Consider the following 61,206-nt stretch of genomic DNA (forward strand, 5'->3'; position numbering starts at 1 on the left):
AATTGTGCATCAGTATTAATGTCAATTTGATATGTCAGGTTTAAACTGATTAAAAAGTATCCACACACAAAGTTGCATCAGTTTAACTCTATTGATTTAAAGAACATTGCTAGTTAAGCCAGTGAAATTCTGCAGGTCTGGCTCAGCAGGAATTATTGGATATTGTAAGGGAAAATCAAGAGGTCTCGAGGCATTCTCTGTGAGTATCCCACAGTGTTTGGGATGCAGTTACTGAGGGCAACAAACACCATTTTTATTTATTTATTTATTTTACAATTCAAGCTAGATTCTGGAGCACATGTTGCAGGCGAAGGTAGGATTCTGAAGCAAATTCTGTACAATCATGGAACAGTCAGAACTCTGCTTATACTGAAGATTTGTAAGATTCCTACTGGGAGTTTTGTTCATATTCAAATCCAGATCAAATATTCATTTCAGGAAAGCAAAAATTCTCTGCAACTAGGGGGCTCCTTAGGTCTTGTCTACATGGGAAAGTTATATCTGTATAAGATAAGGTATGAATTTAAATCACTATAATTTTACCAGAATAACTCCCTTTGTGGACACACTTATTCTGGTATGGTGGCTTTTCTTCTGCTTAGCTTATGTTGCTTTGGAAGAGGTTTAAGTTAAATTGAAAAAAGCCACACTTATACCAGAATAACAGTGTCCACCCAGGGAGGTATACTGGTATAACTAAATTGGTTTAATTATACCAATATAATTAAACTGGTAAAACATTCTGTGTAGATTAACCCTTAGCTTCCCTCTTCCCCAAAAATTTTGAAGTTTAGGCACCTATAACTTCTAGAGAGAAGTGGAACTGAGGAGCAGGGTGTTTAATGGAGTTTTCTAAGGGAGTTCTGGCATGTTGAGTTTGAGGCTATGCACCTGTCTGAATGGCTGTCCTGGTCAGACTGGGTCAGTGGCAAGATACTTGACTCCTAGAGGGTGCCTTCATGGAGGAAAGAAATCCCAAGAACAAGGGTTGCTGGGAAGGTGCCTTCATTCACTTCCTCACCTTGGCCAGCTTAAATATTTGATTACTAGGCTAGTAAATGAATAACCATATCCTGTATGTGCAATATGGGGAAATGAATGTCACTTTCTGTGTAACTGGATAACCCTAATATTGAGTTAACAGTTTTGTTCTTGGGTTTGTATTTATTTGTATAACATCAGTCATGTGTGATTCAGGGCTTCAAACAAAACCTCGGCCTCAAACTGGAAGCATGTCCCAAGACTGCAGACAAAACACCAGATACAGATACCAGAATATCTCTGCACTGCAGGTGAATCCTTAGTGTCCCAATGAGGAAAGTACCAGTACCCAGCTGGCATAAGCTATACCTTGCTACAGCATGCCATGTTGTTTCCCGCCTTTCCTATTACTTCTACCACAGTCTTCACTGGGACGTAGCAAGTGGCCCGTATTACAATGGTGTCAAAAGGGGGCGGGGGGTTAGTCAAAGGCTGGCAGCACCACTTAGTGGTGATACTTTGGACTGAGGCACCCAGTGTGAGAGTCAGTGGCCGCCTCACCTAGTGGCAGGGTTTAGTGGCCGTGTCGCCCAATGGCGAGAGTTGGTGGCCATGGGCAGGGGTCCCAGACCCTCCCTGTTCTACCAGGCTCCAACCCAGGGCCAAAAGAAACAATAATTCAAATTGCACGGCCTAGGAGATAGGCAAGCCATGCCTGCTCCCCGGGCCACTTCCTACCCTGGCTTTGGATCATCTGCTGGCCCCACCAGTCTGTCTTGGGATGCCCCTTGGAACGCTCTCAGACTATTCCCCAGAGGGTCCCCCTCTTCCTTCCATGGTTCATTGTCCTTGGCCCCCACGACTGAAGGGCTTGTGGTGCCTTGACCGTAGAGCCTGGTCCCAGCCTCTGGCTTCTCTGCAGGAGGCTGCAACCTCCTCCTGCTCTGCCTGCACAGACTGAACTGAGCCGCTCCCTTCTGAGCTCTGCCTCCGCTGGGAACGTGCCAAGCAAGGGTGGCTGGAGTGGTGCTTCCTGTGTCCAGAGCAACTCCTTAACCATCGCCTCACCAGTGCAGGGTTTATATACACCCTCACAAATGGGCCTGGGATGCAGGTTATCCTATCATAGAATCATAGAATATCAGGGTTGGAAGGGACCTCAGGAAGTCATCTAGTCCAACCCCCTGCTCAAAGCAGGACCAATTCCCAACTAAATCATCCCTGCCAGGGCTTTGTCAAGCCTGACCTTAAAAACCTCTAAAGAGGAGATTCCACCACCTCCCTAGGTAACACATTCCAGTGCTTCACCACCCTCCTCATGAAAAAGTTTTTCCTAATATCTAACCTAAACCTCTCCCACTGCAACTTGAGACCATTACTCCTTGTTCTGTCATCTGCTACCACTGGTATGAGAACAGTCTAGATCCATCCTCTTTGGAACCCCCCTTCAGGTAGTTGAAAGCAGCTATCAAATCCCCTCTCATTCTTCTCTTCTGCAGACTAAACAATCCCAGTTCCCTCAGCCTCTCCTCATAAGTCATGTCTTCCAGTCCCCTAATCATTTTTATTGCTCTCTGTTGGATGCTTTCCAATTTTTTCACATCCTTCTTGTAGTGTGGGGCCCAAAACTGGACACAGTACTCCAGATGAGGCCTCACCAATTTTGAATAGAGGGGAACAATCATGTCCCTCAATCTGCTGGCAATGCCCCTACTTATACTGCCCAAAATGCCATTGGCCTTCTTGGCAACAAGGGCACATTGTTGACTCATATCCAGCTTCTCATCCACTGTAACCCCTAGGTCCTTTTCTGCAGAACTGCTGCCTAGCCATTTGATCCCTACTCTGTAGCAGTGCATGGGATTCTTCCGTCCTAAGTGCAGGACTGTGCACTTGTCCTTGTTGAACCTCATCAGATTTCTTTTGGCCCAGTCCTCTAATTTGTCTAGGTCCCTCTGTATCCTATCCCTACCCTCCAGCATATCTACCTCTGCTCCCAGTTTACTGTCATCTGCAAACTTGCTGAGTGTGCAATCCATGCCATCCTCCAGATCATTAATGAAGATATTGAACAAAACCGGCCCCACGACTGATCCTTGGGGCACTCCGCTTGATACCGGCTGCCAACTAGACATGGAGCCATTGATAACTACCCGTTGAGCCCGATGATCTAGCCAGCTTTCTAGCTACCTTATAGTCCATTCATTCAGCCCATACTTCTTTCACTTGCTGGTAAGAACACTGTGGGAGACTGTGTCAAAAGCTTTGCTAAAGTCAAGGAATAACACGTCCACTGCTTTCCCCTCATCCACAGAGCCAGTTATCTCGTCATAGAAGGCAATTAGATTAGTCAGGCATGACTTGCCCTTGGTGAATCCATGCTGGCTGTTCCTGATCACTTTCCTCTCCTCTAAGTGCTTCAGAACTGATTCCTTGAGGACCTGCTCCATGATTTTTCCAGGGACTGAGGAGAGGCTGACTAGCCTGTAGTTACCTGGATCCTCCTTCTTTCCTTTTTAAAAGATGGGCACTACATTAGCCTTTTTCCTATCATCCAGGACCTCCCCCAGTCGCCATGAGTTTTCAAAGACAATGGCCAATGGCTCTGTAATCACATCTGCCAACTCCTTTAGCACCCTTGGATGTAGTGCATCCGGCCCCATGGACTTGTGCTCGTCTAGCTTTTCAAAATAGTCCTGAACCACTTCTTTCTCCACAGAGGGCTGGTCAGCTCCTCCCCATGCTGTGCTGCCCAGTGCAGTAGTCTGGGAGCTGACCTTGTTGGTGAAGACAGAGGCAAAAAAAGCATTGAGTACATTAGCCTTTTCCACATCCTCGGTCACTAAGTTGCCTCCCTCATTCAGTAAGAGGCCCACACTTTCCTTGACTTTCTTCTTGTTGCTAACATACCTGAAGAAACCCTTCTTGTTACTCTTAACATCTCTTGCTAGCTGCAACTCCAAGTGTGATTTGGCCTTCCTGATTTCATTCCTGCATGCCTGAGCAATATTTGTCCAATCTTCCACTTCTTGTAAGCTTTTTTTTTGTGTTTAAGATCAGCAAGGATTTCACTGTTAAGCCAAGTTGGTCGCCTGCCATATTTACTATTTTTTCTACACATTGGGATGGTTTCTCCCTGTAACCTCAATCAGGTTTCTTTATAATACAGCCAATTCTCCTGGACTCCTTCCCCCTCCTGACAGGTTTCAGAGTAGCAGCCGTGTTAGTCTGTATCCGCAAAAATAAAAAGGAGTACTTGTGGCACCTTAGAGGCCACAAGTACTCCTTTTCGTCCCCCCCCCATGTTATTCTCCCAGGGGATCCTGCCCATCAGTTCCCTGAGGTTGTCAAAATCTGCTTTTTTGAAGTCCAGGGTCCATATTCTGCTGTTCTCCTTTCTTCCTTGTATCAGGATCCTGAACTCGACCATCTCATGGTCACTGCCTCCCAGGTTCCCATCCTGTGATAAAGCTGTCCAAGTCCCTGGTGTTCTGTTTCAAAGAAGACACTGGAAGGGGTGGGGGGAAGGGGGATAAGTGCAGGAGAGGCGGGGTCCTAATTCTGAGCTCACACTCATGTAAACCAGGAAAAACTCCACTGAAATCAAGGGAGTCACATCAGTATAAGAAAAATCAGAATCAAGGCCCAAATTTCAGAAGATCTGAGCACTCACAACTCCAATGGAAGCCCAAGGGAATTGTGGCAGCTCAAGTGACCTCTTGAAAATCAGGTCCATGGTGCTTCTGTTTCAGAAATGACCTGGTGTCATTGAGGCCTCATGGGAATTTGAAAGGGTTGAACCCTCATTGCTCCAACTCCAGGAATTCATCTCGCATGGAAGTGCAGAAAGAGCCAATGGCAAAAGAGCCTGAGATGAATGTTAATGAGTGTAACCTTTGCCTCTCATTTGCTTGCATCCAAGGACTGCTTTGTGCTGAGACTGGTTCTGTGGGTGAAGTATGGCATTTGGGATGGAATCTGGGTGCACCACTTTTGTAAACAAGACTTTCATTGACACAAGATGTTTTTGATCATTTAGTTCTCTGGACAAAAAAATTCAACGTAGCTCCAGGAAGTACACAGGAAAGTGAGAGCTCACATTCCTTTTAATGCTGACAGGTAACAGGCCTCATTGAGGTAACCTGGCCCTCCCTCAAGCAGACATGCTGGAAAGGTGCCAGGACCACAGCAGAGAGGAATTAAAAAAGGGGTTGGTCTTAGAAACTGCCCATAAACTTGCAGGTGGAAGTAAATGTGAGTCAGGTCAGGACCCTACTGTGGCTGACCACAATCATAATGAGAAAATCTCTTGCAGAGTTTCTTCCCTTTTAGTGGTTGCATTTAAAATTCGTCCCAGCACAGAGAAATGCTGGGACAAGCAGATGGGGCATTTCCTTCCACGGTTCAGTAACTGCAACTCGTTGGGAAATTATTTTTTCTTCCTACAAAAATTTGGTAAAAAATGGAAAAGTTTCATTTTCATCTAAATTAACATCTTTTTTCAATAGTTTTGGGGTTTGCATCAAAACTTTTTGGTTGCTGAGCACTGAAAAGTATTTATTTTCTGGGCTTTGGACAAAAACCTACAAAATTTAGTCTGAAACGAACATTTCCTGGGTTTATTGCCCTTTGACCAAAAAGCCATGTTAAAAAAAAGTTTAACCCCCTCCCCCAAATGCTGACCAGGTCTTTTAATAACAGGAATAAAAAGAAACTACACAAAGTTCCAAATACATAACAAATACACTCTTTGATGGGATTCAGTGCAATTCTTGGGGTTCAGGCTTATAGGGTTGTTTAGCTGATGGATTTTCTGCCCCTTTCTGTGCTAGCTGTGGCCTTTTCCAGCTGCTCCAGAATGCCCTGCTTTGGTGCCAGGATTATGTAGAAAGCCAAAGACAGCAAGAAATCTCAGAGCCAGGGAGTTCTCCACACTCAGCCCAAACCTGTCCTTAATCCCATCCTCTTACTCCTAGTTATACCTTTGGGGGTCTGTCATGTATTTGCATAGTGCACAATGGAGCCCTAACATGGTCATGGTGCTACCATAATGTGATTAATTAATGAATAGCCCCTCTCAATCTTTTGTGTTAAAACCTTTCAAATATCTGCAGACTGTCCTGACACCCCTTAGTCATGGCTTAGGCAACTCAGACTTTTTTAGGCCTTTCAATCTTCCTGCCAGCCCCCTGATCACTTTTGTTGGTACTTTCTGTATCTTTCTGCCAATGTGCTTTGCAGAGCTGAATAAGGCATTCCAGGTGCAGTCGTGTCAGAGAGAGAGGCTGCTGCCTCCCTGTGCTGGATTTGAGGCCCAAAATTGCATTGACCTTATCATCTGCTGCATCCCACTGTAAACTCAGGTCGAAGTTGCTGTCCATTCTCCTTGTCGGGCTCCATGTCCATTCCTGCTTCCACGGTCTCTCCCTACCAGTGAGTAGTTGCACTATAAGGTGGGTAGAAAGCTGGCTAGATTGTCGGGCTCAACGGGTAGTGATCAATGGCTCCATGTCTAGTTGGCAGCCGGTGTCAAGTGGAGTGCCCCAGGGGTCGGTCCTGGGGCCCGTTTTGTTCAATATCTTCATAAATGATCTGGAGGATGGTGTGGATTGCACTCTCAGCAAATTTGCGGATGATACTAAACTGGGAGGAGTGGTAGATACGCTGGAGGGGAGGGATAGGATACAGAAGGACCTAGACAAATTGGAGGATTGGGCCAAAAGAAATCTAATGAGGTTCAATAAGGATAAATGCAGGGTCCTGTACTTAGGATGGAAGAATCCAATGCACCGCTACAGACTAGGGACCGAATGGCTCGGCAGCAGTTCTGCGGAAAAGGACCTAGGGGTGACAGTGGACGAGAAGCTGGATATGAGTCAGCAGTGTGCCCTTGTTGCCAAGAAGGCCAATGGCATTTTGGGTTGTATAAGTAGGGGCATAGCGAGCAGATCGAGGGACGTGATCGTTCCCCTCTATTCGACACTGGTGAGGCCTCATCTGGAGTACTGTGTCCAGTTTTGGGCCCCACACTACAGGAAGGATGTGGATAAATTGGAAAGAGTACAACGAAGGGCAACGAAAATGATTAGGGGTCTAGAGCACATGACTTATGAGGAGAGGCTGAGGGAGCTGGGATTGTTTAGTCTGCAGAAGAGAAGAATGAGGGGGGATTTGATAGCTGCTTTCAACTACCTGAAAGGGGGTTTCAAAGAGGATGGCTCTAGACTGTTCTCAATGGTAGCAGATGACAGAACGAGGAGTAATGGTCTCAAGTTGCAATGGGGGAGGTTTAGATTGGATATTAGGAAAAACTTTTTCACTAAGAGGGTGGTGAAACACTGGAATGCGTTACCTAGGGAGGTGGTAGAATCTCCTTCCTTAGAGGTTTTTAAGGTCAGGCTTGACAAAGCCCTAGCTGGGATGATTTAACTGGGACTTGGTCCTGCTTTGAGCAGGGGGTTGGACTAGATGACCTTCTGGGGTCCCTTCCAACCCTGATATTCTATGATTCTATGATTCTATGATTCAGGTTATTTTGGAGAGGGTGGATTTCAAACAACTACATGAGAGGGTCACGGGCTCCAATCCCAGAGACTGAGGCTAAGAAAAAGTGGGGCACTGAGTGAGCTCAGGACAGAGAGACTTCTTCACATGCAGGGAACCAGAGAAAGCTGAACACGGTCAGGCATTTGGAGGGTAATCACTGTAGGGGCTGAATGCTGGGCAGAGGACAGCAGATCCAGCTAGCCAATGCACCCTACTTTAGGACCAACATTTGACAATTTACTCCATTCCTGTGGACCTGCAAACGGTGCCAGGCATACACAGAAGGGAGCGCTATGATCTTCACCAACAACTGACATTTCCACAGTGCTTGAATTTTTTGGACCCTCCCCCACTGTGTTCCCCAGAAATGGTAATTTCAAGACACTCCCTAGCCTTGCTGGCTGGAGTGGTTGTGGTTTGGGGCAGACAGTTTCGGTTTAGCCCTGTTTCATATAGGGCCTCTCTTCTGCATTACAGGTGTGTGCCTTTCCTTCCACCCGATTGAGTCTAGGTTAATTCCACTCCAGAAAGCTGCGGCTAATCCCCATCTTGGTCTATGCTCTCCCGTGCTGCCAGCAGGCCACTTGTACAGTGTGCTCTGCTGTCTGCCCCAGCTTACAGGGCTCCTGCTGGGGAGCTGACAGAGCTGAATTCCAGGCTATTACAGGCGATTAGAGACTTTGGAGCATGTGGTAATAGCGAGGCAGGAGGTGACTGGGCAGGTTACTGTCACTCTGCTTGCCAAGCGGAAACAGGCTGCTCACTACAGATTTCCCGCTGACTTCCTGCATCAGGGCGGCTGGGAAAGGACTGGCCCAAGAGAGGGGTTGTGAGTGAAAACATGGCTCCCGAGCTCTGCAAGCATTTGCTCCTTATTGGCTGTCAGTGGGTCCTGCACAGGGGATGTCTCCTGAACCCCCAGCCTGGCCACATTTGTATCCCAGACTTGGACAAACCCCACACAGCTCCCCTGCGGTTTTGCTGCATGGATTTCCGTTGCCGGTCGGCAGGGCTGCTGGTCATGGGGGTGCTGAGAGCCATTGAACCCTGTAATATAAAACTATAATATATAATAATATATAATATAAAACTGTAAACCCTGGATATAATGGAAACCACTTCCAGCCAGGGGGTTCTGCAGCACCCCAGCACCCCAAGATCCAGCTCGTAGGCCAGCTAGTCCACAAAGGCGGAGAGTGAGCACAGCACCTCCTGCTGCTGGAGTCCTCCAGGGAGATCACTTGCATGCAGAGGAATTGAACCCAAGTGAGCTCAGTGGCTGTTGTCGCTTTGTGGGGCTGGGAAACTGGCAGCTGGGTGTGGGAAGGGGGAGGGACATGTGCATGCTGGGCTTAGGAAAGAGTCAGGCCAGCACGCAACTTCCCATTGCTGGGAAACAGGGACATCAGTGTCACATCTGCTACATCCCATCCTGACGATCTGTCCATGCCCCCTGGAGAGCACCAGGCCCCTCAGCCTCACGGGAGGCAGACACCTTGGGGGATGGGGGGGCACATGGAGAGAGCAGGACCCACAGGCGGAGGGATCTGTGGGAATAAAGACACACCAGACAGTGAGCCTGGGCCACACTAACTGGGGGAGGCAGCCGATCAGGGAAAAGCACAGGACGGCTTTGGGGGTCAAGCCCTGCAAAACCCAGCTCAGCCCGAAGGAGAAGCCCGTTTCTGAGGGCCTGATTTGTCATCAGCCGATGGCTCCGTTGTGCCAACCAGGCTGACAGAGGACCCATTGGACAGGAGTTAACATTTCCCCAGGCTCTGCATGGGCGTAGACAGGTGGGAGGTTGCGGGCGGGGGGGTTAGCCCCCCCAAAATGTAGGAATTGCATTAATACATAAAAGAAACACAATGTTTGGAGCAGAAGATTGTTTGTCTCATTTTAATAGAAGTGGACTCATTTAATCATGGTGCAAAACTCCAGATTGAAGTGACACCACCAGCTGTTCTTTTATTATTTATCTCTTGTACCCCGATCAGGCTGTCTACACCCCTGCTCTGGGGATTTCCCCGGTGCAGGGGGCCTCCACAACAGCCTGGGGCACAGAGGACACCTCAGAACAAGGGTGTGTGTGGGCGGGGGACACATGGCCTGGGTGCTTCCCCAGGGTTTACACAACTGGGTTAAACTGGGAGGGAACCAACATGGAGACCCTGGGGATTAGAGGATTCCTGCCAAAACAGACACCCCACCATGGCCTTCCTCACAAAAACACCTAGGCACTTGGGAGCCATCTCTGCTGGGTGCTTCCTCAGCAGCTGGAACAGCGTCCTCCCAGCAGGCTACGGCTGGAAGGGGTCTTGTGCCAGGGCTGTATTTCAAAGCCATCTGGGAAACAGCCTGTGTAAGATCAACCATGTTTCCCAGGGCAGCGACTGCAGTGAGCTGGAGAAGTCATCAGGGTGATGGGTTTGTCCAGCACCGGGCTCCTGCTGGCCTTTCAGCCAGACATAGGTCATTTGACTTGCAGTTCAGCCAACATTTTCCGGACAACATTTTCTGTTTGTCCCTGGGAATGGCTGTGCCACAGGGAAGAAGCAGAAGCAATTGTGCCGCCAAGGGGCAGATGCAGCAAAAGAGACAGCAGGAAAAGAGGAGCTTCCAGAAGAAAACCAAATAGCCTGGTGGGCTTTGGGCTGACTTGATCCCTGAGCAAGGAGAGGAGAGTCCCTGTCCATGCAGTGCCTTCCCATGGCCCGCATGAGCCCCTGCTGCTCTTTGTGAGCTCTTCCTGCACGGCTCCTGGGGCTGGAAATGTTTAACTCTCCTGCGAACTCTCATTAGCAATCTGCTCACACCTGCATTCCTGAGCACACCAGAGGGCATCGCAGTCTCCTGCACGTTCTCCCGGGAGGCCACCACCCAAGGGATAAAACGTTCAATGGACTGAAAAGGGAATCACGCCTTGGCTGAGCTCTAGCCCCTCACCTTGAGATCTCCCTGCCCCGAGAGCCCAACCATCTCCCCACACAACTCCCCAGGAGTATGCCCTCACCTCCCTGGCTCAACATCTCAGCTTCATACCATCCTGAATGGCCAGGGTCTTCTGCAGCTCTCTTTGTTCCCCACCCACAGCCTCTCAGCTTCTCATCTGTAATTCCCCAGCCCCACCTTGAGGTCTGCTCTGTATCTTGGTTATGCTGTCCCCGCTCCCCTTCCCGCAGCACCTCTGCGGGGATCATAGAATCATAGAATATCAGGGTTGGAAGGGACCTCAGGAGGTCATCTAGTCCAAGCCCTGCTCAAAGCAGGACCAATCCCCAACTAAATCATCCCAGCCAGGGCTTTGTCATCATCCCAGGGATGGCTTTTGCTGGGGAAAGTGATCTGATTTCATGCCCAGGAAGTGATCTCTGATCTGAGGCCTTTGCAACAGAAAAGTAAGAGAGCGAGCGAGAGGCTGTCCCAGGTCACCCGATAGCCCAGTGGCGAGGGCACTTGGCTGGAATGCAGGAGGCCTGTTGTCAGATCCCCATGGTCTGATCTGGAGCAGGGACCTGAAATGCCTGGCAAGCACTCTAAGCCCCAAGCTTAGCTGGGGACAGGACTCTCTCAATCTCGCCCACTGAAGTGATATACTTGGGGAAAGAGAGGAAATGACTCTCTAGCGGGATGGCTAGTGCACTCAGTGGAGAGGTCAGAAACTCCAGTTCCTGCTCCCATGACTATTTCTAGCAGGAGAGACTGAGACACCCCAGAATGCCTCAGCGCCTGGTGGCCAGGTTGCGCACCTGAGCGGGGGAGACCCTGGTTCAAATCCCTTCTCTACCTCAGGCAGGGGGGGAATTTCACGTGGGTCTCCCACGTCCCAAGTGAGTGCACTGAGCTAAGGGAGATTGGCTCCGCCTGCCCCCAGCTAGTTTGTGTGGAGTTAGGCATGTGCCACTTTCCTGCAAGGAAGAGCTTAGATGCCTGAGTCCAAGAGAAAATTCCCGGCTGGCTGTGAATCCCAATGAGAGGTAGACAGTGAATCCCCTGAGAGGGGCAGGGCGTAGGACCCTCCTCTCTCCTCAGCATCCCCTGGTGGCTGGCTTAGGCGGCTCCCTGCCCAGCATGCTGGTGCTTGTGGATCCCATTCCCAGCTGTTCATCTCTCCCCATGTATTGTATAGGGAGCCCAGGCTCCTGACTCAGGATTTGCGAATTCCACCAGGTGACCGCAGGACACCTAGAAGCTAGGTGCTGCAATGCTGAATCTAGCCCCCAGGATTGGGAATCCTGCACCCTCTGACACCAGAACTGTTTGGCCCAGTCTTGTGACCAAAGTGTTTCTGTGACACTCCAGCTTCTCCTGCTAACAGTCCAATCCTAAGGCCAGCAAAGGAAGAGAAAACCTCAGAGCCTCACCGGCTTCATCAACTCTTTACTATTGGCCTGAAGCCCCCAGCCGCTGGAGTCAGGGAAAAGTGAAGCTTTGCTCCTGGCTCTACTCCGCCTCCTGATCCATCTTGCCCAAACTCCCAGCATCCCCTGTCCACCATGGCCTTCTGCTCAAACTTGCCCTGGGCCTGGCATGGCTGTAACACCCGGGGAGCGTGCCGGGGCTTTGAGCCCGAGCAAGGAGTGACTGTTCTCATTTCAATGAGGAACATACTGAATGGCCAGTAGGGCCATTAGATCATCTAGTCCGACCTGCTGCATGACCCAAGTCAGAGACCCTCCCCCAGTGACTCCCACAGGGAGGGAATCAGTCGCTATTATCTGAGGTCATTTAGCCTAGGAACTTGTGGTTGCATGAGAGCGGATCTCCCGGAGACAGCCAGTGTCAATGCAGACGTTATATGTGGTGAAGAATCCAGCACTCCCCCTGCTCCATGCCCTGTCCCGTCAGAGCTCAGGAACACACCTCAGGAGCGGTGCTCATGGACTGGAGGCCGGAGGCTAAATCCTTCCCTTGCCTTTCTCCATCCAAGAGCTCTTGCTTTCATTTTATCCTCTGTTAAAGAGCTGGATCCAGCCCCCATCTCCCAGCAGCACCTCTGGCCCTCGGAGCTCCTGACCAATCAGCTGGTCCAGTGCTCAGTGCCCCACCCAGAGGTGATCAGGCAGTTGGGTGGGTGTCAGAGAAACAGCACCAGCCCTCTCAACGAAAACACATGCACACTGGGGCTTGAGAAGCTGAACTAATCACAACGTCCTGCTCCCAGGCTCTGGGTGTCTGAGTTCAAGTTCTCCCCCAGCTCTCCCAGATGGGGCTATTTGTGACAAGCAGATTAGATTGTTTATTAAACTATTTCTTCCATCTTTCTGAATATTATTTATCTGCCCAGTTCGGCATTTTTATGCAGATCTGTCTGTACTCACATTCTCCGGATGGTTATGCTAATGGCAGGAGCTGCCGGACTCCAGCAAGGAACAATCCTTGCCCCTGTTCAGGAGCATGGCACAGAATGTTCCTCTTGTTCATGCGGGGTGGCAGTGCCCAGCTCAGAGATGTGGGCGCAGAGGTGGCAGAGCACAGGCCTGGGCTGCCCTTGCCCTTGCCCTGCTAACACACACATGCTGACCACTGGGGCAGACCTGCTGCCTCCTCACAACAACCGTCTCCAGCAACTGTCCATCCCACTCAGACTGCTGCATCCAGGGTTGGCCTGAGAGGTCTTTGGGTCACTTTCAGCTTCCTGCTAGAGCAGTGGGGCTCAGCTATGGGGACTTTTCAGCCAAAGGGGTCGATTTGGACTGGTTACATTTTCAAGGCTCTGAGCATGGAAAAGGGCTGACACTTCGAGTACATCTACACTGCACAAAAACCCTGCACCAGCCACTGTCAGACCTGGGCTCACGCTATGGCACTAAATGTTGCCACTTAGAGGTTCCTGCGTGGGCTGTGATACCATCCTCCTCTCTGGGTTTCAGAGCCCGGGCTCCAGCCGGAGCGGAAATGCCTACACCGCTATTTGTAGTGCCATAGCACGAGCCCAAGTTGGTAGCCCTGGGCTCTGAGACTCGCTCCTCCGGGGTTGGGTTTGTTTTGCAGTGTGGATGTACCGTTAAGCCTAGTTCCTCAAAGGTATTTAGGCCCCTAACTCCCATGGAGTTCAATGGCCTTTCTCTTTTCCCACGCATGCTTAGATTCTTGGTCCATTTCAAGCCGCCGCAAGTCAGGGGAGCTGCTTGCTAGGAAACCAACACTCTAAGCACTGATTGAACGGAACAGCCTGCCCCTCCATGCAGCAGGCCTGGGGTGTTTTACTGATGAACTGGACTAGTCCGAGCACTGGTTTCTGCTCAGCCACCCAGAAGTGTCTCTAATGCAAATCCATACACCACCTCAATCCAGCATTCTCTGCTGCAAACTCAGGCAGGAGAGATTTGGGCAGATGTTTGAGGTGACCTAATCAAAAGCCAAGAGCTTAGTGTAGGTCACTGGCTTTGAAATGATACCAACCACCTCCAAGTGGGACAGAGAAATGTTAGTTTCTCTTGCTGGAGATTCATTTGACAAACTTGGGAAAGGCATAACAACATAGAGGATACTCCCATTTATCCCAGACCCTATTATCTGAACCTCTGCATTATTCAGATCCTTTCCTTGTCCCTGTCCCCAGCACAACTGCCTGTCAGTTAGCCACCCCACCCAGCTGCTGGCATACACATCCCTGCCCCCTGGCCTCTTCCCTATGCCTCTGGGTGGAGTTGCTCTTCAGCTGGTCAGTGTCATAGCTCTGGCCCTGGCTGATGCAGCATGGAGGTGCTCAGATCACTCTTTAGTGCGGCCCCCAAGCTGCTCCCTGGCTGGCCCACAGGGGATTATGTGCATCCCGAGCCAAGCAGCTGCAGAAGTCTGGCTGCTAGGGAGTCTGCTGCACATGTGCAGTGACAGCAGCAAAGTCTATACACTATTCACCTGTTTCTGGCTGCAAGGGAGAGCTCTGGGGCGAGAGGCTGCCCTCTCAAGCATCCAAAGTCCTGGTTATGTGAACAAAATCCACGTCCCCCATGCTACTGGATAATCTGGAGTATAAACAATGTACTCCATATTTATACAGGGCCCACCCCCCCGACCCTGGTGGTTCTGCTTGGCATCCCAAGGAAGCTCCTTGTTGGCCTAACCCAGATTCGGTTAGTATATACCACAGAGGATGAAGACCTGGCAGTTATAAGAGCTGAACTGACTCATGTTTTTCCCAGAGTTCTGTTCACTCACGCTAAGCTACATTCCACAAGGCCACGCAATTAGTCCCACCCAGCATATGGAATAAACAAATGGGAACATGTCAAAATGAAGACATACTCATATGTCTCAGTACAACTAGGGAGGTACCTTCATAGACCAGTACCTGGAATGGTAGTATTCAAAACAAAGAAAGAAAGGTACAGAACAAGTTAAGGAACTAGGGCAAACTGGTGGATTGCATTTTAGTGACGCGTAAAGGGTATGTAGACTAGCAGTCGTGTTAGTCTGTATCCGCAAAAAGAAAAGGAGGACTTGGGGCACCTTAAAGACTAACAAATTTATTTCAGCATAAGCTTTCATGAGCTACAGCTCACTTCATCGGATGCATTCAGTGGAAAATACAGTGGGGAGATTTATATATACAGAGAACATGAAACAATGGGTGTTACCATACACACTAACTAGAGTGATTAGGAAAGGTGAGCTATTACCAGCAGGAGAGTGGAGAGAGGGAGGGAGAGAAAAAAACCTTTTGTAGTGATAATCAAGGTGGGCCATTTCCAGCAGTTGACAAGAACATCTGAGGGACAGTGGCTGGCAGGGGTGAATAAACATAGGGATATAGTTTTACTTTGTGTAATGACCCATCCACTCCCAGTCTTTATTCAAGCCAAAGTTAATTGTATCCAGTTTGCAAATTAATTCCAATTCAGCAGTCTCTCGTTGGAGTCTGTTTTTGAAGTTTTTTTGTTGAAGAATTGCAACTTTTAGGTATGTAATTGAGTGACCAGAGAAATTGAAGTGTGCTCCGACTGGTTTTTGAATGTTATAATTCTTGACGTCTGATTTGTGTCCATTTATTCTTTTACGTAGAGACTGTCCAGTTTGGCCAATGTACGTGGCAGAGGGGCATTGCTGGCACGATGGCATATATGACATTGGTAGATATGCAGGTGAACGAGTCTCTGATACTGTGGCTGATGTGATTAGGCCCTGTGATGGTGTCTCCTGAATAGATATGTGGGCACATTTGGCAACGGGCTTTGTTGTAAGGATAGATTCCTGGGTTAGTGGTTCTGTTGTGTGGTTGTTGGTGAGTATTTGCTCCAGGTTGGGGGAGCTGTCTGTAAGCAAGGACTGGCCTATCTCCCAAGGTCTGTGAGAGTGATGAGTTGTCCTTCAGGATATGTTGTAGATGTGTTGGAGAGGTTTTAGTTGGGGGCTGAAGATGATGGCTAGTGGCATTCTGCTATTTTCCTTGTTGGGCCTGTCCTGTAGTAGGTAACTTCTAGGTACTCTTCTGGCTCTGTCAATCTGTTTCTTCACTTCAGCAGGTGGGTATTGTAGTTGTAAGAATGCTTGATAGAGATCTTGTAGGTGTTTGTCTCTGTCTGAGGGGTTGGAGCAAATGCAGTTATATCGTAGAGCTTGGCTATAGACAATGGATCGTGTGGTGTGATCTGGATGAAAACTGGAGGCATGTAGGTAAGTATAGCGGTCAGTAGGTTTCCGATATAGGGTGGTGTTTATGTGACCATTGCTTATTAGCACCATAGTGTCCAGGAAGTGGATCTCTTGTGTGGACTGGTCCAGGCTGAGGTTGATGGTGGGATGGAAATTGTTGAAATCACGGTGGAATTCCTCAAGGGCTTCTTTTCCATGGGTCCAGATGATGATGTCATCAATGTAGTGCAAGTAGTATCTATTCAGGGGACACCATCATAGGGCCTAATCACATCAGCCACAATATCAGAGGCTCTTTCACTTGCAAATCTACCAATGTCATATATGCCATCATGTGCCAGCAATGCTCCTCTGCCATGTACATTGGCCAACCTGGACAGTCTCTACGTAAAAGAATAAATGGACACAAATCAGACATCAAGAATTGTAACATTCAAAAACCAGTTGGAGAACACTTCAATCTCTCCAGTCACATGATTACAGACCTGAGAGTGGCTATCCTTCAACAAAAAAACTTCAAAAACAGACTCCAACGAGAGACTGCTGAATTGGAATTAGTTTGCAAACTGGATACAATTAACTCAGGCTTGAATAAAGACTGGGAATGGATGGGTCATTACACAAAGTAAAACTATTTCCCCATGTTTATCTCCCCGCCCCCCGTTCCTCAGATGTTCTTGTCAACTGCTGGAAATGGCCCACCTTGATTATCACTACAAAAGGTTTTTTCCGCCCCCGCTCTCCTGCTCACCTTACCTGATCACTCTCGTTAGTGTGTATGGTAACACCCATTGTTTCTGTTCTCATATAAATCTCCCCACTGTATTTTCCACTGAATGCATCCGATAAAGTGAGCTGTAGCTCACGAAAGCTTATGCTGAAATAAATTTGTTAGTCTCTAATGTGCCACAAGTCCTCCTTTTCTTTTTGTAAAGGGTGTGGTAACTTGTGAAGTCGGCCTGTAAGTACTCCTAGCTGAGATGTGTCACCTGAGGAGCACACCTACTGTGGAAGGTAAATTTAACAACTCTGCCTGGAGACTGGTATCGTATTGAACCTTTCTTCTTCTATTACACTATTACTGACTTTTAGCAATGAACCTGACCAGCATTGGTTGTTTGGTCTCTTGAATATATTTCACACTGAACCAAAGTGTGGTCAAGCAATTGCCTGTGCAATTTATCAGCATCCTAAAACACCTCTGCATGCCCAGAGATGGCTGGATTCCTAGAAGGAGGGCACGGCTGGGCACCTGGTGATAGCAGTATGCTGGAGTTTGCTCTGCAGTATCCACCCAAATTCTGCATCCTTCCACACAGCTCAGGGGCAATCATTAAACTAGGGAACAGACCCGTGTAGCAGAGCACAGGCCTAAACTGAGTGACATACTGCCCAATGCTAAAGCCCTCTCCCCTCCCTTCTGTTGGTTACCCACATCCTCCCTCAGGCCCATCTTAGATTGGAGCTTCTTTGGAGGCAGGGACTGTGTGGGGCACATGGTCCCCCTTTGTTGGCTCCATACAAATACATCTGAAGCTGGGCAGCTCACAGACTGGGGAGCAGGGAATGGCTGACTGCATCAAGGCCCCTACGCTTACCTCTACATCAAAGCGGCTCTTTGGGGTCCCCCACTTCCCATCCCTGTACAGTGGCATACCCTCAGATTTCAGAGCATGCACAAATAGCCTCAGGCAGCTGGAGGCTTCACAGGGGCTGCCAGCGTGCTCTCTAGGAACGCCCCTGCTAGCTATCAGGGTAAGTGCCAGCAGGCAGCTGGGTTCCCTTGCAGGGCTATGAACCCAAGAGGAAGAGGACGGGGCTGGTGCTGCTGGGAGCTGACACCAGCTTTTAGTTTCAGTTGGAATCTGATCCAAACCTTCTTCATCAGCAGCAGGTTGTTACTGCAAGTGTCCGGCTGGACATTCAAGCAGCTTCCCCCACAGGTCATCACAGGGGGCTGGGCCAGTCCCTCCAGCAGGTGAAAGTGGAGGAACCCAGCCCTTCGCCCTGCCTGCAGAGACCGGCTGACAGATGAATTGCCTGTAGAGACCCAATCACTGAAAGCTGCTAGCATTTTTGCATGCCCCCAGCTCCTACATACAAACACGCCTCTTTCAGAGCTCAGCCCTTGGCCTAGTAACAGAGCTCTGGTGCTAATGGTCAGCTGTGCATTTCATTCCCATGGAGGTCAGAGAGAGGTGCAGAGACTCACCAGGGCTACTGCAGGCCACTTTACCTTTGAGAACATAACATGAGAACGAATGGTTGTCAGTGCCCCAAATCGAACCGCCCTGCTCCCCCCCTCACCCCTGGACGTGAGCTGCTGGTTCTCAGCAAAGCGGAGCCACATTAATGCTAATTGTGGGGACTCCACTGATTTTACAGATTGGTTCAAGCTAATAAAAACCTCTTGCTAAGCTATATGTGCAGCACACAGCCCCCTCCCTTCAACTCACTGCCTGTGGTGAAAGGCAGGCCTCCATGGCATAGCCTGCAGGCTGTTGAATCGGGAGGGGCCAGGTGGCAGAGTCAAGGACCCCTCCCTGAAAACATCCTGGTGCAGCCCCTCTCAGTGAAGCTAAGAGCCTGCTATGCTGTAGCATCTCCATTGATTCATTCACCTGCTGCACCGTCACTCCTCAAGTAGCTAGGACTCAAACCACTGCAGGCTGTCATCTGGGCAGCTGCTCCCTGGGAATTCTGTGCCGACCCCATCAGATGCTGCTGCTCTCACAGCCTAGTAGGCAATTGCTGCTGCTCTCCTACAAACCTTGTGCTGTTGGCCCCTCACTCCCTGGCTGGCAGGATCCCGTTCTGCCTGGTTAAATCCTTTACACATTCCCAGACAGCATCCAGCCAAGGGGACATTGCGACATGAATCAGTTCCACCCCCAAAAGTACAAATATAGTAGGAAACAAAAGGCTTGATGAGAGCAGGTCCAATAATGAACAAGGGGAATAAAATCAGTGCTAACTCTACACTGGCTGAACTGCTGGCTGACTTTGCAAACAGCAGGAGGTGATGCATGTCGCCCATTGTGCTCTCTAGCCCTGGGCAGTTTCTTTCCCTGCCCTCACCCTGCCCCTTTGTTCTTCTTTCACAGGCACCACAAGTCAATATCCCACAGCAGTTAGATGGCCGAACATCAAGGGCAGTGAGGTGTTGCATTTCACCTTTCAACCATCTAAGTGCGCATTCCTCCCACCTTTTGACCATCTGCCCCGCAATCACACTGTGACAACTGGGGTTAAGCCAAATTTCTGCATTATTACAGCCACTCTCGCTGTTCCACTCAGCAGCCTGTTAAGCCCAGTCCAGGATCCGTGTCCCAGGGTGCAAACAAGTGGATGTGAACTCTAAAATTCATCGGCATGTCTGTGTCTCTATCCCACAGTAGCTGCCACTCTGCGAGGACACAGCTGTCTGCCATGATAGCATTGTTCATCTGAGATTGGCACTAGACCGGCAGCACTGGACATGAATGCACAAATGGCCGCTGCAAAAGGATGTCATGGAGTCAATCATAGCAAGTCAGCAGGAACTGTAGGTGGAGGGGTTTTCTTCTGGAAGTGAGCTTGTCTTCTGACAGGAAGCACGTTGCTTATTTGCATCTGTTGGAACCATTGTTAGCCTTGCATGCAGCAGATTGTTTTCATGCAGTTTTAAGGGTAATGGCATTTGGTCGAAGTTTAGAGGGAGCTGTATGCGCCAACACACAGATGTTAACGTGTGGCCAAGGCAACCACTAACGATAGGGATGGCTGTATTCAGCTCTGCATTGAGATGCGTACGCTGACTTCTGCCCAAACTGTAGCAATTCTACTGAAGCAAATACCAGTGCCAGGACTGAGGTTCATAAAACATCTGCCTCTGCTCCTCAGAAGGTTCTTTCTAGCTTCTGGATCAAGGTAGAGCGGGAGGTGAACTTTTTACTTAAGTGTTCTAGATGGAACCTGTATGGTAGACTATGGTCCGGCCTGACTCCTAAATAAGTGACAACTGGCTGTAAAGGGAGTGGACAATTAACAACACCGACTGTAATGGGTTGATTGGCCAGGTGATTGTTTAGAAGGAAGATTGCAGCCACTATCTTAGACTCACTTAATGTACGACTCCACTGATGAAGGTAACTGGCCAGAGCATTCATATCCTGGCTGAGTGACCTTCAATATTGCTTAGAGTGTTACCCACATCAGCGCGACAGATGTGAACCCTGCCCTCTCATGGTGAGTTGCATAAAGCAAAATGTAAGTAGACAAGATGCAGGATGCACACTCGTGTTCTAAGCAAATCCTAAATTCAGTCCCTTTCACAGAGGGAAAGACTCCCTGTGCCATGAAGTGCTCAGCTCAGCTTGCTCTCCACTGGCCTAGTTAGGAACTGCTGCCCTCAAGTGGGCAAACTACAGCCAGAAGGCTCTTCAGCCAACAAAACTGGAAGGGACCATCTATTCCAGTGCAGGTTCTTTCCTACTTGCTGGATGCAGAGGCATCATTGCTTGCTGAGAGGCCTTTAGCATGGAAGGGCTTTGATTCCCAAAGGATGCTCCAGCTGGTCCAGTAATCCCCATTAGTTCTGAGCATGGAAAAGCAGGGAGCCAGCCAGAATGGCAGCTTACGCGACACTGATTCTGAATCCTTCTACATGTGCCATCTATCAGCTTCAAGAATTGCACTGACAACGGCACATGCAGAGAACCCAGAAGATCCCAAGGGAATGGATATGGAGTATGGCAGGACAGCCCAGCCCAGGCAAACTATATGGGGAGCTAATATTTAATAATGAGCTCTTCAGGCTAGCAGACAAAGGTCTGACACAATCCAGTGGCTGGACGCTGAAGCTGGACAAGTTCAGACTGGAAATCAGGTGTCCATTTTTAGCAGAGAGTAATTAACCATTGGAAGAAGTTGCCAAGGGACACGGAGGATTCTCCATCAGTGGCCATTTTCAAATCAAGATGGAGGTTTTTCTCCCAGATCTGCTGTATGAATGATTTTGGGGCAGGTCTCTGGCCTGTGCTACACAGGGGGTCAGACTAGGTGACCCCAGTGGGCCCTTCAGGACTTGGAATCCAGGACTTGACTTGCAGCATTCACACCACACGCAATGGAAAATAAGCAGAGGAGCACGGATGAGGGTTACAGGCATGAAACCTGGAAGGTGCAGAGATGAGAGAAGAACCAGAAAGGAAGCAGTAAGACAAGTGGGAGAATTGAGACAGGCAAGGGAAGGATAAAGTGTGGGACAGAGCAGGGGACAAGAGCACCGCTGCCATAAGATGATACCACAAGCATGGACAATACACAAGGCAGAGTGGGATCCAGATGGTCCATTGCCAGAGGGAGACATTCATTAAAGGGCCGTTGCAGGGCAAAGGATGACAAGGAATGCAGTGGATACCAGACACCCCCCAAATGAGGTCCTCAGTGGGGAGTACGGCACAGAATCCATAGCTCTGTAGCAAACAGACTTGCAACATGAACCCCAGGCACTGAGTCAACAGACCCGTCCCCGTCTTCACAGCATCCCATGGTGCAGAGAGCCAGCGGGTGCCCTGACTGCTGCCTATCCACTCAGTGGATAGACTCTACTTATCCACACAGACACCAGGCTGTGACCCAGGGAGGAGCTGATCAAAGGAGACACCAACAGACTAGAAAAGAAACCTTTATTCCCTGGTTATCACTGGAAGGCACTGCCATGATGTGTAGCGTGTTCGAACCAATGGGCCCTTTGGAGGTTCACTGGCTGCAGCTCCAACCCTGACCAGCATCCCCCTAACTCCAGGCACCGGAAGTCCTCCCAGCAGTCCAGAACTTTGATTCCCCCCAGAACGAGCATGTCTCACAGTGTCTTACCCTGGGTTAGTCATGTCCTCGCTGCAGGAGATGGGGAGGCAGGATGTGACTAGCGACACCAAGCTTTTCTCAGGCATGTGGCTCAAAGCAAATCCAGCAAAGCTTCCTCTCCAGCCCCAGCTACACCTTGGCTTCTGGGAAGGCCAAGGAAATCTCTGTTCCTGACAAGTTAGTTGTCTTCAGTCCCAGGTTCAGTGTCCTGAATCCACAAGCTGCAGTCAAGGGGGCTTGAGTCCTGAAACGCGATAGCTTGTCCCGCTTCCCCCAGCGGGGCCGAGCTGGTGCCTAATGGGGCCCTTCCTGGATGGCCATCACAACTCGTCCTTTCCCTCTACACTCTGCCCAGGAGCGTCCGTCATGCCTGGCAGCTCTGCTTCCGGCCCCTTCAGCTGAGACAAATCCACCTCCTCTGTGTTGAAGAGCATCTTCACCAGGTCATCGGCCTGCACACGCTCCTGGGGGGGGGGGGGAAGGACAGGTTAGAGCATGCTGCAAGAGCCAGCCCCCTGCTTTGCCCTTGTGGCACTGGGGACAGGATCCCCAGAGCATAATGGGATCACACCCCAAATGCAAGGGCATAGGACTCAGAGGGACCTCCTGGGTCAGTGAGTCCTGTCCCCGCTATCGTAGCCAACCATTCAGATAACCCTATTCAGAAGCTTGGGAACCTGCTCCAGAATCTCACTGCCTGGATGGCCAGAAACCTCCTAATGTCCAGCCTGAGTTTACTCCTGGCCAGCCCATTTATTCTTGTGCTGATGCTGTTCTTTAGCCTAAATAGCTCTTCACCCCACCTGGTGTAGTTAAAGACAGCAATCAGCTCTCTCTCAGCCTGCGTTTCAGGCTACCCAAGCCCTGCTCTTTCAATCTGCTCTCGTAAGATCAGCTCTCCATCCCCCTGAGCATCCCAGCAGTCCTTCTCTGCCTCACTCCAGCATGGATTCATCTTTCTAGCACACGGGTGACCAGAACAACACCTACTGCTCCAGATGGGGTCTCACCAGTGCTTGGTACAATGACATTAGAATGTCCCAACCTCTACTTAAAACACGCCCCTCCTTCCCACCCACCCCCCCCAGCCTAGGCTTGCCTTTGCCATTTTCACAGCCTGACACTTGTACAGCAGCTGCAGGGGAAAAGGCAAGTCCCCAGGGATCTCACCCAGCTCTTTCCTGTACCCCAGAGCCCATTCCAGCACTATGGAAGCCTCCTTGAGGAAGGCAGGACAGAGGAGGAGGAGGGGGCAGGCACACAGCTAGGGGACAGGCATGTGTGTGAGTGGAGAGGTGCCAAGGCAGTATGCCAATGTGGGACAGTACTTACTCGTTCGCTGTGTCGCGGGTCCAGAGTGAACCACAGGGCGATGGCACACCGCTGGCCCTTGGTCACGGCCTTCACCCCGTGAGGGTTCTCCGAGCCAGAGGAGAAGCCGACAGCACGCCCACACTGTGGCTGCACCTCTGCCTGCAGGAAACAGGTGCACGGATTAGGAGCCCCTAACCATCCAGGCAGCAGTGGGTAATTAGGGACGAGTGAGGTAAGAGCCAGCAGACAGGCCAGTCAACAGGGGAGACAGGACCCTAAGGGCCAGTTGGAGAGAGGATATTGGGGGGATTAGAGTCCCCAGTGCAGGGCAGAAGCAGACGCATCCCACTGCAGAGGGGTGGCAGCAGGGGACTATGCTCTCAGACCCTGCTGTGCAGAGGGAACTCCAGGCAATGCCAGGTAGTGGGAGCGTCTGCCCAGGAAGTGGCTGGGACCGCCCAGGTCATACCCACTCGGCTCCCCAGCTCTCCTGGAGGTTCCATCTGCACCCAGCCTGAGTGATGCAGCACGTGCTCTGCCACTGGTGTCTTCCCCTGTGGGGGGAGCTCCCCAGGTTCCTGGAGGCCATGGAGGCTAGCCAGGCAGTCAGGCTCCAGGGGATTAGCTCCTGCCCCACACAGCCCCAATTCTGCCACTTGTGACGATGACGTTGTCTAATTTATAACTATGCAGATCATTATTGCTACCACCATTATATAATTCCAACGAATCTTATACAAAATATAACTCATGGCCAGAAAGGGTTAAACAGCTTGCAGGCTAACTAGCCCAAAGCCGACCTTTAAAGACATGTTAGAAATGGCAAGTAAGGCCATTCTATGGCTAGATAGGCTAGAACTTTGCAACGCAAACCTGTATTGTCAGAAATTAGAAGCGATACTATGTGTGTGTATCTTAGATGCTAACCATGTAAACAGACAGTGCCTGTCTGTCACTATAGCTACTAATTCAGAGCTCAAAAGGGAATTATTAATTTAGATGAATCCTGGGTGACATAATATCATTGTTTATATGTCTCTGAAGTTTGTGATAGACCGCCTAATGGATAAATTGCCCTATGTTAATTTGTGTAACTAATTACCAGTGGTGTTTAGAAAACAGAAGGTTACGTCCAAAACCTATTGTTTATCCAGGACTGTGTGGTCAAGTGGATGCTAGAACATCAAGTGGATGTATAAAAAGAATCTTGGGTCTTGATCCTGTTTATCTCAGATCTGCTTAAGGTTTCATGCAGGGGAAGCCTATGCCACAAGGACTGAGATCCTACCTCTGACTGAACTGCCCTGAAATAGAACCGTTGGACTATAACCTATGGACTATTTCTGAAAGAACTCCTTGCAACTACAAAGCTCACCATCTCTGCTATGAATCTGAACCTCAAGAATTGAACTCATGTCTGTATTTATATTGATCTTTTAACCAGACTCTCTCTCTTTTGATTTTTAATAAATTTTAGTTTAGTTAATAAGAATTGGCTGTAGCATGTATTTGGGTAAAATCTGGAATATTCAGTAACCTGGGAGGTAATGTGTCCGATCCTTTGGGCTTGGTAGAACCTTTACTTTTATACAGATGCTCCCTGGGTTATGCAAGACTTGACTTATGCAAATCCACACTTATGGAAAAAGTTTCATAAGCTAGAAATAGGAAGGGGTTTTTTTGTTGTTTTTTTTTTTTTGGCGTAATGGTTGGGTAGACGTTTCTGACTTATGCAAAATTCAAGTTACGCAAGGCATTGCAGAATGGAACAATTGTGTAAGTCAGGGAGCGTCTGTATGATGAAATAAGATTTTCAGAAATCTTCATCATATTTGACGTGGGTACCTGGATGGAGGCCTGAGACTGGGTCACTTCAAGGGAACTGCGCTGTTTGGAGTTCTGAGTAACCAGTGAGGTATAACAGAAGCTGTTTAGTGCTGGTTGGGTATATCTAAACATTGAATTATCCACCAGTCTTGGGGTTTGTCTGCCCCATTCTTTGCAGTTCACCCTAACAGAGTGATCTTGGCTGGCTCCCCACTGGGACCCCAGTCACACCCCTCTGTAGAGATGGCCCCATCCCACATCAGAGTACAGCCATCTCCATTTCCCAGCCAGGGTAACAGCAGGAGTGCTGCCTCCCAGCCCTCTCAGCACCGTAACGGTCATGCTGCTCCAATAGGCAGTTATTCCTGATTAGCTCCATGCACAGATGCTCGTAGTCCAGTGGATTAAGCTTATTTGGAATAAAGCATTCTGAAATCAAAGCATCCACACAGGGAGTTAATTGGGAGTAGTTAATCCACTTTAAAGTCACAACCTACCTCATTCTGGATTAATTTTCACATGTAAACAAGCTCTCAGGGTGAACCCCGAGTGTCAGCCACAGGCAGAGTGGGGCAGGAACTGGGTAGAGCAGAAACAAGTCTCCAACCTCTCCAGAACTGCCCAAACCAGAATCACTGTGCCCTTGGAGCAGACAAGCTACTTACAGTCACAGTGGTGGCATCCAGTTCGGTGAAGTAAAAGGCTCCTCCTTCAAAGTCCCCATTGAGATACAGGATGACACTAGAGTCAGACAGAGCAGAGAAGGCATTCACTACCCAGCAGCCTCAGCACGCCTCCCTCTGCCCCCAGGACTAGCCAGAGAAGAGACACCTACTGATCCCGCTCCCCCTTTCCCAAGCAGGCAGCGAGCATGGCAGGGAGCCTTTCTGCAGCCTTGCTGCTATGGACTTTGAATGCCGGACAGCTCTGGATCTTCCTTTGCACACAGCAATGTCCAGGAGCCGTTGTAGCCACACTTCTGAGACTCCCTATTCAGCAAGGTCCCTGTAACTAAGCGTGTTGGCCCCTTTAAGTGCAGGTGCGGGCGGCCTGTCTGTTACTGGGGATCGGTGTGGAATTTTGGGAAACGTAGTTCCCCAATAGGGACTGAAAGGCCAGTGATCAGGTCACCATGTAGAACCAGGCAATTGTGGGATGGGGACTCAGCCTAGCTCCTGTGAGCCTAGGCAGACTGTGCCTTGAGCCAAGCACTGCTCGCATGGCTGTTACCTGTAGTCCCGGAATGTGTATGCCGGCGGCTCCTTGACGCACACCATGGCCTCTGCATTGAGGATGCAGTTATCCACGTGCACGGCGTGGCTGGAGTCCGTCCGGTCCGCTTGCTTATCTGAGATGGAACGAAGCGTGGGTGGTTACAGAGCCTGTCCTGAGACTGCAGGATGTCCACCTATGGTCACCAACCCCTGCACCCCAGGACACTCACAGCAAGGATGCCCTCACCCCATGAGCCTCTCCCCTCACAACGTTCTGACCTGCGATTTCGGGGAGGGCAGAATTCAGTGGCGGCTGGCAGAGCTGTGGTCCCTTGTTCCCTAGGCCTATAGGGAGTGGCACTGCTCCATGTTTTAGGGGTGCAATACCCTCAAACCTACCGCATTATCTCAATGGGAGCTCATGATGCCAGTTCAAACAATGACATGTTCTAACTATCCCACTGCGCACCCTAGCGGATGCATCCAGCCAATGCACTTTCCAGTTAGGTTGGATGCACTGGGGGATACTGGGAATGGCTGGCCAAGTTCCTGGGGTGGGGGAATTAGGAGTTCAAACAACCCGCAGAATTCCCAGTCACATCTGCCCCCGCCCATGAGATTCAGCACCTCCCTCCCAGATTTTTAAAGGTATGTACATATCGTTGGGCTCAGCACTGCAACAGCAAACTGATTTCAGAGCCTAAGTCTCATGTTCCTTAGGAGCCTAAATCCACTGACAGGATTTTGGCTCTGTTCCTAAATCACTTTGGAAAATGAGAGTCTCCTAAGTCAGCTAGGCTCTGCAACACTGAGAACAGCAACACCATAATACATTTCACAATCTGGGCCAAGAGCTTTAAGTGCCTCTGAAGCTGGAAATCTGAATCACTGGCCTCCTCTGGTGTCAAGAGCTCCAGCGCCCCCCTATCCAGCTGCCAACCCCCTGGCTGCCGCTTTATGTGATGCTGTTATTTGCTGCCAGCAAAACATGGAGGCATATTTGAATTGAAGCCACTGCAGAATCAAGGGTTGAGTTCTGCAGAAGTGATGGGGTTCAGCTTACCACAGAGCAGGCAGGGCCTTGGTGCCAGTCTAGGACACACGGCTCAAGCTGTGAGCAGTGACTATAACACGCCAGCTCCCTCTCCCACTGCACAGTTCGCGCTCCATGTCCTCTGGATTTAGCAACCAAATCTGCACAGCTTCTTCCTTCTGTTAGCCCTGCAGAGCCAGCCCAGCTAAGAGGGAGGGAGCTAGAGTCTGTCCCCTCCTGCACATCAACAGAATGGTTAGCTCAGTGCCAGTCAGTTACACCTGGGCCAACTCACCCACACTACCTGGGCTGCCCAGGTGGCATCAAGGACAGAATCCTTATTACGAAGCAAGTGTGAGACAGAGAGCCCACTGGAGAAGTGGTTTGATGGTTGTAAAGGGAGTCCCCCTGGCAGCAGCTACCCACAGGGCTGTGGGAGGAGAGAGAGGGGTCCTGCCACCAGCAGCAGCCTGAATCACGAACACCGGAAAGGGGAAGTGCAAGACCAGCAGCCCACTGAGCAAGGGTGGGGGTGGGGGGCGCCACCAACTACTCGCCTGCGATGGCCGTGCGGCACACCAGGTGAGAGTAGGAAAAATAGAGTGGGGTGTCCAGGCGGAAGTAGGACTCCATCACGCGCCGCACCTTCTCCGTCACATTGTAGTAGAGCCGGGCACTGTGCATGGACACCTTGCCCTCCTGCCCCAGCTGCAGGGGGAGACAGAGAGCAGGAGCAGCGGTCAGGCAGCCTGGCTTCTTCCTCAGTGATCTCACCAGGCTTTGTCCCCAGAGCCAGCAGTTTGGGCTGGAGGGAAGGGCAGCAATGATAGAGACATCTCCTCCTCTCTGCAATTCGTGAGGGCATGAAGGTCCCCCCCACCCCTCGGCTGATACAGGGGCAGTTCTGTAAACCCACCAATCGTTACTCTGGGGGGCCTTAATGGGTAGGGCACACCCTGGCGACTCCACCATTCTCCGAACTGGGTTTCCTCGGGGGCTCCCCAAATTTGTTTATGCCTCCAAGTGAGAGAGCAGGTTGGGTGCAAAGCATCCTGCTAATGCCTCCTTCCCCCGACCTGCTTCATCCCTTCCAGCCCATCTCCTCCCCCCAAGCCTTTCCCCAGTGCTAGCTACACTCTTCCCTCAACCACATCCACAGCATCCCCCCTCAGTCAAACAAGCAAACTTACCTTGAGGGACTTATAGACCGTCACGCCATAGAAGGTCTCGCTAGGAGTGTGAGGGGAGGTTTTCCCGCGATAGCCATCCCCAGCAGACGCAGCTGCCTGCAAAACCCAGGGTCAGACGTGAGACCCCCATGCTGCTGCCTGCTCCTGAGAGAAGGGCAGGAGTGGGCTCTAGCCAGGGCAGGGAGACTGGCCAAACCCTTAGAGATGCCGAGCAAGCGCAGTAAGGCCGGAACCACCCCTCCCCAGTCTTTTCCATGAGGCTTTTCCCTGGAAAGGAGCAGATGTGATGCCAAAGAGCACCGCGGCCTGGACAGGCCAGAAACTGTAACAAGGTCCCAGCGAAATAGTTCAGGGTCCATGGCAAGGAGTTCAGATCCTGCTCCCTTGACATGCCGGTACATGCCCCAAATCCAGTCTTCCAACCCAAGCTCTCCCCACCCGGTCCTAGACCGGCCCTCACTATCGCACCCCCTTCCTGCTGCTGGTCAGAGGCCCCACCCTGCAGACACAGACCCTCCCAATACCGGCCTGAGACCCGTGGTAGCCAATGCCATGGGGATGGGGGAGCACGTTTATTGCTCTGAGCTGGGTAACAGGACGATCCCGGCTTGCAGGTGCTGGTGGGGCAGACGGATGCGACATTCTCCCCAGTCAGGGGGCTAGGAGGGCTGCTCTGGGGAACTAAAGTCCTGGCTTAAGAATTGCAGAACGAGACTGGATTTAATTCCTTTCAAGTGGTTCACTCTGGATTGTACTTTTAAATAGGTGACTGCCCCACTCCCCAATGCTCTCCACACTCCAGCCCCATCATCCCCTCCCAGGGTCATTCAAAGCAACCCCTTCCCTGCCCCCTGCTCAGCCTGCTCTCCCCTGTTGCTGAGTTGCCTTTCCCCAGGCTCCATGCCAGCCGGCCCCTCTCTTGCCTCCCCAGTCTCCGGGTGCTGGAGCCGGCGATGAGTGACTCACGTTGGTGAGTTTCTGCAGTTCCAGACACTCCTCCTCAGAGATGACTCCATCCACCACCACTCGCTGAGAGCCATTCAGCAGCCGGGAGTTCATGGTGATACTGAGCCCGTCGTACAGCAGGGGCCCACCTACAGGGCCAAGGAGCAATACTGGAGACTGGGGAGCCCTCTGCTGGGGAGTGCACATCAGAGGGCACTGCCAGCACTGGATGCATGACATGTACAGAAGGTGGCATGCACAAGAAGGGGAGATGCCATTTCACCTCAGCCACAGGCCACTCCTTTGGTAGCACTGAACATCCTGCTCCTTGCCCAGAGCCCCCAGCTACGGACCACACAAGGGTGATGGCCTGGCTGTCCGCTGGGTCACTGGGGGACACTTGGGCACATTTTACAACTCCCTCTCTTACCTTCCCGCATGAACTTGCTCATGTCCGCAGACTCTCTGGTTTTCTCCTCCACCAGCGTCTCTATCTCTTTCATCAGGTTGCTGATCTCCTCGGAGATTCGAGCTGCTGTCTCGCGCTCCACCCTGTGCACAAAGAAGCTGTGAGCTGCTCTCCTGCCTCTGGGGCGGACGTCTAAGTGATCAGCCAATTGGGAGATGGGCAGGGGGCAGCAATCCTGAGACCTCACAAAGGGGGCAGAGACCGAGAGGCGCAGGGGAAGGAGATGAAGCTGTGGGATGGGTTCAACAGTCAGGCAGACAGGGTGGGCAGTGCCCCTGGCTGGGGGCTCAGCAGTCTGATGACATGCCCGTAACACCTTCCTGATGGGTTCATTCCAGCCCTAGCTCTCATTTTACACAGCATCCCATCCCACTGGCATGCTCAAACTCTCGCAGCCTCCAGCCCAGCCCTCGCAGCCACTCCTGGAACCACCAGGCTCCCCCGCCTGCTGCAGCAGATGGGTTCGGAAGATTCCAGCTACAACGTGCATTAACCCCCACAACAGCGATCCACATGCCAGTAGTGGAAGCAAAGAGACGATGCTCCAGCAAGTGTTACTGAACGAGTTCTCACTTCTGCTTCTCGCGCAGCCTCTTTGGGATCACCTCCTCTGGGGTCCACGTGTCCTAAAGGCAGGAAAGAAACCAGAGATAACCTCATCCTTGCCCGAGACACCCCAATCCATAGCTCAGACACAAGGGTGCAGCCCTGTGCAGTGACAGACTGCAGTGCCATTGAAGAGCAATCAGCCCATCACAGCTCCCTCTGCTCCTCTACAGAACCACCCCCCACTTCCAGCCCAGCTCCTCCCCTTGGTGCCCCACAGACCCCACCCCCAAGTATTCAGTCTAAACCTGCCCACTTCTAGTTCCCGCAGCTGTGTCCAGTACCAGGTCAAGGGAGTCTCCACTCACCGGGTCCACAAATGGAATCCCGAAGGCATCGTAGCTGAAAAAGAGCAGCTCCTTCTCCAGCAGGCTGCGCTGGTGATACACCTGGATATTCTAAAAGCGTGGGAGAGATGGATGGGTCAGAGCAGCCTACAAGGGCTTTCCAATAGACAAGCTGGTCTCGCCACTGTGGGGAACCAGGCGCCATGAGATGAGCGTTACAGAGAGCAACAGAATTCCAAACCTGGAGGTGTGGTGGGAATGAAAGTGCAGGACTCTGCTATTCTATGCCATGTTTCAATCCCTCTCAATACACCTCAATCCAGTCCTGCAGCCCCCTGCTCTTCCAGTCCCAGGTCCCTGCATAGTTCTGTCGATGGAGACCATTTCCAGTCTGAAAAACTTAGGGATGAGCGTTAACGCCAGGTTCAAAATGGAAAGCTGCTCTCACCCCTACCCAAAGACTCTCCATAAAAAAATCCCCCCTTTCCATTAATTCCCACTTTGTAATGGTAGCAAATAAAGCCAAGAAGTTGATTTGGCGAGATGTTTTTATGACAGGTGGGGCTGGTTGCATCATCCCCATGTAAGCTGCCTGACACTCCCCCTTATAAGATCCTGTTTTCATTTGCTTATCACTTTGCCAATCTTTAACCATTCGGGCTGAAATGTCCCACAATGAATGTCTGCTTCAGGCTGGGTATTTTTCATTTTGGCCAGTTTGACAATTTCTACAAACGAAATTCCTGCAACACCGGCCAGTCCCTGATGTTTCAGAGGAAGGTGTAGAACCCCACACTGGATCAGCACGCACTAACATGCGGATGGGATAGGCTTCTCCCTAGCCCTGCCAGTCAGTGATTGGCTGGTGCCCTGAGGCAGGAGGCTAGCTTACGCTTATTCCAGGCTCACATAACCATAGAAATCTGAAAAATACTCCAGCCATTTTTAATGAGTTGTGTCAGCTGAGCTTTGACCAGGGTTTCTGCATCCAGTCCCTTCAGCACCAATTGGAACGTATGTGTGAAGAATGAAAATGGCCAATCCTAATGCTGAGCAGACTGCAGCCCATCTGCCCTACAAATACCAATCCCAGGTCTGCAGATGCTGCTTCAACAGGCCTGGCAGAGCTCGAGGAGTAGTTTGCCGGGGACAGACTGAAGATCACTCACTTCTCGAGGATTGATAGGTGCAGCCAGCCTTTCCCCAAGGACAGCCGTGTAGTAGGCCAAGTTCTGATTCATCACTTCATCATTAGGGAAGAAAAGCAAGTAGGTCTTGGCGCATTCAATGGCTTTCTCGTAATTCCCACCTGCAAAGAGAAATCAGCTCATTGAGAAAAGCTGTCCCTCTGTGCTTTGCAGAATGCCGGCAAGGAGGGGTGCAGAACAGGAATAGGGCACATTTCCAGCACAACGACAATCAGACTCAGATTTAGCACAGAGTCAGATTCAGACATAAGAATGGCCATGCTGGGTCAGACCAATGGTCCATCTCACCCAGTCTCCTGTCTTCCGACAGTGCCAATGCCAGATATCTCAGAGGGAATAAACAGAACAATTATCAAGTGATCCAAACCCTTCATCCACTCCCAGCTTCTGGCAGTCAGAGGCTAGGGAAACCCTGAGCATTGGGTTGCATCCCTGACCATTTTGGCTAATAGCCACTGATGGACTCATCCTCCATGAACTTACCTAGTTCCAATTCCCTGCAATGGGAAACCTTGGTGTTCAAACCCTTTTCTCTCTGAAGACTAGGACTAGTTAGTTACTCATGTTCAGTCTCATTATCATGATCAGACTGATTTCCATCATTTATCTTTTGTTTCCCCATTTCACAATCATGGGGAGCAATTTTTCCCTGCACTGCAGAAGAACTGCCATGAGAAATGGCTCTGAAGCACAGCTGTAACAGTACTGCAACACCTGCTATAACCCAACCAGTATTTCTCAGAAATACAAGGGTCATATTGTCAGACCTGGCCAGTGCTGCAAGTGATGAGAAATTGGCTCTGCAGTAGAAACTGTCCTGTCTTCTCTGGAACCAGGGAGATCTCTCCTCTCAGCTCTTCATTCTGCTTTGACTACTTCTACATCAGGCCAGATCCAAAGGCAAAGTCCCTCTTCCAAGTAGACAGAGGCAGGACCTCCCTGCACAAGGCTGGTTGGCTCGCAATCCTTCGCTGATATATTTTGTAACTCCAGTAAAACACAAACTGGGAAGATGGACCAAGAGAACAAACCAGTTTGGAAATCACAAAAGGGGGCAGAAGGGAGCTCGGAATAAAAGACCACCTCCAAGAAATGAGATCCAGTCTGTGCTGCAACCAGCTAGCATGAAATCATGCACCTCTTGTATAGGTGTGTAACAAGGGGAAGAGAGAAGAGTGAGTCTGGCATCTTCCCTCCTCCTCCCAGGCCTGGCCAATCTGCTTCGGACACAGCAGAGTTCACCTGATTTCAGGGGAATGAGCCCTGGAAACAACACCTCCCTCAGTCCTGAAAGGAGCTTTCAGAGAATGGTAGAATGAGTCCACAGCAGGATGGGAAAGGCTCAAAAGCATGTCTGCATTTCGTAAGAGCCTTTGCAACAGGGTGTAGCAGGGCCCCCCTTGGTCCTGCCTCTGCTCTGCTCCAAAAACCACTCAGAGACCTTCTGACTCAGCAATCATTGGTGCAGTTTATTTACAGGTGCAATCCACCACCTTCTTACCATTTACAGCTTGGGGGTTTCAGCCTTAGGGCCTTCTCAATCTCTGCAGGAAGGAAGGAAGAACTACCAATCATCTTTCACTCTCTGGCTTCCCACCCTGCTTCCTTCCTCTGGGCCTGTATATAGCCCCAGGCTAATCAGACTGGCAGCTGTTTCCCCTTTGCCAATCAGGTACAGGTTTTTCTAGCCAGCTCCCATTAATCTCCCTGAATTGGAGCTGGCATGACAGAGGGCTGGCTCCACTGTTCCTCCTCAGGACCCTATCACAGCCTTGTTTTGGGTCTGCAAGGGGTGACCATACCCCTGTGCAACTCAGGTTTGTGATGGTCCCACTGCCTGCGTGTAAGGAGGGGATGTGGGGGTGATGGGAGGGAGGCCCTAGAATCAGCCCAAGTTAAGCAGGAGTGTGTAGCACTGCTCCCATAGCCAGTGTGGCCAAGAAACAGAGCCAGACACGCACTTACTGCAGCTTCTCCACTGAGTGTGGAAGACTGAGAGGAGCAGGGTTGAAGGAGTCTGGATTCAAGTGCTGCGCGAGTCTCACCATGCCATCCTTTGGCGAGCGCCCTTACTAAATGCTCAGCTCTTCCACTCTCACCTGACAGTTTTGCTCAAAGTTCAACAGGAATAAAATATCAACAAGTTTCTGTTTTGTGATGGGAACATCCCTGGGCCTTTGCTACTCCCATGTCTACCGTGCTGCAACAGCCACTGAGTCGCTGGAGCCTGCACCTGGGAGGGGAGCCCCCTGCTCAGAGCTGCCAGAACCTCACCACTCTGAAAACAGCTGCAGCTTCCTGCCAGACACCTACCAGCCTAGCAGAAAAGAAACCATGCCACCCGCTGGAGACAAAGAACTGTGTGCCAGGAAGCAATGAAATCATCCAGTTCTCATCTGCTGACAGGGAGGAAGTACACGAAAGCACCTGGACCAAAGCAGAATACACAGACGATGATTTCCTAGACAGCAGAGAGGCTTCAAAACAGTTTGGTTGGAGGCTGCAAGCAGGAAATAAATCAGACACTCGGAAGATAGAAATGGGATGGGAGCATACCAGGAGCATGGACAGTTATCCCTGAACTAGGAGACAGGTAACTGATGTTACCAAAGCAAGGAGAAGGATACTGGACTCAGAGCTCACCCCATCTCCATATCATCAGGCATCACTGCTGCAGGCCTACTAGTTTTCACACTCGGAATACATGTCTAAGTACTATTTCTAAGCAGTGCACAGAGAGACCCAACATGTTCTGTTATGATCCTCCATTTTCAGTCACTTATAACTCCAACAAACTAATCAGCTGAGCTGAAATTTTCCAGGTTTCATTTCCTCCTAGGGTTGACTTTGTTCTGGAAAGTTTATGCAGAAGCTGAGAGGCAGTTCAGCTGTTTCCCAGGAGGAGGATAGTGAAAAATAGCCAGTTTTGCCAATGTTAAAAAAAAATTCTGTCTGTTTTCTGAATCTAATGCCTCTGTGGTTTGGAGCAGGAGCTTGAATGCTGGCAGGGGGCAGCTGTGGGACCAGGGAGGTGCCTTTCACTATCCTCACGAAACCTATCCAGATCTGGCCAATCTATAAGCCTCAGAAAATCATTTGCACATACATAGCAGAACTTGTTCGATATTTGGCCCTTAATTTTCTGAATGTTCCAATTGCACTGGGCCTGACACCAGGCCCACCTGAGCCTCCTGCAACCAGCAAACACAGCGAGCTAGTGCACCAGGTGGGATACGGACAAGAGAGAGGATGATCCTCCTCCAGCTGTTACTTCTACTTTCTTTCCCCAAGTTTCAGAGTAGCAGCCGTGTTAGTCTGTATTTGCAAAAAGAAAAGGAGTACTTGTGGCACCTTAGAGACTAATACTCTAATAAATTTGTTAGTCGCCAAGGTGCCACAAGTACTCCTTTTTCTTTTCTTTCCCCAAAATACCCTTTGGCCAAGTGAGGGTCACTGGGTTAGAAGACCATGTGTTCTAGTCTGACCTTTCCTACTGACTGACGTTAATAACTTGGCACTTCACAGCTTTTCAAAAGTTGTAATTAACAGAGGCCTCCTGCCAGCTCCCAGTGTAGGGATAAGTATAATTTCTCCCAATTTACAGATGAGATAGCCCAGTACCAGACACTGCACCAGGAATGGAACCCAAGTTTTAAATATGGCAGAGCTGGGTCTGCCAAACTTAAACGCTGCCTCAGGCCGAATTTACCAAACCTGTGACTCTAGGTCAGTAGAGTGGAGTGGGTTGGCTGGGACACCATCACAGAGGCGAGGCCGCTAGGGCAACATTTGGGAAGGGTTAGGAAACAAAACCAAACAAATACTAACCTACCTCTCAAGTGTTGTGTATGTCGCTACATGTTGTGCTAGTCTCAGCCTGTCTTGTTGGTTGGGACTGAAAGGGTTGATCTCATGCCCTTGCTTTGTCCAGCACCTAGCATGAGGGATCATCGCAACCCCGATCGGGGCCTCTAGGTGCTATTGTCATCCACATCAGGAGCATTGATCTCAGGGTTAGGGCGCTGCCCTGGGAGCCTGGAGAACTACGTTGTATTGCAGGTTCTGCCTGATTTGCTGTATAAAGTTGGGCAAGTCACTTAGACCAACATTTTCTGGGTGCCCAGCTGAAGACACCTAGGGTGTCATTTTTCAGCAGTGCTGAGTACCCACAACTTTCATTGACTTCAACTAAAGCTGAGAGCATTCAGGATTTCTGAAATCAGGCTCTAGGACTCCAGTTGCGCACCCAGCTTCAGTGGACACTTGGCCTTAGTCTCTCCGAGCCTCAGTTCGCCAACTGTAACACTCCTCTGCTATTTCACCTGGGTATTGAAGATAAATGCATGAGTGTCTGTGAGCTGTTCAGATGCTACAGTTACAAAGTGCAACAGAAAAGCCCAGGAAGGAATAAAAGATTCCGTCGTCAGTGCAGCATCTGGATAACGAGCAGAAAATAAGTCCTGGGGCTACACAGTGAACGCCAAGCAACAGAAGAAATACTGAATAGTTGCCTCGTTCCCTTGCACCATCCCTCCTGGGCACTGAATGATGCAAGGGCTCTAGAGTAAAATATATGAGCTAGTGTAATTTACGGTTATATCATAACGCATGTACATAAAGGGGCAGAGCAAGTTGCCTGGATAACAGTAACTCTGGTGTTTCCTAACTTCTGAGTGCCTGACTCTGCAACACTGATGATCTTCTTCTAAGGTAGTTCTTTTGTCTGGACTCTTGTACCCTCCACTATCTGTGCAAAAGAAAGAGGGATCAAGACAGCTAAGTTGTGTGCCCATGAGCCCAAGAACCCTAATGTCAGGGCTTCCCAAGCATCAGAGAAATAAGAGAAATGCTTCTTACTGTTGTAATAGGCAAATTGCAGGTAGTTGAAGTGGGATGGAAGGAAATCCTCAATGGGCTTGTCCTGGCCCGGCTGGGAGGCTAGTTCTGTAACACAGCTCTGTTTACAGCTCAGCACCTGCACGTAATGATCTGGGAGAAAAAGACAGCACATTTTATTGGTCAGGGGAGATCTGTACCAGAGCAGCATTCTTCAGCCAGGAGGAGGCTTCACTCAGGCATTACCTTCATTAGGACCAAGAAAATAGGCTGGAGAATTTAAATCCCCATTAGCCCAACCTTAGCACGGTCTCTCGAGCCATCAATCCCCCATCTCTCTGGTGGAAAGTGCCCCAGAAATCTGAACTGATAGCCAAAAACATTCAAAGAGAAAGCTGCAGCAGTAAGTACAGTATGCAGAGGCTCGAGGCAGGCAGTCCCTGTGCTACACGCCAGATGGTTTACCGTGGTGCACACACCCGTAATAGCCTGGACCAGGTCAGCACTGTATTCCAGGTAGTTGTAGCCTTCGTAATCGTAGGGCCCCTCACAGAGAGCTCGACATTCGGTGTCAGCTACAAAATATTCCTCCAGAGCCTTCTCCATATGCAGAATGGCTGGTTCTGGCTGCTCCTCTGTGTAAAACTTCACACCCAGGCGGAACTCGTGCTGTAAAGAGCCAGGAGGAAAAGTGAACCTAGAACCCTGGCCCCAGCCAGACACATCCACTCTGGGTGCAGTTCAGCACTGTCCCCACAAATATCTCTGCTCACTGAGGCCCGGGGCAGTAGATTGTGGCTGCCCAACTTCACAGGGTCCCTCAATAAAAAAGATCTCCAAGCAGATGGCAGACTGAATACATAGCACACAGACCATGGGGCCAGAGGACAGATGCTCTATCAACAACAAATCATTACAGCCTTCAAAGCAAAACTGCACCGTCAGAGAGGGGGTTAGTCTACTGTGGTCAATAACGCTATCCAGGGCTCAGGGCTCTCATCTTTCATGCATCCGTTTGGGCCAAGGTCAATACATGGCCAGTTAGGCACGTAACATTTTGGCTTTTCCCCATGATGTGTCTGAGTGTTTGGGGAGGGAATAGAGTGGGAGAAATCCCCCCATCCCAATATTTGCTGCTGGAAATTTCACAGTTCCATGTTTCAGGTATTCCCAAAGATGAAGAGCTCTCTGGTTCTGTGCTATGTGCACTGGGACAAGCTCTCAATTCAGCACAGTGTCACAGAATGGCGCACTTCCACGCTGCTCCACGTGGGAGAATCCTCCTCTCCCCAGAGGCCCCTTTACTGGTGCCCCCGGCATGTGGCCACTTCACTGCACACAGAGCACAGCTCTTTTAGCCAACCTGCCAGGCCATTGAGCTCTGGTCCCATATGTCCTTCCCCTGTCCAGTTGCACCCCTGAATCTCATGTGTTGGTGACAATGCAGGCTGGATGGTTTAGGATCCCTGGTTCTGGGCCTTTTCAGTCATTTTAAATTAATTACCATCTGTTTTTTAGTTCTACCAGTTAGAAAAACACCTAGAGTTTTATTATCTGTGATGATGCTCCAGAAATGACCAGCCCCCTCCATATTCATTGGCTTTGATGCAGAATCTGACACAGCAGGGTAGTCAGGAAGGAACTGGGTTGTTGCCTCCTCCTGTCACGTGAGCCCCTTTGCTACAAACTCATAGCCAAGGCCAATCTCGAACCTTAGGGGTGGCCTGCTAAAGAAGTGATTTTGACACATGGGCTTGGGTTCCTTACAATGTAGGCCCTTCCCTGAAAGGCTGCTTCCCCTATCTCTTCCCGAAACACTCACAAGTACTGATAAGGTCAGGTTAGATCTTCCTTGGCTGTCCTGGAGGACTTCACCTGAGTTGAAGGGCAGGGGAATTGAATCTTTAACCAAGACATCCTTTCTCAATGGTGTTCACTGGATGTTGGTAGTTAAATAGGTGTTTAAAAATAGCAAGACCTGAAATGTTTTACAACATTGACAAAATCCTTTACTTCTCAATCACTCGGCTTTCACCTCCCTGTCCTGTGCAATGTCACTGTTTCACTTGGTCGCCATCACCAGACAGGACCTGAACTTCTCCCACAGAAGCAGAACTCTCCCCCCAGCCTCTTTACTGTCATAAACCAGGAAACCCTTTTTATTCCATTGTTTGTAGCTATTGCAGGTCAGCTCCAGAGATCACCCGCCCTGCAGGTGCTGAGGGAGACTTTGCTCATTCAAACTCTCCACACAGACTTTGAGTGCCCAAGGAAACGATGGTGCTAGGCTGGCAGGTGAGGGTGGAAGCCTTGACCCTGAAGAGAGACCTCAAACACTTGCGGGAGGAGGGTTGTTCTTACCATGTGAGGCTTGGCCTCCAGGTCTGTGAAGTCCGACTCTTTGACTCCTGCCATCATCTGGTAATACTCCAGGTTCTGCCTCATCTCCACATGGTCAGGGTTCCCAACAAAGAAGGTATGAGCGGCAGCCACAGCCTTATCGATCTTGTGGATCTAAGCAAAGAAAACACGGGGAAAGGTGAGACTGAAGCCCGGACTCCCTGCCACACAGGGACAATGTACTCGGCATCCAGGGAACATGTTACTATATCAGTACAACACAGGTCTCGGCCACTTCTCCCCACAGATTTGCCTAACTCTACCCAGCCATAGTCCCTGTCCCCCCAGCACACCCCAATTCAGCCACTCTCCACGGGCCCTGTGCATGCCCACACCAGGTTAACAACAGGACTGGTAACCTCACAGCACCTGACCCCTCCCTAACAAAAAAAATGCCATTTCTCTGTGCCCACCAGAACTCCAATTCAGGTCTCTTATTCCCACCACCCAAGGGGGCCCTTGGTGTGGTCTGTGTGGCAGCACTGAACTGGGGCAGGAATAATCACTGCTGGTTGATAGAGATTGTGCTGGACAAGCTGCCTTGCCTCCCTGCTTCATGCTGCAGACACACTTAAAGAGGCAGTGGGGATCTCAGCTTAGATAAACATTTCCCACTCCCAAATAACAATATAGCCAGGGCTCTAAGGTGTGGGAAGCAGCACTTCAATGGAGCAGTTCCTGGTTTTAATGAGTCTGTGGTTTGTTTTGCTTTGTCACACTGACTCTTTGGGGCAAGGGAACACAATTCTTAACGGAGGACTTCCTGGTTTTAGAATGCTCAAGTTGGGGTATGACGATCTCCTTCCCCGCAACGGACATGGGGAGCAGATGGGACTGTTGAGGCAACAGCCTGAACTGCACCATAACTAAGTTGCTTAGAAACGAATCCATCAAGCACCTTTTTGTAAACGTCACATGTCAACTTTACAAAGAGACTTGAGAGCACAAATAAACCACCCAGTGAATTCAGGATGATGCACAATGCTGGAGAGTGAAAATCCCACACTGCTCTGGGAGAATGCTAGGACCAGACAACCTTAATCTACTGGGGAAAGCAACTGGCTTCTTCAACTGCTTGTGTACTAGAACCACAGGAGAACTTCCCCTCAAGACAATTTGTGTGGAAAACTGTACCAGCCCAGCCTTCCCCTGCAGGGCACAACCAGTCCCTGCCAACTCACCAGGAACATGTCTCCCGGACCCAGACTGAATGAAACATCATAAACTGCCCATGTCACAGCTGGATGTCATTACTTACTAACCAAAACACTAATCCCATCTCTTCCCCAGCTCTCCATACACACCTTATACCATGCATCAGTCTAAACATTTATTTTCTTTTGTGTTCCACAGAGCCCCAGGCTATAGGCTGCTGCATTAGCTAATCCCAGCTGTTTGAAAGTCTGGCTGACCTGCAGGGGCAGCACAAAATTTCTACTAAGATCCAAAGGTCCCTGGTTCATTCCCAGGTTTTGGGAGGCTTTGCCCATGCTTCCTTATTTTGAAATGGAAGGATGGTTTTGAGGTTAAAACATTGGACTGGGACTCAGGAGATCTGAGTTCAGTTCTTCGCTCTGCCACAGACTTCCTGTATGACCTTGCGCAAATCTCTGGGCCTCATCTCCCCCATCTGTACAAGGGGAATAATAATCTTTCCTGTCTCTCACCCATTATGTCTCTTTAGATTGCAAGGTCTTTAGGGCAGGGACTGTCTTTTATTATGTATAGTATGTACAACACCGAGAGCAATGGGGCCTCTAGGTGTAATGGTTAAGGCTGCATGCCTTCTGCAGCATCCGGTGCAGCTGGCCCCGGGGCTGCCCGAGCAGATCAGGCAGCTCCTGGGCCAGCTGCACTGGCCACTACTGGGGCAGTGTGGGTGTGGGAGGGGGCTTAGGGCTGGGATGGCACTTACCTGGGGCTCCCCAGAAGCGGCAGGCATGTCCCTGCAGCCCCTAGGTGGAGGAGCTAGGAGAGGGCTCGACACACTGTCCCCTGCCCACAGGCTCCGCCCCCGGAGTACCCATTGGTTGCAGTTCCCAGCCAATGGGAGTTGCGGAGCTGGAACTCATGGCCGGGGCAGCGTGCTGAAGCCCTCCTGCCTTCCCTCCCCCTCAGAGCCGCAGGGACATGTGGAGCCAGGTAGGGAGCCTGCCAGCTCCTCTGCCTGCCCCCCCCCCACAGCAGAGGTCCCGGGCTGTGCGCCGCCGCCCCCCCCCAGCACCAGTGAGGGTCCCAGGACATCCCCCCAGCACCTCCGGCCCACCCTCCCAGAGCACCCTTGGCCCAGGTTTTAGTTAGGGGTCTATACTACAAGTCATGGACAGGTCATGGGCCATGAATTTTTGTTTACTGCCTATGACCAGTCCATGACTTTTACTAAAAATACTCGTGACTAAAACGTAGCCTTAGCAATGGTCATTCAAATGATAATTAATAAGAGTCTCCCAAGGGAAAACAGCCGCCTCCTCTTCCCTTCCCCTGGGGGGAGAGAAAGAAATGGAGAAGACATCATGCGAGACAGATGTCAGGCATGTTGTTTAAGGCAGCTCTGGAAGGCATTCAGACACTGTGCTGATGGGTTCAGTATAAAAACCTGAACAGAATATACAGGGCAGTAGTGGAAGGCCAGACTCTTAGGTTATTTTAAATCGGACGAGACAAAGCCCAGAATGCACCATACAGACTGATCCTGCACTGGCAGGGGCTGAACAAGCTGGCTTGACAGGTCTTTTTCATTTCTGCCTTCTGAGAATCTATGAATTGCACCTTATCCCAATGGTTTAATTTTCATGAGAACTTAAAGAGGACCCATCCAGGTGAAATTAATCAATAAAAACCAGAACAAAACACAGCTGAATAGTTTCAGGTTCTGCATCTACCCAATGCTGCGCTGCCAAACTTAGTTTTTTGATCTACATTTTTCCATTTAAAAAATATTCTCTTCCCTCTTGCTCTGTGAAAGACAAGTAACAAGAGACATCAACGGAGTGGAGAGTGAAACTGTCAAATGCACAAAGTAAACAAACTGAAAACCAAATATTTTTTCCTCTCATTGCCTTTAGCTGTTACTTGTAATGACAGTAGGTAAAAACTATTCACATAGACATGGGATTAAATGACATTTAATCAGCCTGACCCAGTATTTTCTTTAAATCTTTCTTGGGGGGCAAAGCAGAGACAAAATGTCTGTGGCTCCCTATTCTTGGGCTACAGGAGAGTCTCTGTGCCACAGAGAGTCAATGTGATCATCAATGCAATACAAAACTTCCTGAAGGGATCAAGACCCCAACACCACATAAAGGAAATAACTGCAAAGAATATTCTTAAGTGCCCAGAGAGGCAGATTGTTAGCGCTAGCATCATCATTACAACTAAAAATACAGATCTAATGGATGTAAACACTTATATGTCTCAGTAAGGTCACTGAATTGGACAAAGACATACCAGCGGCAAGGAAGGGAGTGTACAAAGGGGCCATTTTTTCACTTTTCTGACTACAACTGCACTTGACATCAGCTCTGAAACATGAGACCCTCGAGGATCGCATTACACTGGGCATGAAGGATGATACAGCCCCCAGCTCACTACGTGGCATTTCAGCTTCTGAACAAGGGAGGAGGAGAATAGAGGGGGCTGAACTTTCTGCTGCAGGAAAAGGAAGGGAGACATCTGGAAGCAGCTGGGACTGCACATGTGGCATAAACTCCATTACCCTTCCCTGCCCTGGGGTCGGAGGAGCAGCGAGAGGGGAGGATGGAGAGCTCCGTGACTGGATTCTGTTACATGTGCTGAACTGGGAAAAAGGAAATGTGCTAAATACAAAGCAAGGCACAAAAGGAGTTAGGGGGGATGTCCATTTCACTAGCATGTGGCACCCCCGTGAGGCTGGGGCCACAGACTTGGCACTGCCCCCACCATCTAGCCTACCCGTCACAGCACAATACTGGCCTGTAGCTAACTCCCAGAGAGCACCCTTCTGCCCATCTCTAGTGTTATCTCATGCTACCACTGATACCTCATGCACTTCCTTGGGTCATAGCCTGCACTTTCCCCAGCACCCTTCCCACTGCCTCTCTCCTTGCACCACCCTGTTCCCCCTCCAGATGCAGCTGCCTCCCTTCCTAGCACCATCCAGCACCCCCGCCTAATACAACTGCTCGCAAGCCTTCCCCGAGGAGGAATGTGCCTGCATTAAGAGCAGCGCACAACTCCTCCAGATTAGTACCCAGGGAAAGGACGAATGGATCTGCATGCCCTCCGTTCTGACCCTTGTTAAGGGGGCCAAGGTGGATGAGGGAGTATCTTTTATTGGATCAATTTCTGTTGGTGAGAGAGACAAGTTTACACAGAGCTCTTCCTCAGGTCTGGGAAATGCACACAAAATCACAGCTAGATACAAGGACAACAGATTGTTTAGCATAATTAGTGAACACATATTTCAAGAGACCATTCTTCCCAGATTCAACCCAGCCCACTAGGGACAGTGCTGAGTGTGTGCACACCATCAGCGTGGAATAGGCATGGGGTTTCAGCTGGGCCATAGCTTAATAAAACACTCGGCTCCACTACCACATAGGATTGGATGCCCTGGATGGTGTCCTATGTGGACAAAACTCCCTTCCTTATTAGCAGACAGACCAGATATGGTCCCGTGGCCTTTCAGTCTCACACTGAAATGAGCTCCTGCATTTGGTAACAGGTCTGATCTGCCAACAGAGTAATTTCTCAACCTCAAAAGTCCTAGCGGCTGCAAACAGCCCCCACGTTGCCTGCTGTAGCTGATGAGTGAAGTGTAAGTGCCTAGCTTTGGGGCAGTTTGGAGCCCATGTGCATCACAATGCAGAGCATGGGATGATACGGACCCTGCACTTTGATTTCCCCTGGGATTTATCTAAGTGGAGCAGAGCGTGGGACACCTGAGACAGAGCCACAGCCATGGTTTCCCATTCCACCTGCTGTCAACCTCACCTGGGGCCCCGGCCCCAGCCCCACTACTGGGCCCCCTGCCAGCCCCTCCCTTCACTCTGAATTTGCCTGGAAAGTGCTATGGGGACCCACCTGGAAACAGCCCCCCTGCAGAGACATGGGGCCCCAGGGCTGCCCTTTGTTCCCTGGGGGCTCCCCCATCCCCAGCCAGGCCTGCTCTACCTCCCCCCTCAACCCACCTGCTCTCTCCCCCCCTGGGTCCAGTCTCCCCCGGTTCAGTTCCCCCTCCCGGGCCCTCACCTTGAAGTAGGCCACCTGCAGGTAGTTGTAGGGGCTGCGCTTGCGGAACTCGAGCTCCAGCTCCTCGCTGAGCAGGTAGCGGGACGGGGCGCCGGGGGCGCAGGCCCGCAGGCAGGCGGCGCGGCGCAGCAGCTGCCGGAAGAAGAGGAGGTCGCGCAGGGCGGGCGGCGGGCCCGGTTTCCCCGCGGGCCAGGCGCTGCTGTTGGCGCAGCGCAGCCGGCAGCGCACGAGCTGGGCCCGCAGCGCCCCCCGGGCCCGCAGCGCCCGCTCCATGTGCAGGATCACGGCGGGCCAGTCCCCGCGCGCGTACGCCTCGGAGCCGGCGGCGAACAGCGCGTCGGGAGGCTCGGCCGGCTCCGGGGGCTCCGCCGCGCACGGCGCCAGCAGCTGCAGCAGCAGCAGGAGCAGCGCGGCCAACGCCATGGCCGAGCGGGGAGAGACGGACGGGACCGGAGGCACAGCCCCGCCCCTGTAGTCACAGCCCCGCCCCCTGCCCCAGAGCCCCGCCCCTGTAGTCACAGCCCCGCCCCCTGCCCCAGAGCCCCGCCCCTGTCGTCACAGCCCCGTCCGCCCCAGAGCCCCGGCCCTGTAGTCACAGCCCCGTCCCCTCCCCCAGAGCCCCGCCCCTGTCGTCACAGCCCCGCCCCCTCCCCCAGAGCCCCGCCCCTGCCGTCACAGCCCCGTCCGCCCCAGAGCCCCGCCCCTGTCGTCACAGCCCCGCCCCCTCCCCCAGAGCCCCGCCCCTGTCGTCACAGCCCCGCCCCCTGCCCCAGAGCCCCGCCCCTGCCGTCACAGCCCCGCCCCCTGCCCCAGAGCCCCGCCCCTGCCGTCACAGCCCCGCCCCCTCCCCCGGAGCCCCGCCCCTGTCGTCACAGCCCCGCCCCCTGCCCCAGAGCCCCGCCCCTGTAGTCACAGCCCCGTCCGCCCCAGAGCCCCGCCCTGTCGTCACAGCCCCGCCCCCTCCCCCAGAGCCCCGCCCCCGCCGTCACAGCCCCGTCCGCCCCAGAGCCCCGCCCCTGTAGTCACAGCCCCGTCCCCTCCCCCAGAGCCCCGCCCCTGCCGTCACAGCCCCGCCCCCTGCTCCAGAGCCCCGCCCCTGCCGTCACAGCCCCGCCCCCTCCCCAGAGCCCCGCCCCTGTCGTCACAGCCCCGCCCCCTCCCCCAGAGCCCCGCCCCTGCCGTCACAGCCCCGCCCCCTCCCCCAGAGCCCCGGCCCTGCCGTCACAGCCCCGCCCCCTCCCCCAGAGCCCCGCCCCTGCCGTCACAGCCCCGCCCCCTCCCCCAGAGCCCCGCCCTGTCGTCACAGCCCCGCCCCCTCCCCCAGAGCCCCGCCCCTGCCGTCACAGCCCCGTCCGCCCCAGAGCGCGGATTTGTCGCGGCCCCGCCCACGGAACCGCTCGGCCTCGCGAGGGAGGCAGGCCGCGGCGATGGCGGCAGGCCGGGCGGAGGTGGACGCTGCCGGGGCGGGTGAGTGAGGCTGAGCGCGGCTGTATCGTCCCCCGCCCGCCGCCCCGGGGCCGCGTCGCGTCGCTTTCTAACGGGCTCTCTCCCCTCCCGCAGGAGCCGCTGTGGCGCTGGTGGAGCGCGGCGGCGGCCGGGGCGCGGATCCCGGCGAGCTCGTGGCTCTGGCGCAGCGAGTGCAGACGGTGAGGAGCCCGGCGAGCCTGGGCTTTGGAGGTCGGGGCCCCTCGGGACTTTCCGGGTGGGGGCGAGCTGGGCTGCCCCGTTACCGGGGGTCGCGGGTGGCCCCATGGGCCGCCCCGGCCCGGGGAGCTGGCGCGGCGCTGCTCAAACCAGTTCCGTTCCCGCGGGCTGCGAACCAGCCCGGACGGGCCCTGCTGGGAAAGGGGCGAGCGAAGCCCTCCCAGAACAGCGGGGCGTGAGGGGCTCTCGCCGGCTCGGCTCGGCCCGTCCCTGCGCCAGGGCAGGGCTAGAGGTAGCTAGGCCAGGGCTTCTCACACTCGCCTTGGTGGGACCCCCGCTGAAAAGATTTCTGGCTGTGATGACCCCCCAAACGCGACGACCACCCATACCATGCCACCCTTATTTCTGTGCTGCTGGTAGTGGCCCTGCTCCCTGCACAGCTGGGCACCTGGCCCGCAGAGGCTGCTCTCCAGTAGTCTTACAACCCCCATTTTTGGGTCTGCCCCCTGGTTTGGGAAACGCTGAGCTAGACCATCCTGGCAGGTGTTTGGCTACCTGTTCTAAAAACTCCAATGATGGAAATCCCACAACCTCCATAGGTGGTTTCCTCCAGTGCTTAACGACTCTGACTGCTAAGAAGTTTTTCCTGCTGTCTAATCTAAATTCCTTTGCTGCAAGTTAAGCCCATTTCTTCCTGGCGCCTGCTAGCTGGTGCGCTGCAATGGTGCCTGCCGAAGTAATTGCTGGGTGGCGTGGCAAAGTGTTCTACCATGGGGGAAGAAACAAGGCAGCCCTTCCTGGAAATCTTTGGCAGAGGATTGCAGATTACCTCCAGGAAAGTTTCCTGGAGATCTCTATGGAGGCTTCATGGGACTTCCTGGCGTTCATAAACCCACTGTTTGGCAGGGCCCTCCGTCTCCCTCATACAGGGGAATGAGACGCAGACAGCAGCTGTCTCTGTATTGGTTATTTCACTAGCTCTTCTAGCCTGATTAAAAATGCAGTACATGAGCAGATGTGTCCCTGCAGTATTGAAGCAAACTGTGTACTCATCAGGCTTGCTAGAGCTAGACTGCTCAGGAGTCAAAAAGAGGTTCTGGCTCACCACACCACCGGATCTCCCTGTCGCCTGCCCCGATCCTTCTTCGCCTCCACTTCCTCATTCTCGGCGTTTGCTCTAGTGTTCTGTGACTCCAGTCCTGTCCCCCCCCCCCTCGAAGTACCCATTGGGTTCTTCACTGTGGAGGTGGGGTCGCTGCAGTGGATGACATGCACCTCCTTGTAGAGGAGCATGTCTGCAGCTCTGCACCACAGTGATTATTTGCCTCCCTTGCCTTCTGGTACGCGTGCCTAAGCTCCTTGATTTTTACGTGGCACTGCTGTGTTGCTGTCATTGCGCAGGGCATAGAGGACAAGGGCTATCTGGTCATAGATATTGAAGTGCCCATGACTGCACAGACTCCTCTCCCCACAGACCTGGGAGATCCACTACCTCCAGCGTATTCCAGGTGGGAGCCTGTTTGCTGCACGGAGCTGGCATGATCAGCTGGGCAGTTGCTATGTTAGCTCTCCATGCCAAGCAAACAGGAAGAGCAATTTCAAAACTTCCTGGGGCTTTAAAAGGGGAGAGGCGCATATTTGTGTACCTGGCTGCAGGACAGCAGAGGTCAAAATAGTGACCAGAATGGTCACTTTGGGCATTATGGGACACCTGGAGGCCAGTTAGGTCAGTGTAAGCACCACAGTATCCACACCAGAAGTGGGCAAACTACGGGCCACGTGCGGCCCGCGGGACCCTCCTGCCCAGCCCCAGAGCTCCTGGACCAGGAGGATAGCTCCCAGCCCCTCCCCCATAGCCTCAGCTCACTGCACTGCTGGTGCAATGCTCCGGGCGGCAGGCTGCAAGATCTTGCTGGCAGCTCAGCTACAGAGCTGCAGATTGACCCGGTGCTCAGTGGTGTGGCTGGCTCCAGCTGGGTAGCATGGCTGCCTGTCTTGGTGCTCTGGGCAGCGTGGCTGTAGTGCTGCCAGCCACCAATGCTCCAGGCAGCACGGTAAGGGGGCAGGGAAGGTTGGAGAGAGGGCAGGGGAGTTCAGGGTGGTGGGCAGGGGTGTGGATAGGAGTCAGGGTGGTCAGAGGACGGGGAATGGGGGTGCAGAATGGGGGTGGGGGGCAGGGGTTCTGGGGGCAGTCAGGGGACAGGGAGAAGGGGTGGTTGGATGGGGCAGGAGTCCCGGAGGGGGTGAGAAGCAGTGGTAGTCAGATTGGGGGCAGGGACTGGGCCACGCCTGGCTGTTTTGAGAGGCACAGCCTCCCTTAACTGGCCTTCCATACAATTTTGGAAATCTAATGTGGCCCTCATGCCAAAAAGTTTGCCCGCCCCAGTCTACACTGACACTGCCTCACTCTGTCAACCTAAGTGCTACATCTCTTGCCACAGTGGTTTTATTATGTCAGTGTAGCGGGCGAGTTTAAAGTGGTGGGAGCAGTGTGCACAGCTCCATAGCTAGGTCAACGCAAGATGCCTTACGTTGACCTAACTCTGTAGTATAGACTAGGGTTTGTTCATCCAATCGCTGCTACCCTTTTTGGTGAAAACAACAAACAAGGCATTTAACGCTTCAGACATTGCTGGATTTTCTGTTACTATTTTCCCCTCCTCATTGAATAACGGGCGTGCCCTCTGCGCTTCCTCTTGCTTCTAATGTGGGCATCTTTAGAAGCATCTATTGGGGGAGTTGGCACTCTTGGGGTGGGGTATCACCAGTGGGTCAGCAATGATCTCTACACAATGATGTCTGAGTGTCTGAAGAACTCACACTGGACCCAGACGGGGAAGCAGTGGAGGCCAGCAGAGCCCCTTGGTACACCTCAAACTTAGGTTGACCTAGGTGCATCACTTGAGTGTAAATTTTTCACTCAGGCCAAGAGTCATACTTAGCCCAACCTAAGCCTTGGTATAGACACCACTAGGTTGATGAATTAATTATTTTACTGCCTTGCGAGGGGGTGGCTTTACTGCAGTGACAGAAAACCCCCTTCCATCATTGTAGCAAGTGTCTCCATGCTACAACAGCAGTGCTGCACCTGTGCTGCTGTAGCACGTGTAGTGTAGACACACCCACAGTCAGGATAAGAACATGGGTTCACATTTGGTTCATGCGACTGCTGCTGCAATGATAAGAACTAGAAACAATTTAAAAAAACCCTTGAAAGCTCAAATTCTGGAGCTCAATTCAGCAAGGGATGAACTCCACTGTAATTCTGCTGCTGCAGAATTTTGGAATACAGAGGGTCCTGGTTAAAACCAATAAGAGACCCATTTGTAGTAATGGATATTACTGCATATACAAATGGATGGGACGTTCTCCTGTGCAATGCACCATTCAGACAGGAAGACGGGCTCGTCTTCCGGTTAAAGTACTGGACTGGGAAAGCATAAGAATGGCCCTACTGGGTCAGACCAGAGGTCCATCTAGCCCAGTATCCTGTCTTCTGACAGTGGCCAATGCCAGGTGCCCGAGAGGGAATGAACAGAACAGGTAATCATCATGTGGTCCATCCCCTGTCGCTCATTCCCAGTTTCTGACACCTAACATGTCACCTGACATTAGGGCCCTGATCTTGCTTGAGGCCTCTATGCTCTACTGTAATACAAATAATTCACTTTTGGTCCCTTCTTTCAAGGTTGCACTTGAAATAGAAAAAATCAAGGGAAAAGGCATCACTTGTTTAGTCAATCAGCACGAGGAAGAAGAGGCAGTTGCTTCCATAGCAGCAGACTAAGGGCTGTTCTACACTAGAAAACTAGTTTGACCCAACTACTTTGCTCAGGGGTGTGACAAATCCACACTCCTGAGCTACGTAGTTAAGCTGCTCTAAGTCCCTATGTAGGCAGCACTAGGTGGATGGAAGAATTCTGCCTTGCAGGGTGGTGAATTTTACTACAGTGATGGGAGAACATTGTTGTAGTAAATGTTTACACTGAAGTGCTACAGTGGTGCAGCTGCAGTAGTGTTTTAAGTTTAGACAGAGGCTTATACTCCATATGGCAGCGATCGAGGTGGCTCTGAGAAGAATGATAGTGGAAAGGATTGGATTTACTTCTCTTTGAAAGGAGAACAAGAAGACGGAACACGATAAAAAAATACATAAAACAATGAATGGCTTAGAGAAGGTAGATCAGGAACTTCTGTTCTCCCTGTCTCCAAACACAAGAAGAAGGGAATGTTTAATGGAATTAAAAAGTGGGAAATTAAAAATAGATAAAAAGAAATACTTTTTCACAGAATGTGTGATTGAAGAGTGGAACTTATTGTTACAGGAAGTTTGGCTAAACTTTTATACTATACCGGGGTGGGCAAACATTTTGGCCTGAGGGCCACATCTGGGTGGGAAAATTGCTTGCAGGGCCATGAATGTAGGGCTGGGGCAAGGAGTTGGGGTGCGGAGGGAGTGTGTGGTGTTGGAGGGGGTGCGGTGTGCAGGAAGGGGCTCAGAGCAAGGGATTGGGGCAGAGGAGGGGTGTGGAGTGTACGAGGGGGCTCAGGGAAGGGGGTTGGTGTGCAGGAGGGGGTGCACAGTGCAGGAAGAGTCTCAGGGCATTGGTGCAGGAGGGGGTGCGCATTGAAGGAGGGGGCTCAGGGCATTGGTGCAGGGAGGGGTGCGGAGTGCAGGAGGGGGTTCAGGACAGGTGGTTGGGGTGCAGGCAGGGGTTTAGGGCAGGGCGTTGGGTATGGGGTGCAGGAGGGGTTCGGGCTCCGGCCCAGCGCTACTTACCTGGAGCAGCTCCGGGGTGGCAGCGGTGTGCAGTAGGGCCAGGGCAGGCTGCCCGCCTGCCCTGGCCCTGCGCTGCTCTGGGAAGCGGCTGGCATCACGTCCCTGTGGCCCCTGGGAAGGGGTGGGGGCAGAGAGCTCTGCAAGCTCTATCTGACTGTGGGTATCTCCCCCGAAGCTCCCATTGGCTGTGGTTCCCCGTTCCACAGACAAGGGCAGCATGCGAAGCTCTCTGCTCCCCTTTCGCCAGGGGCTGCAGGGATGTTGTGCCAGCCGCTTCCCAGAGCGGCGTGGGGCCCACGGCGCCACGGGGGTGGCAATCCCAAAACCCTGCAGGGCCGTATCTGGCCCATGGGCCATAGTTTGCCCACCCCTATACTATACCATCAAAGCACTCCTGGTGGACACAACTTACGCTGGCAAAACTCAGCTTCTACTGGTATAGCCTGTTCCAGCTTCTTGAATTAAACAAGCGTTACCAGCAAAAGTGAAGTTATGCAGTCTAGCTGTATTTACACTAGGTGCTTTTGCCAGCACAGCACAGGCCCCAAAACACAGCACAGGCCCCAGTGTCGGGGCATGATGAGGTGCAATCCCTGACTGACATGAGTATGCTAGCAAAAGTCTGTAGTGTAGACATGGATTAATTATTGGAGATCAGGATGAGATCAAATGAAGGAGACCGATTATCCCACAGTTCTGCCTACTGCAGGGTTCTTGCATCTTCCTCTGACAGTGGTCAGTAACAGATGCTTTAGAGACAGAATACTGAACTAGCTGGAACTCAAATCTGATCCAATCTGGCAGTTCCTATAATCCTGAAAGGCCAAGACTATTTTTCTTAGTGAGGTAAATCCTGATAATTTTTGAATTTGAAGTCTCAGTGACTGAAGAACAGCAAATGCAGAAGTACTGCAAGCTTCTTCCATGTAGCCCTGCCAACCTGTCTCAGACATGAACCTGCAGGACCACTATTACAGGTGAAAAGGGAGTTTAGTCTTCATGGCGGAATCAGTTCTTGACTTTTCTGCAGATGCTCAAATGGAGTGGTAGGGGCAGTTTGTTCCAATTATGTTGGTAATTGTGATGTGACTCTGTTCCTGGAGAATTAGATGGAAACTACCAAACCTCTCTCGTTGGCCACAAAACAGCCATCAGTTGTTAACAAATTATTACTGAGGGAGGCTGAATTTGAGCTGATGACCTAGAGGTATCATGGGCCTGCAGCTACAAAAGCTGTTTGTGCCAAGAACAAGGAATCTGTTCAATGGGATTTAATCCTTGCAGACGTGTGATACCTCCTTCAGCAGGAAGTCAAGCACAAAAGTAAGGTCTTCATCTACAGTATTATTGAAAGAAGAGGTAACTTTTTAAAACAGGGGTGGGCAAACTTTTTGGCCCAAGGGTCACATCTGGGTGGAGAAATTGCTTGCAGGGCCATTAATGTTGGAGTGTGGGAGGGGTGCAGTGTGCAGGAAGGGGCTCAGAGCAAGGGGTTGGGGCAGAGGAGGGGTGCAGGGTATCCAAAGGGACTCAGGGAAGGGGGCTCGGGTGCAGGAATGGGTGCACAGTGTGGGAGGGGTGCGGAGTGCGGGAGGGGGTTCAGGGCTGGGGTGCAGGAGGGGTGTGGCAGGGGTTGGGGTGCAGGCATGGGGCTCGGCAGGGGGTTGGGGTGTAGGAGGGGTTTGGGCTCTGGCCCAGCGTCGCTTACCTGGAGTGGCTCTGGGGTGGCAGCGGTGTGCACTGGGGCCAGAGCAGGCTCCGGGGTGGGGTGGGGCGGGGCAGAGAGCTGTGCGTGCTGTACTTGCCTGTGGGTATCTCCCCTGAAGCTCCCATTGGCCACGGTTCCCCGTTCCTGGCCAATGGGAGCTTCGGTGGAGATACCCACAGGCATGGGCAGCACCCGAAGCGCTCTGCTCCCCTTTCGCCAGGGGCTGCAGGAACGTGGTGTCGGCCGCTTCCCAGAGCGGCGTGGGGCCCACGGTGCCACGGGGGTGGCAATCCTGTGGGCCGGCTCCAAAGCCCCGCAGGCCATAGTTTGTCCACCCATGCTCTAAAAGCAAATATGTGGCAAAAGCTTAGCAAGATTAAAAAAAATATTAGATACCTGAAAAGGAACCACATCTTCAGCGCGTACTTTCCTGGCTAAATGGCAAATCTTGTGTTTCAGAGCATATACCTCATCAGACAGGTTCAAGAAGAACTTACTTTATGACCATACCAAAACTCAGGCTGCTTATGGCAAGTTTTCATGCCAGTCTTCGTGTAACAATGCACATTGTGCAATTTCCATAACATTACCTGAAATAACCAGCCTGAGTTTTGGTGAGGTCAGAAAGGCCAACATAGTGGGAGTGGAGCTGGCAGGCATTAAACCCATACAAACTAATATTTACAAGGAGTGAGAAGGCCAGTAAGTTTTCTCTGATGCCTGTTTATTAACATTTCCCTCTTTCTTACAAGGCAGATGAATTCATCCGAGCTAATGCTTGCAACAGATTGACTGTCATAGCTGAGCAAATCCGCAATCTGCAGGAGCAGGCCCGGAAGGTAAGGGAGAATTTAGCATTATCAGTGCTTATCTGTCAATCCTGCAGGTTGAACTGATTTCTAGTACCTGTCAGAATGGTACATGGTTTGTAGTTGTGTATCCATTTCATGGTACAGAGAACAGGTTAAAAACAGGCAGCAGTCCAACTCGTCTTTCTGAAACCATTCTCAAAAAAAAAAAAGAGTACTTGTGGCACCTTAGAGACTAACAAATTTATTTGAGCATAAGCTTTCGTGAGCTACAGCTCACTTCATGTCGCTGGCAGAGAAATGTTTACTTTTTTCCAGGTAGAGTGAGTAGTGTGTGGAGGGCAAAAGTCTTGATACAGAATATGTGACCAGAAACTGTAAGATCTTTGTGCTGTCTCCCAGCTTTATGAGGTAAAGAAGCTTGCTCCTTTCTCAAACAGTATGAAGTGTACAATCTCTAAAGCAAAAGCAGCTGTCTCTTTGGAATGATAGGATTTGTGACATAAACCTCCCATACCACAGCATTGTGCTCCAATATCTAAGCTAACATCTTGGATGTTACAGAGGAAGAAGCAACAAGGTTTGGATGCAGCCTGGATGTGTGAGATACGGGAGAGAGAGCACTCAAAGATGGCTCACTCCCAGGTTTGGGAAGGAAGGAGGTTTGGGAAGCTTGGTTTTAGCTATGCTAAATTAATCTTGGTTGCAAAACATCCAGGAAGAAATCTGGGATTCCATAGAGTGGAGAGCTAGAGCTGTTCTCTTCATAAAAAGCTAAATGAAGCATGTGAGTAGGTAGGTTTCCAGAGAGGATGGATGTAATGGGAGAAAAGGATTGGGTTTAGGATATAAACCTGGGGGGCTATGGAGAATAGGAGGAGGGTCCACCAAAGGAGTTATTGACTGAATGACCAGGGAGGTGGAAGGCGAGTCCAGAGCTGACACAATTACAAAAGCCAAGGGAGGACAGTATGACTGACTGTGTTGAAAGTAGCAGAGGTGTCAAGGATGGGTGTGTAACATGATTTTCATGGGGAAATTCTGTCCTCGCTTGTTAGGGACACAGTTCCCTATAGATACCCACCATAATAGATGTGATCTCAGCTACTTGGCTGATTTGTGATCCGGAGACAGATTTGAACCCATGTGTGAAAGGCAAGTGCTTTATCTAGTAAAGGCAGGATCTGTATTGCTTTCCTGAATTCAGCAGCCCTGAGTCTTTGGTAGTGATTCATCATTAGCAGGTCTTAGTCCTGCTACTCCATTGGGTTGTAATTGGCCATTGTAGACATATAGGGAAGCCTCAGAGTTAACAGATAACTATACAAGTTTTCCTTCCCCTCCCCCGCCCAACTTCTAAGAAGCAAGTCGTGGAACTTGAAATTTGGAGCCATAAAGCCCCATATGCACAAATAAACCTGTGGCCTTTTTTTCTAGCAGGTCCGTTAGATGGAATGGCCAAGCTAGATTCCAAGGGAGGCGTCTACGTAGTGCTGATAGTTATGAGACATCAGCACAAATTAGCCCACATTGTTGAGTTGACTTTACTGAGGGAGTTTCTTCCCTTGCTTTCCAGAATTACAGCATAGTGCTCCTGGTGGAGAATTGCTGCTGTGTTTCAGTGCTGGAAGGCATGCTGTATAGTCTGAGGTGTGAGTGTTGCGCTTTTCTTTTCAACTGTGTGGATTTCAGAGGGGACAAGGGTCTTACAATTCTGTTGTATGAAGGTCTTGGATGAAGCTAACAGAGATGCTGATCTTCATCATGTAAACTGCAATATTGTGAAGAAACCAGGAAACATCTACTACCTGTACCAGCGGGAAAATGGCCAGAGATATTTTTCCATCCTTTCTCCTAAGGTAGGTGGGAACCCATTCTCCTGAAAGAGTGGGAATCGAGAGTGAGCATGAAGCGGATGTCACCAGCACACATTGGGGGCTGGCTCATTCTGTCTGGGGTCTCTCAGCAAAGAGTCCACTGAACCAATGGGGGTGCACTTACGAAAGCTGCTCTTAAGAGGGTAGGTTTTTTTAATGGTGACTTGGTTTGTGCTCGCAGGTTGGCTTGGGAGCTGTATTGTGAAATAGTCTTTGAGGAAAGTTGAAAAGATTTTAGCTGTTTAGAAAGCAGGCCAAAAAAATATTCTAGATTGACCTGAGAACTGAATGGGAGATTTCAAGGAGTCCCCTCCTGGTGGAATTAACACACATGCTTGCAGATCCATCTCCTCTGAACCCCATGTCAGTGAATCTCCTCAGGACAATCTTTTCCAATGTTAAGCCCAAAAGTTGATTCCCTGCCTCTTCACAGTTCAGCATTTCATGTGTTTAGACGTGGAAACTGGGGGTTACTTAACTCTTAGTGGGGAGGTCTCAGAGAAGCTCCCCTGCTCTAGGCAGCCACAGCTGCCCTTTCCTTGGTTGTGAACTAAAGAAGCTTTAGAGTTTTCATTATATATAAAATTGAGGATTCTTGTTACAGATCAAGAGGGTTACATATGACGTGCCCCAAAGGGCTGGAAAGCTGTGATACTATCTCCTCCCGCCCCCATGTACACCAGCAGTGGATTTCTAAGTAGGCCCCGTTCTGGTCACTGCTCAGGAATAGAGTGAGCATAATCACAGTACTGGTATAGACGGGGTGAAAGTAACTTAAAGGACTTACTGGTATACTGGAGCCCTGAGCAGGGGGACGGGGCCTCAACTGGAAGGGGAGGGGCCTTTAAATCCCTAGACTTTAAATCGAGATTTAAAGGACCCGGGGCTCTGGCTGAGGTAGTGGCGGCTGGGAGCTACCAGCTGCGGAGGAGGCTGGGAGCTCAGGAGCGATTTAAAGGGCTCGGGCTCTGGCTGCCGCTACCGCAGTGGAGCCCTGGGCCCTTTAAATTGCTGACAGAGCCCCCAGCTGCCACTGCTACCCCAGGATTCTGGTGGAGAATTAAAGGGCCCGGGGCTACGCTCTGGTAGCAGTGGCTGGAGCCCCTGGCCCTTTTAAATCACTACCGTAGCCTCGCCGCCGCTACCCCAGGGCTCCAGCAGTGGGACTCGGGTGGTGATTTAAAGGGCCTGGGGCTCTGGCTGCCGCTACCACCCTGGGCCCTTTAAATTGCCATCGGAGCTTCTTGCCACTGACACTACCCCAGGGCTCCAGCAGCGGGGCTTGGGCAGTGATTTAGAGGGCCCCGGGCCCCCCACAGTGGCCGGAGCCCCGGGCCCTTTAAATCACTGCCCGAGCCCCGCTGCCAGAGCCTGCAGGATGGTGGTGGTGGCCCGAAGCTCAGACACTGATTTAAAGGGCCTGGGGCTCCCAGCCACCACTACCGCAGTGGAGCCCCAGGCCCTTTAAATCGCTGCCTGAGCCCCGGGGTCCCAGTCACCTCTGCTACCTGGAGGGCTCTGGCAGCAATGGCCTGGGGAAGCCGGTCCAGTATGGTATACCAGCTCTTGCCAGTACCCCGTACCGACTTACTTTCGCCTCTGGGAATAGAGATCACTGCCTCCTAGGGCTTTGCTCATGATGTTACCCCACTCTGAGGAACCTCCTCTGAGGTAAAAGTTGTATTTTCTCTCTGAAGTGTCCAATATTCAATTCACATTCTTTAATAAAAGCAAATTGTAATAGTATAGTACAGAAAAGAGAGAACCATAAATTGAGGCCCATGGCAATGAATGCCTCTAGTTGGCTAAGCCACTACTTTGTCCCTGTCAGCTCTGTCACTACACAGAGCTTGTATTAGAAAGTATGGTAATGGGCCTTAAAATATGTCTCGGTCATTGTTAGTGTTGCTAACATGTCTAGGGAGGTCAGACTCTGAATAGCCTGGTACTCATGTTAAGTTTTTGAAACCAGCGTTTGGGTATTTCATCACCCCAAATCAAACTAATATGAGTGAATTTGCTTGAATCCTCCAATTCATATGACTCCTGGTACCTGTCCTCTTCCCCCTCCCCCCCCACTTCCCCCAACAGATATGTCTAGGCAAAATCCTGAGTCCCATCCCCCGAAATATCGCATGCATAGCTATTATATGCTTTGCTTTTCTTAACATACACCTTCCATTTTTATTTTCCTGTTAGAGAGTGCACTCTCAAATAAAACCCCATTTGTGTCTAGGTACAGCTTTTTCCTTCGGAAGGCTAACAAATCATTAATGCCACAAGAAGGGAAGCAAGCCTTCAAACCTGCAGAAAGTCCTTTGTTAGGAAGTTTGACAGCACTCTGAATATTAAAATCTATCAATGTTGGTAGAGCTGTTCAGTCCTAGTAGAGACCTGTGCAACAGCTGAACTTCCCGTGAGTGAGATTAAATCCTGACATGAACTTGTCTGTTTTCTACAGGAATGGGGGACCAGTTGCCCACATGAGTTCCTTGGTGCCTATAAGCTTCAGCACGACATGTCCTGGACTTCATCCGAGAACATTGAGAAACGAGATGCTGAAATTAGCATCCTTGACAAGCTGCTGAGCCAGCAGGCAGTGTTGCCTCAGTGTACAGAGCCCAACTTCCAAGGCCTCACCAAGTGAAGCAGGCTGGCAAGAACAGCGCAGGCATTCTGAACAGCTTCTAGAAGAGGATGGATTGTCCTTACCTGACTACTGCAAAAGGAGTTTTAAGAATGGAGTCCAAGAAATGAAAACAGACCAGCAGCTCAATTCAGCTACCCCTAGTTCCAGATTTTCATTTAAAACTCTTAACACAAACCATTTCTGCCTTGCCCCACAGCATCTAACAACTTGTAGTTTAGTTAATTACTCTACCAGCTCTAAGAACAGACATCTATCTTGAGTTCCTCTAGTATTTTCTCCCATGGTCTACACTACAGAGTTAGGTGGATGTAAGGTAGCCTACATCGACCTAATTATGTCAGTATACACACTACAGCCTTGCTCCTGTTGATGTAAGTGAGCTACTACACGGATAATTCCACCTCTGTGAGAGGCGTAGGGCTTACGGTAGTGTAATTAGGGTGACGGGGTGTGTGTAGACACTGTGGGATATTTACATTGGCTGTCATTCTTGTCAATTTCATGGTTCAGTGCTGGAGCATGAAATAGACAAGAAAGCTGCTCACAGCTTGGTCTGTTACCCCAGGGTGAATGGGGGGCTCCCCCTCCCACTCAGGTTGTTGCCCCCAGGAGCTCTCAACTCCCTTCCAGGAATCTCATGTTCTTGAGTTCCACAACTGAAAGTTCCTTTTCTGTGCCCCCCTCTGCTCCCACACCATACCCCACTCACAGCGGTTATGCTCCCACACCATACCCCACTCACAGCGGTTATTCTTGGTCAGTGAGGACCCAGGGTTCAGAAGTGCACCTATGTGAGTTCACCTCTCGCTCAGGGGAAAAAGACACCTGGCTTGCTCTACCATCTGAGCACTTGCACTGGCTGGCTGCCCTGCCAGCTGCTGCTCCTTGCTACCTGTTAGTCACCTCTTGCTGCCACCAGTCTGTCTCCTGTGATCTCTGTAGGTCAGTCTCTTAAAGATTTTTTGCTCTCAGTAGGTTGGGCAGAAACACTGCCCCACTGCAAGTGATTTCAGCTCTCATGGAGTACTTAACAAAGGCTCCTAATGAAGCCTATTTAGCTCTATCTTTGAAGGGGGCGGGGGGGGGGAGGAGAGAACAAGAACAGGTTAAACCAGACTGGGGACCCTTAGGGAGAGTCAACACCTGTCCCTGCCCCTCTCACTTTCACAGGGGTCTGGCATTTGAGCCATTGGCATAACAAAGTCCTTTCAGCTGAAGGTGATCCCCTCATTTGGGACAGATTAAGCACAGTTCTGCTCCCCTTTATTTATACAATAAAGAAGACAACACTGATGACAGCATTTCACTACCCCTATATTCAGTACTAAAGTGATTTGTAACCCAACACCAGCCAAAGTTGATCACTTTGAGCAACACTGCTCTCTCTGCTGGATATCTAAGCAGAGTAGGTGTGTTCATGTAAATACAGGTTTCAGAGTAGCAGCCCTGTTAGTCTGTATTCGCAAAAAGAAAAGGAGTACTTGTGGCACCTTAGAGACTAACAAATTTATTAGAGCATAAGCTTTCGTGAGCTATAATGCATCCGATGAAGTGAGCTGTAGCTCACGAAAGCTTATGCTCTAATAAATTTGTTAGTCTCTAAGGTGCCACAAGTACTCCTTTTCTTCATGTAAATACAGTTTGCTCCTGAAGTCTCTCTACCTCCCAGTTACCTGTCAAGGGAGAGTTCATTCAGACCCTGCTTATAGTAGTTTGACTTGTGCCAAATGGTAGCAAGGTCAGTACTATCCAGTGGAGTAAATATAAGTATCTTATTCTTGGAGAGGCCTCACCTCCAGGGTACTGAGCAGGTTCCCTCTGGCCTGATGATGCATGAGCCAGACTCGGTGCGGGGAAGCTTGTCATAGAAGGTTCAAGAAACTAGGCCCTCTAGGGAACCTTTCATCTGCTGCCTCCTTCAGGGGATTGAGGCCTGGGGAAGTCCAGCAGGTGCCATTTAGGGGTTTGTTTTTCTGATAAGGAAAAAACAATTTAAATTTTTTAATTAAAGCTAATGTTAAAATTATCAAATACACAGGTTAAGGAAAGAACATTTATACATCTGACTATAATGCTCAAAACTACAAAGTTTAGTTTAAAAGTCAGAAAATACATATAATCTAGAACTCTGCCAAAACACTTAGAATGCCATTTCCCATCCACGTGCCTGGGGCTTGCAAAGTGTCTAGTGACTGAGTGCAGGGTTATTAGATGCTCATCTTAAATATTGTAGCATTGTTTTAGGTTTTCCTCGAATATTGTAGAAATAAAAATATGCTTCACCACAAAAGAATTTCAGAAGCAGCTGTGCTGCCAGAATAGGAAAGAGATGTCTGTTCTCCCTTCTTTATTATGCAATTCCCATTACTTGTTGGGTATACTTTCACATGAATCATAACTTCTAAGCACAGGAAGTCAAAGCACTGGTTTTAAATCACAAAGCCTATGGCATTTCCAGCAGGGGCAGGAGGTGACTTAGTGAAGGCATTTTCTGTTCTCAGCTGCTCGCTTATATTTCAGTACCAAAGAATAGAAATTTGAGAATTGAATTAAAAATATCTTAATTTGTTAGATGACCTCTTCAGAGCCAAAGGACTAAAATGCAAACTATTCCTTGTCTCCAACTTTATTACGGGTGATGCTATATTATTTATATAGAGATGAGGTGCACATAATATTCAGTACGCACAAAGGAAAACTAGGTCTCTGCCCTGGTAACTTAACCATCTTTTTAAAAAAAATCGCTTACAGCTAAAGATTTAAACATTGTAAAAAGAGCCTCAGTTATTTAAGCGGCAAAGAGTCCTGTGGCACCTTATAGACTAACAGACGTATTGGAGCATAAGCTTTCGTGGGTGAAGACCCACTTTGTTGGCTGCATGTCAGTTATTTAAATTAGTTATATAACAGAGTATTGATCTCTCTGCCCATTGCACAGGAATTACTTTCAGCATTCTTTCTGTTGACTGGAATGTCACATGGACAGGGACATCCAGCCAGTTCGAAACTCAGTTAACTAGCTCTGGTTATAAATTGAATTGTCTTATAGCAGCTAATATTAAGAATATTTCCAGTATTGTTTTCAGCCCTGGGGAAACATTAAAATAGGTGGGAGGCCCCTATGACTTGAGCTATGCCTCAAAGAGCATTTGAAATCTCATGCACTGGCTTTGCAGGAAGCAAAGAAAAGGTTCTGGGTTTCCCT

General features: G+C 50.8%; 2 protein-coding genes across 6 annotated transcripts; one reads left to right on the top strand and one right to left on the bottom strand.

The window, feature by feature from the left end:
* Positions 1 to 21,780: 21,780 nt before the first annotated feature.
* P3H1 (prolyl 3-hydroxylase 1) lies at positions 21,781 to 44,989 on the bottom strand. 5 transcript variants are annotated; one of them, XM_043500105.1, is made up of 15 exons: positions 44,549 to 44,989; positions 39,266 to 39,418; positions 37,384 to 37,573; positions 36,926 to 37,057; positions 32,030 to 32,169; positions 30,882 to 30,971; positions 30,541 to 30,593; positions 29,929 to 30,050; positions 29,520 to 29,647; positions 28,554 to 28,649; positions 27,921 to 28,071; positions 26,347 to 26,464; positions 25,782 to 25,857; positions 23,308 to 23,448; positions 21,781 to 22,439 (listed from the first exon to the last, which is right to left on the bottom strand). In XM_043500105.1, the coding sequence occupies exons 1-15, from the start codon at positions 44,954 to 44,956 to the stop codon at positions 22,296 to 22,298; spliced, it is 2,142 nt and encodes a 713-aa protein (XP_043356040.1). In that variant the 5' UTR covers positions 44,957 to 44,989; the 3' UTR covers positions 21,781 to 22,295. The 5 variants fall into 5 exon arrangements, 4 of the variants coding, with proteins under 4 accessions (XP_043356040.1, XP_038232847.1, XP_043356042.1 ...); XM_038376919.2 differs by having other exon boundaries at positions 44,534 to 44,989; XM_043500107.1 differs by lacking the exon at positions 44,549 to 44,989 and adding an exon at positions 40,203 to 40,291.
* An 899-nt stretch (positions 44,990 to 45,888) lies between these two features.
* C18H1orf50 (chromosome 18 C1orf50 homolog) lies at positions 45,889 to 58,815 on the top strand. Its single transcript, XM_038377033.2, has 5 exons — positions 45,889 to 46,000; positions 46,094 to 46,179; positions 53,418 to 53,504; positions 55,202 to 55,333; positions 57,813 to 58,815. Exons 1-5 carry the CDS (start codon positions 45,961 to 45,963, stop codon positions 57,996 to 57,998), a joined length of 531 nt encoding a protein of 176 aa, XP_038232961.1. The 5' UTR covers positions 45,889 to 45,960; the 3' UTR covers positions 57,999 to 58,815.
* The last annotated feature ends 2,391 nt before the right edge of the window (positions 58,816 to 61,206 follow it).

The sequence above is a fragment of the Dermochelys coriacea genome, chromosome 18 (assembly GCF_009764565.3).
Source record: "Dermochelys coriacea isolate rDerCor1 chromosome 18, rDerCor1.pri.v4, whole genome shotgun sequence".
NCBI classification, from domain to species: domain Eukaryota; kingdom Metazoa; phylum Chordata; order Testudines; family Dermochelyidae; genus Dermochelys; species Dermochelys coriacea.

Bases quoted from the DNA above. Each gene is read 5' to 3' on its own strand.
- C18H1orf50 (XM_038377033.2), top strand. From the start codon at position 45,961: ATGGCGGCAGGCCGGGCGGAGGTGGACGCTGCCGGGGCGG. The intron at 46,001-46,093 runs GTGAGTGAGGCT...CCCCTCCCGCAG, and splicing joins GGTGGACGCTGCCGGGGCGG to GAGCCGCTGTGGCGCTGGTG. The intron at 55,334-57,812 runs GTAGGTGGGAAC...TGTTTTCTACAG, and splicing joins TTTCCATCCTTTCTCCTAAG to GAATGGGGGACCAGTTGCCC.
- P3H1 (XM_038376919.2), bottom strand. From the start codon at position 44,956: ATGGCGTTGGCCGCGCTGCTCCTGCTGCTGCTGCAGCTGCTGGCGCCG. The intron at 30,594-30,881 runs GTGAGTGGAGAC...TCCTGCCTTTAG, and splicing joins GGATTCCATTTGTGGACCCG to GACACGTGGACCCCAGAGGA. The intron at 22,440-23,307 runs GTAAGTACTGTC...CCCCCCCCCCAG, and splicing joins ACCCGCGACACAGCGAACGA to GAGCGTGTGCAGGCCGATGA.